This window comes from Lutra lutra, chromosome X (assembly GCF_902655055.1).
Source record: "Lutra lutra chromosome X, mLutLut1.2, whole genome shotgun sequence".
Lineage (NCBI taxonomy): Eukaryota > Metazoa > Chordata > Mammalia > Carnivora > Mustelidae > Lutra > Lutra lutra.
Window position 1 is genome coordinate 33,606,943 of NC_062296.1, and position 72,089 is coordinate 33,679,031.

At 40.6% G+C, this 72,089-nt stretch overlaps 1 protein-coding gene across 1 annotated transcript; it reads left to right on the plus strand.

Annotated features, from left to right (window-relative positions):
- Nucleotides 1-4,447: 4,447 nt before the first annotated feature.
- On the plus strand, nt 4,448-50,658 carry LHFPL1 (LHFPL tetraspan subfamily member 1). Its single transcript, XM_047716074.1, has 4 exons — nt 4,448-4,552; nt 12,398-12,793; nt 21,308-21,406; nt 49,695-50,658. The coding sequence occupies exons 2-4, from the start codon at nt 12,412-12,414 to the stop codon at nt 49,874-49,876; spliced, it is 663 nt and encodes a 220-aa protein (XP_047572030.1). The 5' UTR covers nt 4,448-4,552; nt 12,398-12,411; the 3' UTR covers nt 49,877-50,658.
- Nucleotides 50,659-72,089: the final 21,431 nt, after the last annotated feature.

Sequence of the window (72,089 nt, forward strand, 5' to 3'; positions counted from 1 at the left end):
TACTCATAGTTGTTAATATAATGCAATTTAGCTTAACTCACACTGAAAGTATACTGAAAATTGGTAAATAACAAGGTAAAAAAGGGTTTATTTTTCATCTTTTATATATAAACCTGGTTTATTTTTCATCTTTTATAAATATAATAAAAAACCTGTCTCAAAAGTTGTTAACGCAGGCAGCAATGAATCTTTTAGGACACTGCCCTAGGAATGAATTCTAGTCATTCTATATTCACAAGTAATTTATCTTTGGTTTACTTCTGTATAATACACAAATTATACTCTAAAAGCTTAAAAGTTGGTACAGCAAAAAAAAAAAAAAAGGGAATATTTTAGTGCCAGCTAACAGTGTAGAGTGGGTAGACATCTATGTGTAACATACGAAACAACTATGAAAACTACCCTATTTTGGTTCATATTGTATGTAATTTATAAATATATACAAACTAAAACTGAAATAATTCTTTAAATCTGAGCTACAGTGATGTGATGGAACTGGCTTGTACCAGCTCATGACAGAACACTGCATGTATATCTTCCCAACTCCACTTTTATTGACTTCAAGTTGATAGCTTGCAGTTGGCCATGGTGGGAATATTTACACCATGGAAATAAGCAAATGCTACAAATTAGGCCTCTCTTGCTCTCCTGCCAACCAAATCCAGTTACTAAATATTTATGAGCACATACATCGTTAGCTAACACTATCAGCTGATTCTCTGAGGACAATTAAAAAAAAACTCAACAAAATAGTTGTCAGTTTCGATTTTTATAGAAACGTAAATATAAGTTTCATCTCTAGGTTTTCAGTCTAGAACTGACACTACAGCATAGGCAAGGTATACCTTCCATATTCAACCTGACAGGCCATGGAGTATGCAGGTTTTTATTTTTATTGTGTTATGTTAGTCAGCATACAATACATCATTAGTTTTTGATGTATTGTTGCAGATTCATTGTTTATTACAAGCCCTTATATGCAAACTCTCCAAAGTTCAAGGGTAATGGTGTTCTACAAATGCCTCTATAAATAAATGGCCCTTTCTTATAGACTAGGAAAGAATACGCACCCCATAGTAAAAAGAAACTTTTTTGTTTAAAAATAAAATCAAGTAGAGGTGCCGGGGTGGCTCAGTGATTAAGCCTCTGTCTTCAGCTCAGGTCATGATCTCAAGGTCCTGGGATGGACCCCCGCATTGGGGGCTCTGCTCAGTGGGGAGCCTGCTTCCCCCCCCCCTGCCTCCCTCTCTGCCTACTTGTGATCTCTTTCTCTGTCAAATAAATAAATGGAATCTTAAAAACAAAACAAAACAAAACAAAACCCAAGTAACCCCCCCAAAAGAAGCAACTCTGACAAAAGAGCAAAAATAAAGTATATGCTAATGAGTTGGGGTTAAGGAAAAAATTCTAGAATTAGATTGTAGTGATGGGTTGCACAATTTGGGGAACATACTTAAAAAACTGAATTCCACACTTTAAAAGGGTAAATCTTTTGATATGTGACTTAGAACTCAATGAAGTTGTCAGTAAAAAAATGGTTAAGGTATATTGGCTAACGACATAAACACAGGTTCAAAGGATAGTTAACATAGAAATACATTTTCATAAGCTTAAAGAATATTTAGCTTATACTGATCTCTAGTGTGTGGTTAACTTCAGGGATTCTAAAAACCTGGTGAGGGTTGATTGGCACCTTAACAAAGATGAAAGCAAGCAGCATTTTAAAAAATTTCCCTCCATTCCCCTTCTTTTTCAACCCCTTTTGCTTAACAATTAACATAATGTCTCTATCAGTGTGGATTTAACCAGGGGTCAGCATCATTTTTTTTTTCTGTTAAGAGTCCTATAGTAAACATTCTAGGCTTCGTGGACCATAAGATCCTTGTAACAACTATTTAAATCTGCAGTTGTAGCATGAATACAGCCATAGATAATACACAAATGAGTAAGTTGTGGCTGTGTGACAATAAAACTATAAAACAGGCAGTCTATTGGATTTGGTGCATAACACAGCCTCTGGTTTGCTGATCCTTTGTCTAGACTGCAAAATGTTGTAGGGTGTTGATTTTGCTTGAGAAATTCTATTGCATAGAGCAATGGTTTGCAAACTTGGGATGGGGGCAGGATATATATCAGAATTATCTATCACTATACCTTGTCTTAGCAGGAACTCTTATTCCACACTGACCAAAGGCAAAATTTAGGTGTTCCCTGGGTCCCTGACCAATACCCATTTTCACATTATTAAAAATATTATGTACCATCCTATCCTCTAATAAATTACAAGATGTATTCCCTTCTCAATCTTTCCCCCATGATCTTACAAAAGTAGGGCTAAATAGCATATTTCACTTATTTTTAAAATTTTTATCCACCCCATTCCTCTACCTCCCTCCCCTCCAGCAACCCTTGGTTTGTTTCCTGTGATTAAGAGTTTCTTATGGTTTGTCTCCCTCTCTTATTTCGTGAAAAGCACATTTTAAATGAAAAATTATCTAGAGTCACAGGATACAAACATTTTTTTCCCTGAGAGAATTATCAACTATTAAACTAAGAACAGGAAACAGACCTCTACCCAATAAATTAGATCATTATTTAGTATACATTTAAGTTTTCATATTATTCCACTTAAGAGAACTAGGAACATAAGGAAAAAAGGATAAAAAGAGCTAAGTAAAAATGATCTCTACTTAGAGTTACAAATGATGATCAGTTCTCCAAATGATAGGTGTACCATTAAGCAAGGGGCAATATTTATTGATGTATAGAGTGGAATAAACTATTTTTCTTATGTCAAAATTTTCAGCTCTATCTCATACAGTTATTATGTGTATGCTAATATTGACTTATTTTTAATGACAGAGGGTCTAACATTTCCCTTAATACAGCCCTGCATCTGAAACAGTGATTCTTAAAGGGACACCACCTGGGAGATTTTAAAACTTATCTCAGGACTCACACTGCCAAAAATCTGACAGTTCACCTACTAGGTCATCTGTCACTCCCCCAGAGACTGCCTTCGTAAGCCATTATTACAGACAGTAATGTGGTTTATCAATGTGTTAGGGCAGGAAAAAAAATGATTAAAAACTGCTGATGGAAAGTATCAAGATAGACAAATGCGTACATGAATATAAGGTTGTATCACTGATAAAAGACAGGATGCCCGGGGCGCCTGGGTGGCTCAGTGGGTTAAGCCGCTGCCTTCGGCTCAGGTCATGATCTCGGGGTCCTGGGATCGAGTCCCACATCGGGCTCTCTGCTCAGCAAGAAGCCTGCTTCCCTCTCTCTCTCTCTCTGCCTGCCTCTCCGTCTACTTGTGATCTCTCTCTGTCAAATAAATAAATAAAATCTTTAAAAAAAAAAAAAAGACAGAATGCCCACTTGTAGCCACAGCAGGCAGGAAAAACTTTCAACTTCGTTAAATAATTGGGATACAATAAATCTGTCAAACTGCTAGTTCATTTATTCTCCTCCTTTAAATTGTTGCCACAAAATGCCAGAAAATAGGTCTGATAACCTTTATAGCATTCTAGGTGGGCAAATAGGACATAGAAGTAAAGATACTTTGGACCAGTCTAGTAGGCTCTATTAAGTTAGACTGGTTACCATTCCTCCTTCCATCTCATTTTGTTTAGCAAAGTTCCCTATTCACAAGGCATCCTGGAGGGGAAATGAGACATATGTGAAAAACTAACACAAGGTAGAAGGTGATAAGTTGCTCAAAATAAATATGGAGTGCCAGGGACATTCACAGGTGGGAGAGATGACATCAGGTTGGAGCAAAGCATCTGGCCAAACTCCATTAATCTCCAGACTTCTCAGTTATCTCTCTAAGCACAAAAGCAGTTTTTGGTGCTTTGGGGTAAGTTAGACACTGACTTTTGGTAGTGCTGTTATTTTCAAAGAGGCATTATTAAGCTTTTTCAATGTGTGATTTCAAGTTTCTTAAATGTAAAGTCATTACATCTTGGAGCCATTGATAGCACGGTTGGAGCATCAGACAATGGAAATCAGTTGGAGAAAAAAGGCTATTCTGTCTTAGTTCATTCAGGCATGTTTTCTGTCATTTCCAGTCACTTAGGTGTGCTGCCTAATGTATATGGTGGAGATTATTTAGGGCTTTTAAGGAAAGTTAGGGAGAACCTCTATTCCTCCGCAGACACGTGAGCAGCAGATGAGGAAGTGAGACAGATATGCAGTTGTAACATGGGAGCGTGCGTGTGCGTACACACACACACACACACACACACACACACACACACAGCTGATTTGGCAGCTGTGAGGATGGAGGTGGGGAACTCTGTGCCAGCCAAGCTACTCAAGTGTCTGCATGTCTGAGGCTGGATTTCAAGCCTCCAGCGTGTTTGGAGTTAATTCCCATTAGGTTGGACTCCGCCCCTCTCTCCCAAAGGTAAAGCAAGGTTTTCAGGCATCACTGCAAAGAGCAGCTGGGATTCCCATCCCCTTCTGACAAGCTGTAAGGAGAAGTTGTTTCTCAGATCTGAGTCTGAAGAGAGGGAACAAGTCAATCAGCTTTCGTGGTCAGAAGGTAAATTTGCAACTTGGGCCAAATGCAATGGAAACAGCTGGCTAAGAAACTGCTTTTGCTCTCCCCGCGCTCAGCCCCTCTTCTCCCTTTCCTTTCTCAGGCTTCCTGTACTTTCATCTCATAGCTCAGAGAAGCTGTTTTCTTCCCAAAGAGGGCCTTGTGCATTTTTACTCCCTCAAGGCCTGTTGTTTGCATAGAGGGTATGAGGAATCTGGGCTGGATTCCTATTTCCTATTGACAGGGTTTGAGGACCTAAGGGTTAACTGTCAGCTGATTTTCCCAGGAGAGTTGGTAACTTGAGGAGAGGAAGTGCATGTCTCTGGGAACAGAGGGAAGGATTTTGCTTGGGACATCTATAGAAAAAAGAGAGGATCCGGTTTGCTGGTGTGCTGGGTTGGTCTCTTAGAATTGCCTAAATTGGGATTACGGGACCAAAATGGGGTGATGGGGTTAAACTGAAATGCAGATGTTGAAGTCATTCAGTCGGGCTGGAAACAAAAGATTGTATTCACTCTGTAAATATTTATGAGTTCCTACTATGTGCCAAGCATGATGATTTACAGAAAAACCTGAAATAGTTTGACTATAAATCCATTCTCGAAAAGAACATTGGGCCCAATGGCTCCATTTTGTGGTGATGTTCGGCTTCTTGGGAGACTTCAAGTCTTCTCTATTACTTATGGTGGAATGGAATCTTTTCCAGTAGAGGGAAGAATAATGAGCACCCAGCCTAGTGTTAGGTGTACCACAGATGTCATTTCACTTGAACTATGTTTAATCATCTCCATTTTATAGATAAAACTGAAACCGTGAGGTTTTAAGTGATCCTCTCAAGTTCATGTAACCTGTAAGGGGAAGACCTCAGGACCCGATCTCAGATCTGAATCCAAAACCTGGACCCTTTTCCACTAAAATGATATTTCTCAATCATCAGTTTCCAGTCAATTGAGAAATTTTTTAAAAATGCAAATCTCATGAATTGTGATTCAGTGACTCTGAGAAGGAGAGTCATAGTGTGCATTTTAAACAAGCACGGAGGGTGCTTCTATTGCAGAGGGGTTGGGGCCATCATTTTGAGAAATGCTCTTAATATACCACACTGCTTCTCATGTCTGCCAAAGTGGTTGGTGAAGCATCTAGCCCTCCTTCCTCCTATACCGTCCAGGTTCACTGAATGGAAGTGGTCAGCTGTGGTGGCATTCTATTCCCTATTAAGGCAATAGGTAGAGGGTCTACTGGGCAACAGCAGCAAGGATGGGACCATGAAACTAAGGGTGTAGAGAGATACAGTATGAGTTAGCCCACTGTTGATAAGGCTTAACAGTGTCTTGCCAGAGCAGGCTGGTAGGAATGGTTTCTAACTGGTGAATGGGACTCCGAGCTGACCAACTGATCGCTGATGGTAGTGGCATCTGTCTAGTCAGAATAAGAACTGGGACGAAGAGTTCTTTTTTTTTTTTAAAGATTTTATTTGTTTATTTGACAGAGAGAGATCACAAGTAGACAGAGAGGCAGGCAGAGAGAGAGAGAGAGAGAGAGAGGGAAGCAGGCTCCCTGCTGAGCAGAGAGCCCGATGCGGAACTCGATCCCAGGACCCTGAGATCATGACCTGAGCTGAAGGCAGCGGCTTAACCCACTGAGCCACCCAGGTGCCCCAAGAACTGGGACGGAGAGTTCTAATTGGCACCTCATCAAAGCAGAAGACAAATGGGGAGCTCAGTAAGCACAACTTTTTTGCAGGAAAGGGAGGTGTTCATATGAAATTTAGGGAAATCATTCCATTTCCCACCCTTTCAACCTCCAACTCTAGAGAAAGGGAATAGCCCAGGACCTGACATGGAGGATCTTTGTAGGATTCTCTCTCTGCATGGCCAAATTGATTATTCAGTAATAACCTTCTAGGTTTTCAGTGATTAAGTTGGTTTTCTGTCTCCATGTACTCTCTAATTTCCTGCCTTCAACTGCCTTACCTGTTTGTGAACATCTCAGATGCAAATAAATAAATAAACCAAATAGCTAGTTTTGCTAATCTTTTTATTTCCAGAATAAAAGAGGAGAGAAGAAGAGAGAAGGTTTAGAAAGAGATCAGCAAGCATGACAGCTGAGGAATTTGAAAGACAAGGCTTAGGTCAAAAGGGAGACATTAAAAGCAGAGTAGAACAGTGGTGCCAGGGACTGGTGGGAGGGGCGAATAGGGACTTGTTGCTCCATGTGTGTAAAGTTTCAGATGCTAGATGAGTAAATTCTAGAGATCTTCCATATATCTTTGTGCCTAAAGTTAACAGTACAGTGTTGTGCACTTTGAGATAAATGAAGAGGATAGATCTCACCTTGTATTCTTTACAAAGACACACACACAAACCAATACAAGGAATTTTTGAAGGTTATGAATATGTTTTATTAACTTGATTGTGGTGATGGTGTTACAAATATTAACATATATCCAAATTCATGGAGATGTATGTGCTAAATGTGTGCATTTTTTTGATATATCAATTACACAAATGGGAAATAAAGCCCTTGTAGTAACTGCATCATGTGATGCTTTCAGGCATAGGAGGACTTGGAGTCACTCCCATTGCAGAGATATACAGAGGAGGAATAATTCCTGAAGGACTCAGGTGGCAGGAAATAAGGAGATAAATGCTTGGAGCTGTGTCTGAAGTAGAAAGATCTAGAATGTTCAGGTTCAGGGTGCTTATATATCCAACTCGATACAAAGAATTATGTTGGGCAAAGACATGTCTCTAGAGTGTAGCCCTATTTACCACTAGAAGAATATGCCTGTGTATCTTGCTCATTTCATACAAAAGTCTCAACACTGCATATGATGTGTTTGTAACAGGGTTGGCAGGTAGGCAATGCACACCATCTGGGGGGCATGAGGAGAAAGGCCTGTTCATATTCCTTTGCCAACACCAGTGCCAACAAAGCCACTCCTCACAGACCAGTCTGAAACCAATAGTCTTGCAACCATGTTTTCCTTAGCAGCTGCAAATCAGAAACGCCCTTTCTGACCACTTCATATTCTGGTCATTAACTCACTGGGTGCTTTGCCTGGACCCTGTTACCTTTGGTAAGGTAGTGCTTTCCTTAACTCAAAAGTTGTATGACAAGCTCAAATAGGGACAAAAGTGTTTGAGTCTTTGTCTGTGAGGACTGGGGAGAAAATGAGATAAAGGAAGGACTTTTCCACCATCCAGAAAATAATAACAACAGTTTTTTCAGTTTCATTTGATAGTAAGTGCCTATGTATGAGTACATACACATGAGAGTGAAAAGGTGAAAACAAATAATTAAAGACATGACAATGAGACACCACAGAGAGAGGTAGAATGCTCATTTTAGGGGGAAGAGGGCTAAAGGTAAGCTCCCAGATATCTGAGTTGATTAAGGGCTCTCATCTGGAAGACCAGCCAAGCTCTTCTCCATTCTCTCTGAGGATGCAACCAAAGAAATTAACCTTATGTTACAGCACAGAAGGTTTCAAATGAGACAAAATGAATTATTTATTGACAGTGAGAGTTGTTAACATACTGAGAAAAATCAGAGTTCCCTTCTCTGGAGTTCTTTAAAAGCAATATAGATAACCATTTGACATGTATGGCTTAGGTGGTTTTCCTGCCTCAAAAGGTTGAAGTGATTCCTACCCATGAGTCTGCATTAGAATGACGATCATCTCTCTAAAGATTAGTGAGCATTAGCCTTCAGTATGGACAGTAAATACAGAACACACTTCATGCTTCCACCCTGGTTGTTACAAATTTCTGGCCACACTCACTGCATTTTATACAACTACTATCAGAAACAGGCACATGACCCATTTAGGAGATGAAGAAACGAAGGGATGAGGGACCAAGTGACACCTAAAGAGAGAGGGTCAATAAGAATCCTATCAATGTCTTGTTACTGGACAAATTAGCAGGAGCACCAGGGTTGAGTTCTTGTTTTCTGAACTCCAGTGTAGCTGTGTGGTTAGAATTCCAGGACAGGGAAACACAGCCATTGCATACATGACATATACAGGAAGAATAAAGATAGAATGAAGTATAACACTGTGCATGATTTTTATTTATGTGAGTGCAAAGAGACTTGGCTAGTTCCTGGGATTGAACTTGGATTGCTTTGGAAGAGTGTCATGGGTGGACATCCACTGCAAGCCACACAGGAACTAAAAGTGTTTTCCTGAATGTACCTCCTTGTCTGGCACATGTGAACATGTAGCAGTGTGCTTGCATAGACTCCACATGGCCCAATGCCTCCCTGAACAGCCACAGGTGAAGCTGGGTTGGGGTTTATTCTATGCTCAGAAAACATTGAGCAATTGGATCTCTGAGTTCTCTTCCTTGACTGCATGAGGTAACATCTATGATTCAGAGAGGTTTACATTCAGAATACATAGGCTTCATCTCTCCATTGTTTAATGCCATGGTCACTTTTAACTTCATATTGTTTGAGTCCTGGGAAGAGAACATTAGAGAATTATCTGTGGCAGTGATTCTCAGCTTGTTGTCCACGGACAGTGCTGACTCACCACACCTTTAGTCCTAAAGAGGGTGACTAACTTTCCTAGTTTTGTCACTGTAAGTCCCACATCCCAGGAAATCCCTCAGTTCCAGGAGAACTGGCATGATTGGTTGTCCTAGTCCTCAGTGAAATAAGGACAATAGGTCTTTCCTGAAATTAAAAGTATTTAAATTCTGAAAGCTGATGAGTTTCTCTAAAGCTTAGCATATGTAATTTAAACTGGATTTTGTGATTCTGCCTTCCTACAACTTGGCTTCAAAATTCCATTTTAAAAATAAAATTATAGTGACAGTGGTTGGTAGTATTGTAGTTTTTTTAAAACATCCTTATTTGTTACAGATTATGATAATCTTTTTTTAAACAATTTAAAAAAATAATAAAAGATTTTATTTATTGGAGCATCTGGATGACTCAGTTGGTTAAGCATCTAACTTCTGGTTTCAGCTCAGGTCGTGATCTCCATGTCGTGGGATCAAGCTCTGCATCCAGCTCCACACTCAGTGTGTAGTCTGCTTGAGATTCTCTCTCTCCCTTTTCTTCTGTGTTAGAATGACGACCATTATCTCTGAAGAGATATGGTCACCCCCTCCTCGCCATGCCTGCACACTGTCCTCTCTCTCAAAATAAAGATTTTATTTATTTATTTGTGAGAGAAAGAACCTGCGTGTGCGCATGTGCACACATGAGTGGGGGAAGGGCGGGGGTGGGGAGAGAGAGAGAACCTCCAGCAGACTCTGCACTGAGCATGGAGCTGGGTACAGGGTTTGATCTCACAATCCTGAGATCATGACCTGAGCCAAAATCAAGAGTCAGACACTTAGGCGGCTGAGCCACCCAGGTGCCCCCAGATGATGATAATCTAATGTCAGACCCCCACCTTTTATTTCTAGTATAGCCTAGGTACCACTCGATGATACAGTTTCTTTCTCCACCTTAAATTATCTGCCCTTCTACTGGTTGTCATACCGAGAATTTTGATCTCAAAGTGAGGACGTTTATGGGCAACATATGGGGTTGGTTCTGACTAGAGTTGCTGAGCTTGAAAGAGCTAATGCTCTTATTCTACTGGTTTACACACTGCTTAGAGAAAGCGGTCTTCCTCCTACCTTCCCAGTTTGCATTTCTAATTCTTTCCCCATTCTTAAACATTTTTTTTCAAGTTCTGGCTGGGAAACCACAGAGGCTTTTAACTGTAATACTATTGGGGTGATAAAGGAGAACATGGGGGAAAGGTGGTGGGTGAATGAGAAGTGGGAAGTAATGGCTGTTCCAGTAAATTACTGTGCAACCTCGGGCAAGTCACTTAGCTTTCTGATCCTCACTGTTGCTCATTTGTAAATTGGAGGTGACTTTTTATTTTATTTTATTTTTTACCAAACAGAGAGGGTCTTTTGTACCTGCCTTGGGTACAAAACCTCATTCCCAGGGGCCCAGCTCAGGGCACTTTCTTCCCAGGCCCTGGCATTCCAAAGTAAGCACCTGCAATTTATGATCCCTTCTCTCTTCCTGCACAAAACACATAGCACACAATACATATGTTTCAGGAGGGGAATTGTGGTAGACTGAAAACAGAACATTATGCTAAGAATCAAATAACTGGGCTCCAATCTGGCCAGTGTACCTCACTAGCCCTTTACCCTTGGGTAAATCACTTCCTCTTTGGATTCCAGTCTGCAAAGTGTTGGGGGAGGGGTGTTAGTACTATGTAGTAGGTAAGTACTCGCCCAGGAATCTGCAGATCGGATTTCTTATTCCGGTTTTGCTGCTTGCTGACTTATTCTATGACTTGGGGGAAATGATTTCCCCCTTTACTGGGCCATGTGCCCCATATGTAAAACAAGAAGGTTGAATTAGGTGATTCATTACAGTCCTTGCCAGCCTGGAAACTGGCTGCTTCTATGAAATGGGTTTCATTAGACAAACACGAGTTGGAATGTCTACTCTGTGCCAGGTGTTGTTTAATGGTGTTTGTGAAAATGTCCACAGCTGGGCATAGTCCCCAAGACCCTGAGTATAACTGCTGCTTGTTCCTGACAACGTCCTAAACTGGCAGTATGGTAGCCCCATACACCTAGTGCCTGTATTCCCCTTATCTTGTGTCCCCACTGCTGAACCTTTCTCCCACCACCTGTAGCTTTAAGCAACGGTGATGAATCATGGAAAAGTTTCTGAAATATACTCCACCATCTGCCTGCTGGAGACATTCATGGTGCTGTCATCAAGCTACAGTGTGGTCTCTGCCCTAATTGAGGCCAGAAGCAATGGCAGATTAATGGAGTTGGGAGGGAAGTGGTTGATTTTCAACAGAGGGGTCTGTGAAAGCCATTTGTGAGCTGGGCTGAGATTAGATCTGAAAAAACTCAGCATCTTGAATCTGAGATTACTTGTTCCAGAAGGCACCTTGAAAGGTCCTTACAGTTACATATGTATGTTCCTACTGCCAGGCAGGGGGTACTTGATCCATTTCAGAGAGAGGAGAAGCTTTCCTGACTATACTGAGTAAAGGATGAGGCAGGTTTTCTTAGTAGCCCATCTAGAGTTAAACAACCCTCACTGCTTGGAAAGTTGCATCCCATATTGTTTTTGGGGAAAAAGTGACTGAACAGTGCTCACTCAGTGACAACCATGGGGTGTGAGACAGACACCCCTTGTTTTATTCTAAACATTACAACCCTGTGTACAGTTCATATGATGCACTACTGGATACCCTACATAGGTCCCATGGACACATCCTGTAACTCCATAGTGAGCTTTCCTTCTCTCTTCTGTCTTGTAGGAGGGGCAGCCCCGTAAGTTGTCTTCCTTCTTCTTCCTTCCTTCTTCCTTTATTCTCTGAAAACAACTTGGTTTCTGACCCCTTTGAGATATCATCTTCTTCCAGGTTCCCAGGACAGCAAGTCCATTCCACTGGAAGCTGACGATTCTCTGGGCTGCCTTGGTTTCATTCCAGTTTCAGCTCCTACCACTCATTTCATGCTAGATAGAAGTCAAGAGTTAGTTGAAAGCTGACTAATTAGGCTGCATTTGAGTTGGCCGAAGAGTCACTAATTCACTTCTATGGTTCTTCTATTGCAGCCTAGAGACCCTAGAACTCTGAATCAGGTGGGAGGAAGGGAAGATGGGAAAAGTGCTGGAAAGCAGAATCCCAGAAGGACCTATATGGGCCTCGAAAGAATGATCTTATCCAAAGGCAAAGACCAAGTTGTCCATAAACAAGCCCTAGGACTGGCTAGCCAGATGAAAAATAGGCCAATGGAGCCTACATGCTAACTTTCTGCATTTGGTGCTATGACCCAACTCATCTCCCCATCCCTGCAGAGAAACCTGGGACCATGAGGAGCAGCCTGACACTGGTGGGGACCCTCTGGGCCTTCCTGTCCCTTGTTACTGCTGTGGCCAGTTCTACCAGTTACTTCCTGCCTTACTGGCTCTTTGGATCCCAGCTGGGGAAGCCAGTGTCATTCAGCACATTCCGGAGGTGCAACTACCCTGTGCGGGGAGAGGGGCACAGTCTGATCATGGTGGAAGAGTGTGGGCGTTATGCCAGCTTCAGTGCCATCCCAAGCCTGGCCTGGCAGATGTGCACGGTGGTGACAGGTGCCGGCTGTGCTCTGCTGCTCCTCGTGGCACTGGCTGCTGTCCTGGGCTGCTGCATGGAGGAGCTCATCTCCAGAATGATGGGACGTTGCATGGGAGCAGCACAGTTTGTGGGAGGTAAGACTGTTGTGGGGGTTGGGTAGGTTGTGGAGCTTGGCAGTGGGGGTAGGGGTGGGAAGTGTTTCTTTATGGAGAAATCCACTCTCAGCCCCTCCCCTTTACCCAACCCAAAGGCTATGAATGGGAACTCCTTTGAAACACCCAGCCTAGGACTCCCTAAACTGCCATCTACACCAAGACTTTATTCGTAGCAAAATTGACTGGCAGCAAAGTTGATATCTGGTTTGTTAGCCCTCCATTTCATCACCTTCTTCTGCCTGAATAGTGCCCATTTAATGATATTATCCAGGTCCACTTTCTAGGGATAACAATGTGTACTCTAAATATACTTGGTATCTAAAAGCCTTGACCTCTGGTAGTTATCTCAGAGGACAGTGATCTGATAAACATGTAGACAGAAGTGCTAATTACTAACAAGTTTGATGTATGATCCTCACCAAAGAAATACAGCTCTAAAAGTGAAATGCTAGGTACCAGACAGACTGTAGTGACTGCTTATTTGGCCTATATCTATCTATGGCTAGCCCTGTCTGGTAGCCATTAGCAGTCTATCACCCTGAGCCCTTTTCTGATTTGAGAGTGGCAACTTAGCTTCATTTGAATTTCTAAGAGTTGCCAGCAGAGAGTGAGGAGGGACTAACTGGTAGAAATCAGAAGGCCAGTAGCAACAGCTTCCATCAGACTCCAACTGTTAACAGTGGCTTCTGTTCCCAGCTTGCTTGGGCTTGACTGAGACATTTATGAAACCCTTGCCATTCTCCATATGATACATTTTAGTTTGTCCCACTTCCTAGGTCGGGAAAATCAAAGGAAATTCTTGAGGAGATATGTGGGTAGGTCATGGAGCTTTAGACACTCATAGACTGAGTGAGGAGGTACTTTGGCTGAGTGATAGGTGTCATACAGAGGAAATAAAAACATCAGCACCCTTTTCATCTCATATGTTTCCCCTTGTAGAATGATTCCCCATTGACTCATGCTCCTAGGAACATGGCCACAGTATTTACACTTAGAGGAGGGATTTTAAAGTTCAAGAATAAAACGCCATTTGACAGTAGTCATGGAAGGAGTCAAAACCCAACGCATGGTAGTGCAAGGTTTATCCCTGGATATGTGAATGATATTGGGCAGGTTGCTAAATTCTAACAGTTTCCCCATCTGTAACACCAGCCAAATAAGTGTCATTCCTACCACCTTTATAGAAACTGGTGCCTGTCACGTTTATATCAGATGTGAGGAAATGGTGAAGACTGCTTGGATGTATCATATTTTCTAGGAGCCCCTTGGCACATGATCATAACCCAAGGGTCTTCAAAGACCTTGGATCTGACCTCTTAGAGATACACTCTGCCAGTGTCAGGAAGCTAAACCTGAACAGCATGTTTAGCACCATGGGTAAAAGACACAAGAGAAGGAACTGTGGGGGTTAAGTTTAAGCTTGTTGTTCAGCTGAGGGGGATTGATTTTTGTTGCTCCAGGCCTGGCAGCTTCTCGGCAGCTAGTGCATTAACTGAAATACATTAGTGGGTGGAGCCAATTTGTTTTAGGTCTGGTTTATCTCTGCCAGACCCCAAACCACTGAAGAGATGGAGTATCCATTAAGAACAACCTCCTCCCCCTCCTGACTCTTGTTCCCCAGTTTGGCAGCTGCCTATAGAGATGAACGGTGGGAAGTGAGAGAGACAGGAAGAAATAAAGAGCTGCTGGCCTGAGTCAGACTTAGCAAGGTGACCTGATGGGGCCCTTGGGTCCCATTTGCTCCACCTGCAGCTGATCCAGCTGGCCAAGCCTAGGGTCCAGAGAGCCTTCCACTGGGACCTTCATGCCCTGCTCCAACCGGTGAAGGAAACATCTGGCCAGGAGATTATTTCAACCCTGGGGATGCTGAGGTTTCCAACCAGCTGGCCCCTAGTCCCTGAGAACAAGGTCATTATTCACATTCCCCTGTGTATACATATGCAAGATGCTTGTGAATTGTTCTCTATCTTCGGTAAGAGCTAAACAAAGAAGAAATAGTTGAGAAGTAAATATAAGGAACTTCTTGGCAGGAAAAAGTGTAAGATCTTGGATTGAGTTACTTGAGGGAGGCCAGGAAACTTTCTAGAGCATGGAATGTATCAGGATCACCTGAAGTGCTTAAAAAATGTGGACCCCCCATCTCTCCCATCCTCTTTCCCATTCTGATATACATAGGAACAGGTGGAAGTCCGGTGTTTTGAAAAATCTCCCCAGTGACTCTGATGTGTACGCTGTGTTCCCTTTCTTCAACTTAAGTGAGAACCATCACCCTGGACATTTTTTTTTCTTTAAGGAGATAGAATTCAACATATCCAGATAGGCACCAGTGTTTTTTTTTTCCATGCACAGTCCTAATGCTATATGCTTCAAGCTCAATGAAAATTGCCACTGGAGACAGATCACTGAGGACCTGAATCAAGGAAAGGGAACTATTTTTCTACCTAAAGGGAACTATCTTCTTTGGAAACCGTGCATTTCCAGGACAATCCTTCAAAGTTTCACTGGCATCATTTCATTTATCCTTACCATGCTAAACAAGGATAAAAGTGGCTTTCTGTTTGGGGAAAATAGTATTTAAAGAATTAAGTAGCAAATATTTGTGTAGCAAATTGGAACAGAGCAGAGAATATGGGTCAGGGCTTGAATCTGACCTGAATCTTGGCCCTGAGCTTTATGCACTGGTAGTATTGATTTTTCCTTTCCCCCTTGAAGATGAAATGCTATCACAATGTTTTTCAGAGTGGTCCATGAAACACCTGTGTAAGAATTACCTGGGTGCTTGTTAGTGACATTCTAAGCCTACTGAATCAGAACTGATGCCTTCCACTTTGTATTTTACACAGCCTTTCAGACTGATTTATTTTTTAAAATATAGTATAAAATAGTTCAGAGGTATGTACCACTCAGCTTAAGAAATGGAATATTACCAATACAGTTATAGTCGCCTTCATATCCTGATCACAGTCCGTTGTTCCTACAGCAAAGGTAACTACTGTCTTTGATTTGTTATTTATCATTCTCCAGCATGATTCCAGTACACGCTAAAATTTGAGAGCCTCTGCTCAGTTTCATTCATAGTGTTGCTTTTTTCTAGAATTCCCTTTTCTTCCATCTCTGTCTGTAAACATCTGCCTATTTCTCAAAGTTCATGTCAAATGCAGCCTCTGTGTGAAGACTTCCCTGATCTACTTCAAATATCTCTCACAGAAGTAAATTGTCTTGTAACTCCGAGAGAATATGGGGTCCAATGAATGGGAGACTGAGTGGGGAGCTCCCTGGGCAGGAAAAGCTGAGATTATAGCTGGAGGGCAGAGTTAAAAATTTTCTACTGTGTTTGAGTTGAAGTGCTCTAAGAGCAACAAATTGAGCAAATTAATAACAAATTAACCCATACTAGACTTCTGCTCAAGTAGTAAATTCAGACTACCTAATAAGCATATTTAGACAGATATTTGGTGGAGAGTATAACAAAATGATTGCACACTCAATATTTGTACTTATGAATGGCTGGGGGGGGGGAGTGAAGGGGGTCGATAGCACCCAGGGAGAGGGCTTTCTCTGCCCAGAGACAAAGATTTGCCATCTACCTAATGGAGAATGTGCAGTTAGGAGGAGTTTATCAGGAGAAGGTTGACTGTAGCTGAGAAGTAGCTTCAAGGAGGGTTGCAAGTTCATCCAAGAAGGTGAGTCTGAAGGTTTAAGGCGAAACAGAGTAAAGTGTTTAACTCCAGTCCTCTGCTTGATCAGAGAAGTGAATTCTAGCCATAGCAACCATGTTTGGGGAGGACATTTGGTACATTTTGCAATAGGGGATTCTTGTAGAAAGAAAACTTGAGGAAGGGAAGCAAGATGGCAGCCCAACTGGTCACTGTATAGTAGGGAAATAAGGATAATAACATACCCTTTCTAGAGGCAGATAAGAATAAGAAAGTACCTAGCTGAACCAAGGGACATACGTGGTTGGAGAGGTAATAAGTCCAGGAGTTAGCAACAGCACCCGAGAAGTTGGAGTCAGGGCTACAGGTCATATGTGGCAGGGCTGGTATTTAAACTAGTTTTCTCTGCCATCAGAGCTGCTGTTCTTCATATTTTTAGTGGTGTTTATCTTAAGTGTTGGTACCAGAACCAGATGCATCAGCATCACTAGGGTGCTTTTGAAATGCATATTCCTAGGCTACAGTTACTGAATCAAATATCTATGGCTGAGGCCCAAGAATCAACAATTTTTAATAAGCCCCACTCTTCCAGAAGATGGCAAGGCCTGGCACTGGCAAATGACTTCTGCCTTTCTATTTGAAGCTCATCTTCAGAATCCCAAATTGATGAGAACTTTTGGAAACAAACATAACTGAGGATAAGTTACCTTGTGAGTTCATTTTTAAAATATGTCTCCCAGGACACATCTTTCTCCAGCTATGAGCAAATGTGATGGAATCAGCTATCAGTTACATGTCAAACGTCTCCATGAAGCGTGTGTACAACCTACTGCACTCATCTATCTAAAAGGCAGGAAGGAGGATAAGGAATGGGAAGAGTAGGAGGACTCGTTGGGTAGAGCTTGGGGCCACACACACTGGGGCAGAACACATGCCTGGCCAAGATTTCTAGTCTCTGGCTTGATGCCTGCAAAAAATTGCAAGATAACAACTCCAGCCAGGAAGCTTTTGAATCGAGCCTTGTTGAGCATTTGACTTTTCAGCTGTATTTTTTATGAGGACAAAGAGGTGAGGAAGAAATTAGCATGGAGAAAATAGGTGGAAAGTGAGAGAGGAGTCTTAGGGAGAGGCTGCTGTTTAATGAAAATAATTTTTTTGTCGAACACTTTCTATATGCTAAGCACTTTCTATATGCTAAGCACTTTCTAAGTATTATTTCTTGAAACAGCCCTATAAGAGGGAGTACTATATTCTCATTTTAAAGTCAAGATAAATGAGGCATAGAGAGATTAAGTGACTTGCCAAAAGTCACATACAGACTCTAGGTGGCAGAGTTGGAATTTGAACTTAAATCTAGACTGACTACAGAACCCGTTCTCTCTTTTTTTCCATCTTATTAAAATATAATTGACATACAACACCCTGTAAGTTTAAGGTGTACAATGGGATGATTGGATACACATATATATTGTGAAATGATGACCATAATAAGGTTAGATGACACATCCATCACCTCACATCATTATGTTTTTTTGTGTGTGTGTGGTGAGAACATTAAAGATCTATTCTTTTAATGACTTTCAAGTATAGAATACGATATTGTTCTCTGAAGTCATTGTGTTGTGTTGTGTTGTCTCTCTGGATGGAACACCTATAAGATTCCTAGGGCTTGCTAGAGATATTGTTGTCAAAAAGTGGTCATTTCTGGATACCCATCTCCAGAAGAGCAGAGCTTGTAAGGGTTGATGATCACTCTGATTAGTGGGAAAAACTGTTGTCAGTAACTGGCAATGTGACCATAGGTAAATCTCTTTCCCTCTCTGGTCTCAATATCCACATCTGTAATGGGGACAAATTAGAGTAGGTAAACTCCAGAGGCCTTTCTCTCTCTAAGATTCTATGCCTGTATCTGGTGTCTAGGATGATCTCCCATCCCTGCTATGAAGATACCTTCAGAAGGCTTCCCCCTTGGGTAGCATGGGCAAAGGAAGCTCTCTGTCAGGTACACATAACATACTCTGAAAGAGATGCATTTATTGGACACCTACTACATACCAGGTGCCAAGTGTTCCTCCCTTCCAAGAACACACACATTAGTAAGGGAAGCAGACCTCAGTCAGTTGTGAAGCATATATATCTCAGGATATTTTAATCACAGGATTAAGCACAGGGTGCTGTGGGAACAAAAAGAAGGAATATGTAACTTAAACTGGAGGTGGGACCTTGGGGCTGGTGAGAAAGGCTTCCTGGAGGAGGTAATTCCTGACCTGAGCTCCTCAACATGTTAAGGTCTGAGGAACAAGAGAGGGCTGAGGAAAGTAGAAGGTTCCCCTTGCCATGTTGAGACAGACACTTGGCCAGCAGGAATACCTGCTTGAGCAATCAGAGTTCATGCCAGTCCCAGGGTTCTGAATGTGGAGGTTGGAAAGCAGAACTGCTGTTCTTTTATGAACTTATGTTCTTTTCTTCCTAGTTTGTGTGGAAAAGCTCACTTTTTAGTAACTCTTCCCTCAAAGGATATATATACTAGAAGCAGGAAAAGGCTTAGATTTCATTTCCAATTTTGTCCTTAACCCACTGTGCATACTCTGGGTTCCATATTCTGGCTCATACCTCCTCATCTCTCAGGATTTCAGTTTATCTGTGGTACAAACAAGCAAACAAAGGAAGCCCTAAACAAATAGGAGTGTTGTTCCATTGTCAATGGATAAATTCCAGAGCCTAGAAAAGTCTTTGAGTGACCAGTTTCATTTCCTTTAAGACTATGAGACAGATAAGAATGCCTTCTAATTTTAAGCATTCCACTGAAGGGAATTTCTAGCCTTAATTGGTCATTCTTTTAGTTTTTAAACCCTCTCTCACTGTCAGAAAGTTATCACTGTTATCCTATTTAAACCTTTCTTTTTTTAAAAAAACATTTTTATTTATTTATTTGAGAGAGCAAGGAAGAGAGCACAAGCAGGGGGAGGGGCAGAGGGAGAGAGAGAAGCAGGCTTCCTGTTCAGATGCAGGGCTCAATCCCAGGACCCTGGGAACATGACCTGAGCTAACAGCAGACACTTAACTGACTGAGCCACACAGGCACCCCTTGATAAACCTTTCTTGCTATTTCTTAAGGCCCTCATCTTTTTCTCTGGACTCATGGAATAGTGAGAAAAGCTGGTTGCCATGTTGCAGACAAGCTTAGAGTACTTTGTGATCTTCTTCCAAAAGGATTCATCTTAAGACAAAGTGGGCTTATTACCTTCTCAGAGTGTATATGGAATCTTCCTCAGTGGGGAGAGGTGGAGGGGAGGCCAGCAGTCTCTGGAATATTCTGCCTTTCACTGTCCAGCTGAGCCCTGGAGCTCTGGAACCTCTAAATATGCCGTTCATTCATCATTGATCAAACACTTGCTCTGTGGAGGTTCTGTGTTATGTGCTAGTTTCTGCATTTATATTTGTGGCATATCACTTTCCCATAAACTTTGGTATAGCACCCGAGTATAGTGTTCTTGTTATTAGGCTCTCTTTGTTGCTAGTAGGAGAGACTCACTTGAGTTCTTTCACTAAAAAGGAGTTTATTATAACACAAGGAAAGTGGAACTGGAAAGCCATTGGGAAGGACTGGATTTTCTGTAGCTCTTTCAGGGGGAGTATGGAGTTTTTCATCACGGTGTATCTGCTTCATGCCACTGTATCCTCTTTCTCTAGCAATCAGTTCACTCAGCTTCCCCAGAATTGACATCTGTCCATAACTTTGAATTGAACTTGGCTTCAGCTTGACACAGACTTGATTGTACCTCTTGGTGTTTTTCCTCTAACTTCTATTCTATCTGCTAACTAGCTCAGCATCTCTGTTTCTTGATTAAAATTTCCAGAAAGAAGAATCTGGCCCAACTCTTCTCTTCATGCCAGGTTATGATGTCAGCTTTCACTGGCCAGCCAATGAATTTTGTCACTTTTGTGTCCAGTGTCAATGCTTAGCCCAACCCACTGTCACCAAAGGCATGCGGCAGGGTTGGGGGGGGGGGGCGGGTTGTAGGTTATAAAAGGTAAACCTAGGCAGTAAGCAAGAGCTGGGGATGAGGCACTTGCCCTTGGAAGGCAGTGTCAGTAAGCAGAACCAGACGTACCTTTTGTTGGAAGAGTAAGGTTATCACCAAGATCCCACAGTTTCTCTCTAGTGACCAAATAACCTAAACAAAATGGACATGAAGACAAGGGGTGCAGTGAAAAGCATTAGAATCCAAATAAAGGAGAAATGCTTAGCATAAAGCTGGAATGATTTCTCAGAATAAGAAAGTATTTCTGGAAGAGGGAGTGTAGGGCCTTCCTCACCAGGAGAAGCCTACCCAATGTGTATGCTTTCTCTAGATCTCAGTCTGGCAGCTGAGATAGAAGTGATTCCAAGTGATAGAAATCATGACCTACCTTCAACTAACAGGGACCTATTGACTCTTAGAAAAAGCTGAATTTTAGGAAAGAGTAGCAGTCTCTACATTGTTATTCTTTGAAAATCAGACCAAGATAGAAGAGGAGTCGGACTGGGAAGGCCAACTTAGTGTTATAAGTTATTGTCAAAAACATTTGGGCTGTAAAAAGTATACTGGCCTGTCTTAATTCCCAACACTGCCCTTCATAAGTTGTTCCCTCTATTATCTACTTCAACTCACTGCTTATGGCGTGGCAAAGAAATTCTGTTGGGTTGGTAGTGTCATAGACATTTAGGGTTAAAGGGGAAAGGTAAACTCTGAACAGAAGAGGCAGAAGTTGAGCCAAGTTAATCCAGAGAGAAATTTTGGGTGACAGAAAATATGTTATATTTTTCTACCTATTTGTATGCTTTTCTTTCCAGGGCTGCTGATAAGCTCAGGCTGTGCATTATACCCCTTAGGATGGAATAGCCCGGAGATAATGCAAACATGTGGGAATGTCTCCAATCAATTTCGGTTAGGTAAGGTGGCCTGGGCAGGATGGTAGTGATGGTTCTTTTGGGAATCTAGTTTTCAAAGTGCTTTACCTCTTGGAGGGGACTCTGCTGGCTAGTGCTGCTTATCTGAGTCTCTGTCATTATGTTGGCTTGTGGGAAGTGGTGGCTTGGCCAGATTCATTTGGCCTCACTAACTCACAAAGGACTTAAACTCCTCTTTTTAAATTATGTCTCTCCACATTCTTTACGCACTTTCACCCAGAGTCCTGTGACCAGTTTGGGGAAAATCTATCTACAGGGGGATTTCAAATGCTTAGAGACTGATGATTTGTCATTCTCTGAAAAACTCCTAGTTCCTATTATTGTTTCTTTCCCAGGCACTGTTTTCCAACTATAAATCAATAGTATCTCTTCTCACTCTCTACCAAGGATATAACAAGAGGTCATTTGGTTTACACCAAGCATTATGAAGTAAATTAAATCTAGAGAATTGTTACTGGCATTGTTACATTGTTACTGGTATGTTAATGGCAAGAGCTGTCAAGTATTAGAATGGGCTACAGAAGTACCTCTGGACTCTTATGGTTGCCAGTCCTCACTGAGAATGGCTTAACTTCACTAATGTGAACTGGGAATAGATTAGTCTCTAACTGAAAGTCTTCAAAATATTTTCCCAACCTACTGTGATGGAAGGGAGTAGAAGGGAGTAGAAGTAGAAATACAATTGATTATTCTCAATTGTAGGAGAGGATTTTGGAACAATGAGACCAACTATTCCTTATAGCTTATGCTCCAATACTTCTCTTTCTCTCTGTTGCTTCAGACTTTTTTGAGTCTCACATGACCCATTTTTGGAGAAAGGGGTTGTTCACTATACAAATATAACAAGAGGGAAGGGCTATATAGAAGATGTGACAAATGTGGACCCTGGAATGTCCAGTGTTACTGGATCAAGCCATAGCTCTCTGGCACCTTCTGACATAGGTGAAGGAATCAGTAAATATTTGTGGGCAGGTTCTGAAGAAGAAGGAAGCAGACCACTGATCCAGCCAATCAGGATAGATAAAATTGAAGACTTAGCACATTTCTCCTACATTGTTTTTAGACACATAATTCTCCTTTTTAAAATAATAGCTTTATTGATACACAATTCATATACCATAAAATCTGCCCCTTTAAAGGCTACAATGAGTGGTTTTCAGTACATTCACAAAATTGTGCAATCATCACTACTATGTAATCCCAGAATATTCCAAAGGAAACCCAATACCCATAAGCAGTCACTCCCCATTCCCCCCACATCCCAGCAGCCACTGCCAATATAGATTTGCCTATTCTAGAAATTTCACATAAATGGAATCAAATAATATGTGGTTTTTAGGTCTGCTTCTTTTACTTAGTATATTGTTTTCAATGTTCATCCATTTGTATCATGTATCAATACTTCTGCTTTTTATGGCTGAATAATATTCCATTGTATGGCTATAACACATTTTGTTTATCTGCTCACTAGTTGATGGATACTTGGGTTTTTCTACTTTCAGGCTATTATGAATAATACTGCTATGAATATTTGTGTACACATTCTTGGATGGACATATATTTTCATTTTTCTTGGGTGGATTTCTAGAAGCAGGATTGCTAGGTCAAGTGTGAATCTATGTTTAAGTCTTTTGAGGAACTGCCAGGCTGTCTTCCAAGTGACTGCATCATATTAAATTTCAACCAGCAATGTGCAAGGGTTCCAATTTCCCAACATCTTCACCAATACTTATTTTTCATTTTAAAAAATTATAGCCATCCCCATGGGTATGAAGTGGCCTCTCAATGTGATTTTAACTTGCATTTCTCTGATAACTGATGATGTTGGACTTCTTTTCATTTACTTATTGGACATATCCTTCCTATATCTTCCTTGGAGAAATACATGTTCAAATTCTTTATCTATTTTTTTTAAAGATTTTATTTATTTATTTGACAGACAGATCACAAGTAGGCAGAGAGGCAGGCAGAGAGAAAGGAAGGGAAGCAGGCTCCCCACTGAGCAGAGAACCCGATGTGGGGCTCGATCCCAGGACCCTGGGATCATGACCTGAGCCGAAGGCAGCGGCTTTAACCCACTGAGCCACCCAGGCGCCCCTCTTTATCTATTTTTAACTGGGTTATTTGCCTTTTTTGTTATTGTTGTTGAGTTGAAAGAGTTCTTAATGTATTCTGGATACTAGACTCTTTTCAGATACATGATTTGCAAGTAGTTTTTTTTTTCCCATTCTGTGGGTCATATTTTACTTTCTTAATGATATCCCTTGAAGTACTAAGTTATTTCATCTTGATGAAATCCAATTTTGCTTATTTTGCTTTTGTTTCTTGTGCTTTTGGTGTCATATCTAAGACTATATTGCCAAACACAAGGTCATGAAGACTGTTTTGGCTATCTCTTGCTTTTCCATGTAAATTTTAGGTTCAACTTGTCAATTTCTGCACAAAAGCAAGCTGGGATTTTGATAGATTGTGTTGAATCTGTATATAAGTTTGGAAAGTATTGCTACTTTCACAATATTAAGTTTTCTAATCCAAGAACACAAGATGACATTCCACTGAGTTGGATCGACTTTAATTTCTTTCAATGATATTTTGTAGTTTTCGGTATATGAGTGTTACACTTCTTTTGTGAAATATCTTCCAAAGTATTTTTTTTTAAGATTTATATATTTATAAGAGGGAGTGGAGGAGGGGCAGAGGGAGAGAATCTTCAAGTAGACTCTCCACTGATCATGGAGCCCAGTGTGGGTCTCAATCCCACAACCCATGAGATCATGACCTGAACCAAAATCAAGAGTCAGATGCTTAAATGACTGAGCCACCCAGGTCTCTGTATTGTTTTTTTGTAGTATTATAAATGGAATTGTTTTCTTAATTTTATATTTTGATTGTTCATTGTTAGTGTATAGAAATACAAGTGATTTTTCTATATTGACCTTGTATCCTACAAGCTTGCTGAACTCCTTTATTAATTCTAATGATACTTTGGAATAGATTAAGATTTTCCATATACAAGGTCATGTTATCTGAGAATAGAGAGTTTTACTTCTTCATTTTCAATCCAGGTATCTTTTATTTCTTTTCATTATCTCATCGCTCTGGCTAGAGCCTTCACAACAATGTTGACTAGAACTGGTGAGAGCAAACATCTTTATCTTATCCCTGATCTAAGGAGTAAAGATTCCAGTTTTTCACCATTAAGTATTGATGTTAATCATTTTTTAAAAAATGTGTGGCTTTCATTAGGGTTGAGAATTTTCCTTTTTCTCTATTTCTAGTGTGTTAAGTGCATTCATCATGAAAGTGTGATGGGTTTTGTCAAATCCTTTTTCTTTACCTACTGAGATGATCACATGCATTTTATTGATTGCTCTTCATATGTTAAACCAATCTTGTATTTCAGAGATAAATCATAGTTAGCCATGGTGTATAATCCACTTTATATGTTGCTTGGTTTGGTTTGTTAGCATTTTATTAAGGATTTTTGTATCTATATTAATTAGGAATATTGGCCTATAAATTTCTTTCTTATGATATGTTTGTTGGATTTTGGTATGCAGGCAACATTGGTCTCATAGAATGAGTTGCTATTTTGATTAATATAAAATGCCAAAGTAAAAAATTGCAGGCATGATTTGTGCATAGTCATTTGGCAGTTTTCTGCACTAGTCACCACCCCGCCAAGGGACTAGTTCACAAATGGGCAATTTTGTGTGCAACTATCCTTGTTTCAAGTTGATGGTCATCAATCACATTTGCCATAGGATCATTATTTTTCTCTTTTCACTCAATATTTTTTATTGTTTCTTTCTCCATTACATTCTCCTCCTTATTTACCTTTCTCCCTGCACCATGTCTTCCCAAGGGCTCTGGCTCCCCTCTCCTCAGTGCCCTGAGTACTGTTGTTCTGTGAATCCTTAGGGATAAAGGGATTGTTGAATCCTGCTTGAGTCAAACTCTCCCAGTTCCTTTTTTGAACTATTCTTTCAAATTCTTCCAACTGCCTAAGTGTCTCTCATCCATGAGCCACATTTCCTGCCCATATTCTTCAATTACAGGCCTCTATATTAGCACTTTTCTGGTTAATGCTGAAAAGAAGAGACATCCTGTGCCATCCTTGATCCTTTTCAGGTCAGCTGCCCAAACATACATGATAGTGCCAACCATATTAGCAGCTATTCCTTGTAATATAGAGGTGCCAGGAGCAGCAACAAAACATGTAGTAGAATTTTAAAAAATATATTTTATGAAATGTTGTGAACAGCAATATGAAATATTTGATTACTCTGCTGGAGGGACCAAATGGTAAGTCCCAGAGATGTTTGGAAATAAAGAAAGGGCCAACTGAGTCCAAACTTTCAGCCATCCCTTCCAAGGCACCAGACCTGTGAGTAAAGCAGTCCTAGGCCCTCCATTCAAGCCATCTGAATATCACTGAATGACTCTAGTTAAAGCCAATTGCGGTGGAGCTAGCGCTCAGCTGAGTCCTGACTAAATTGTGACAAGTAGATTCATGAGATACAATAAAATGGATATTGTTTTAAGCTACTATGTCCTGGAGTTAGTTCGTTGTACAATAATGGTTGTATAATAGACTAACCAAAAAAATGCCAAATCATATACATATAAATTTATTATTTTTAATCAAAAGTAATTTTTGTATGTGATAAAATAGCACATAAATGTATAAAATGCAAAGTCAAAGTCTTTTTCCTAACCCTGACTCCCTTCTCCAAAGGGACCATTAAGTTTTTTTGTATCTCTCCAGAATTTTTAATAAATATAAAAATATGAGCATATCTTTATTTTGTTCAATCAAGACCATATTATATATCTATCTAGCTATATAACTAACTATACCATTCTGAACCTTGCATTTTTCACTCACCAGTATCTCTTGGAGAGCTATTAATGTTTATAGATCTCCGTTCTACATTTTAGGCATGCCATATTTTCCTATTGTAGGGATAGCACAAACTCTATGAAGGCAGGGATTTCTTTTTTTTTTTCTGTAAGATTAAGTAACTTGCCTAAGGACTCTCAGCTGATAAACTGGCACAGCTGGGATTCAAATTCTAGAAGTCTGGTTCTAGCTAGCACCATCCAATAGCAGTTCCTGCAATGATGGAAATTTTTTGTGTCTTGCTATCCAATGTGTTAGCCTTTAGCCACATGTTGTTATTGAACAATTGAAATGTTAGGTTGATGGGACTAAATGTATAATTTAATTTAATAAATATTTAATCATGTTAATTTAATTTAATTTATTAATTTAAATATAATAGCCACAGTGTGACTAGTGGCTATCATATTGGAAAGCACAGCCTGAAAATCTGGGTCCTTATCTGCTATGCTCCTCCACAGAGAAGAAAGAGCCTACTAAGGAGACTCAGAAAGAAAAGCCAGAAAAGAAAAATAAGAATGCAGGGTCACAACATCCAAGAGAAAGAGGGTACATTGAAAAAGAGGGTGTAACCAATTGTGTTTAATATTGATTTAAGTTGCTAGATGAGGATGGAAAAGTGACCATTGGAGTCAGCCAGACTCTAATGGTGTCCTAGAGGAGCAGTTTTGCAGTTATAGATACTGGAGTCATTGTGAGGTGAGGAAAATGAAAACAGCATGTATAAACAATTCTTTCAAAAAGTTTTGCTACAGGGGAAAGCTGTGAAACTGAGCAGTAGCTGGAGGAGAATATAGGACTAAGAGAGGCTTTTTCTGGGGTGTTTGGGTGGCTCAGTGGGTTAAAGCCTCTGCCTTCAGCTCAGGTCATGATCCCAGGGTCCTGGGATCGAGCCCCGCATGGGGCTTTCTGCTCAGTGGGGAGCCTGCTTCCCCCCTCTCTGCCTGCCTCTCTGCCTACTTGTGATCTCTCTCTTTCTGTCAAATAAATAAATAAAATCTTTCAAAAAAATGAGAGGCTTTTTCTAACTTGGCCAAATACTTGACTCATGATGATAATGATTCTGTAATGGAGAGAGATTGATGCAGAAAAGCAATGTCCTTGAGAATGTGAAGGTACAATGAAAAGGAACCTTGAATGGAGACTTCATTTCAGCTGGCTTCCAAATACATATATTTTAGCTTCACTGTGATTTTCAAAATCCTCTTAGATCCACCAGACTACTAGGGAATTCCTTCATACCCAATGGCCTATCACCCAGATAAGCCCCACTGAAGATTTCAAGAAGCTAAATACTTCTAATGCGACATAGTTGTTTTCAAGCTAGCTTACAAAACTACTGTTATCAGTAGCACTTAATTCTAAGGTAAGGGCTATACCTTCTATCAATGGATCACATTTACAACATGTTCTCATGAGTATTATCTAATCTGATTTTCAAAAGTGCATGGATAGCAGATGGTAATATGCCCATTTTATAATGAGGAAACCTGGAGGTAGGAATAGGTAAGTGATTTGTGTAAGGTCGTAGATCAAGTGAAAGGCAGAACTGTGATAGGTGCTTATCTCCTAATTCACCATTCTGTGTGTGACTACAATGACTCCCCCCCCCCGCATTGGTGAGGGTATGTCTCCAGTTATTTGCAAATTCTCCTCAAGATACACTTTAGCGATGTGGTATATATACAGAATGGAATACTATGCAGCCATCAAAAGAAATGAAATCTTGCCATTTGCGACGACGTGGATGGAACTAGAGGGTATCATGCTTAGCGAAATAAGTCAATCGGAGAAAGACAACCATCATAGGATCTCCCTGATATGAGGGAGAGGAGATGCAACATGGGGGGTTAAGGGGGTAGGAGAAGAGTAAATGAAACAAGATGGGATTGGGAGGGAGACAAACCATAAGTGACTCTTAATCTCACAAAACAAACTGAGGGTTGATGGGGGGAGGGGGGTTGGGAGAGGGGGGTGGGATTATGGACATTGGAGAGGGTATGTGCTATGGTGAGTGCTGTGAAGTGTGTAAACCTGGCGATTCGCAGACCCTGTACCCCTGGGGATAAAAATATATGTTTATAAAAAATAAAATAAAAAAAAAAGATACACTTTACATCTTGCTTCCTGCACTTCCACCCGCAGTCTAAGTCCCCTGTTGATCTTTTAGTATAACCAGGGTACAAATACAGAAGGTGGCAGCTAAACCTGATAGGATTCTGGAAGAGATTGTAAGTGGAATGGACATGTGTAGGAAATTTTAAAGTGCCTCTAGATTTGACTTGCATTAATAAAGACACCTACACTGTCTTGCTAAACTTGATCATAGGAGAAAGATATACAAAATTCTTGTTTCATATGCTCTAAGATCATATACAATCTTCCAGGGACACTCTCTGGTTTTCTAGCATATCTACTCCTTACAGTAGTACTTATCTTAGTCGCTCTTCTTGAAAGAAAGAGATTGGGTGGGGCAAGAAAGGAGAAAAAAAGAACAGAGGGTGCTCTCCAGAAAAAAGCACAATTGTATAAGGAATCCCCATACTCTGGCGCCCCAAAAGTTTGACTATCACCAGCAAGACCCCAAGACCTTGCCTTTACTGCCTACCTGCTTGTACTCACAGACCTTTGTCCCACGTTTTCCTTAGGCTCTTCTTTCCAGCTTCTCTCTTAACTCAGGCAAATGGAAAGTGAAACTGTGCCTCGAGCAATAGTGACTGCCCTGAAAAGATCTCCAGCCACCCCAACCATCCAGACCAGTTTTAAAATGGTCCATCTGCACAGATGGACCATGGCATGAACTCTAGAATGACAGATGACTACCTTTATTATAATGCTAAAATCTCCACCCAAGGTGGAGACTCAGCCTCATTTACATAACATGCAATAGATGTATAAGGCATGGTTCCTTAAGGCACATTTGTGACCTTATGCCTGTCTCTACATACAATAACAAGGCTTCCCTATCTGAATATTCATCCTCACCCTAAATAAAAGGAACCCACCCACCCTTGTTTGGGGACTCATGGCTTTGAAAGCTACTCCCTGTAACCTCCTTATTTGCTGCAAATAAAGTTTACTTTGTGCAACAACTCAACCTAGTGCAGTTTCTGAACTCACCAAGGAGCCAACGCAGGTTGGTTTGTTTACGTGACCACCTTCCTTCCACTGCCTCTCCTGTTTCTAGGTTGTTCTTTTCCTGTCTTGCAGACTGCTGTCCCTATCCTCCCTCAGTGCCTGCTCTAACACCCTGGAAACACACCTGGCTCTGACCCAGGAGTCATTAGTTGAGCCGTTTAAGGAACTGACTGCTTTTTATCTTTTTTACCATTTAAAGAAGAAATCAACTTGTAAGAAACCGTAAGAGACCCCTGAATAGTCAAAATAGTCCTGAGAAAGAACAAACCTGAAAGCATCTTGTGTCCTGATTTCAAATTATAATATAAGTCTATAGTAGTCAAAACAGTATGGTATTGACATAAAAGCAGGCATGTGGAATAATGGAACAGACTAGAGAGCTCAGAAATAAACCCACACAAATATGTCAATTAATTTATGACAAAGGAACCGAGGATATACAATGGGAAAAGGAAAGTCTTTTCAATAAATGGTGTTGGGAAAACTGAACAATCATATGCAAAAGAATGAGGTTGGACCACTATCTTACACCATACACAAAAATTTACTCAAAATGGATTAAAGACTTAAACATAAAGCCTGAAACCAAAAAACTCCTAGAAGAAAACATAGGAAGTATGGAAGTAGCTCTTTTACATAGGTCTTGCCAATCACTTTTGAATTTGACACAAAAAGCAAAGGCAACACAAGCAAAAATAAACAAGTGGGTCTGTGTAAAACTAAAAGCTTCTGCACAGCAAAGAAAACGATCAACAAAATGCAAAGGCAAACTACCAAATTGGAAAAAAATATATGCAAATCATATATTTGATAAGGGATCAATCTCCAAAGTATATAAAGAACATATACAACTTAATAGCAAGTCCCCCCAAACAATCCAATTTTAAAAATGGGCAGAGGATCTAAAGAGGCATTTTTTTTTCAAAGAAGACATACAGATGACCAACAAGTACATGAAAAGGTTCTCAATACCACCACTCACCAGGGAAATGCAAATCAAAATCACAATGAGACATCACCTCACACTTGTTAGAATGGATACTATCACAAAGACAACAAGTAACAAGTGTTGGTGAGGATGTGGCAAAAAGGGAACTCCTGTACTTTTGTTGATGGGAATGCACTATGTAAAACACTGTGGAGGTTCCTCAAAAAATTAAAAACTATATGATTCAGGAATTTCATTTCTTGGTATTTATCTGAAGACAATGAAAACACTATCTCAAAAAGATATATTCACTTCCCTATTAATTGCAGCATGATTTATGGTAACCAAGATGCAGAAGCAAACTATGTATCCATTAATGGATGAATGGATAAAAAAATGTGGAATATGTATACAATGGAATATTACTTAAGCATAAAAAGGAGATCTTGATATTTTCAACAACATGGATGGACCTTGAGGGTATTCTGCTCTGTGAAATAAGCCAGATAAAGACAAATATTGTATGACCTATAAAGCTAACCAAACCAACCAACCAACCCACCAACCCACCAAAGTCATGGATGTAGAGAACTGATTGGTTATTACCAGAGACAGGGGTGGATGAAATAGATGAAGAGGGTCAAAAGGCTCAAATTTCCAATTATCAAATTAGTAAGTCTTGGGGATATAATGTACAGCATGGTGACTATAATTAATAATAGTGTATTATATATTTGAAAGCTGCTGAGTAGATTTTAAAAGTTTTCATAAAAAATGTTATAAATATGTATAGTTATGGATGTTAACTAGGCTTATTTTGATGATTATTTCACAATATATGCAAATATTGAATCATTATGTAGTATGCTTGAAATGAATATAATACTATATGTCAATTATATCTCAATAAAAAATAAATAAGAAATTACAATCAAGTATATAAAACAGGGGGGAAAAATCCCAAACACTAATCAGGAGCTTGCACTGAAACCTACAATAGGAGGGACCTTGCAGATTAATCATTGGGGCTACTTATAGTTAGTGAGACCAATAGGGGTAGGTGACTTTTTCAAGGCCCACAAGAAGGGACTTGGAACTAGCTTCCTGACTCTCAGGCATATTGTAGGTGCTGCTCAATGGCAATCCCATACCTGTTTGTTGAATAAATAATTCATCAGTAAGAAGGGGAAAGTCAGACAAAGGCTCTTAGCAACAGTCTTGTTAAGTGCAAACTTTCCCACACTTTAATTTGATTACGTAAATGAAAGATTTAAGCTGAGAAAGGTGTTTTTATGGTTGTTAATTAAACTCTGGCCATCAAATAGAGATTTCAACAACTTGATCCCACACAAATGAATCCTCAGTCCAACAGTAAATTAATGCATTTCACTCCACCTCCTAGTTGTCCTTCATCAAGCCTCTAATTGGCATCAAAACAGTGGGAACCAGGGTAGAAACCTAAGGGAAGATCGCCTAGTGTTAAGAGTGGGCTTTAGCACAGCTGCATCCTTAGCTCTGTGACCTTGGGCCAGTTTTTCAGCATGTGGGAGCTTATTGCTACCTTCTGGGGTTGTTGTAAGGATTAAATGAGATCACACATGCAAAACACCTAGTACAGTGTTTGGTATACAGTTACCTGTCAACAGTTGTTGTCCAGTTCCAGTATCATCATTGTCATTATAATAATACCAATTGTTGAAATGGAAATGTTCCCAGCACTTTTCAGTAGTTTTCAGAAAAAGGACCTATTACAGCAAGGAGCCATTATTTATTGCATGATGGCTTAAAAACATAGGTTAACAGTAGAAATCTGAGCCTTGCCACTTACTGGTTGTGCATCTTGGGGCATGCTACTTAACCTCACTGTGTCTCCCTTAATGGGGATTGAAAAAATAGTTTTCCCTGTAAGGTTATTGAGAAAATTAAAGGAAGTAATACATGCATACAAAGCATTTAGCACAATAGGCTGCACTAAATGTAACCTGTGTTAGTAGGTAGTCAGCCCAGTTCTCAAGAGCCTCCTTAGTTAGGGAGGATGCCCCAGGTTTGGCTTCTGGGAAGGACAGAGAAACTCATTCCATTTGACAAAGGCCTGCAACAGAGGCTACCCAAAGGCCTTGTGTGTGCTCCCTGTGTTTCCTCTCTCAGAGGCCCATTTCCTTTGCTCTCTCATTATTTCCTCTCATTCTTGCCAGTTCAAAGCCTTTTACGGTGACTCGGGGTTTGGACTTTATGGGTTCAGTTTCCAGGCATTTCCTGTTACCTTTCCTCTCTATCAGTTTCCTTCTTTGTGGACAGTGTGTTTTCTTGTGCTCACTAGAGCACAAGGAAGCAGCTTAATATATTCTCATGTCCACAGAGGGGCAGCAGAGTGTGGTAGAAACAGTTTTGGCTTGGGTATCAGGACAGCTGTGTTTTAATTTTCTGAAATTTGCTTGGGCATGTCACTTCCCCACCCTGAGATTTGGTTTCCCTGTTATAATAGAGAGAGCATTGAACTAGACTGATGAGCGACAGAGGCCCCAGATACCTACCTAGATCCCTGCTGTTACTTACCTTTGTGGTGAGGTCTTTGACTAAATTTCATATTTATCTACTGTATTCTTAAAAAACCAGAAGGGCACGGGTGACTGGGTGGCTCAGTTGGTTAAATGTCTGCCTTTAGCGCAGGTCATGATCGCAGGGTCCTGGGATTGAACCCGAAGTCATCAGACTCCCTGTTCAGCTGGAAGTCTGCTTTTCCCACTTCCTCTGCCCCTCCCTGTCCCACTCATACGCAGTCTATCTCTATTTCTCTCTCCTTCTCAAGTAAACAAATAAAAATTAAAAAAAAATAAAAAAAACCCAGAAAGATGAACCTTAAGTATAAGGCAGCCATCCTAGAGGAGAGGAGGCTTTTAGTATCATTCACCCATGGGAGTGAGGGCCAGGGATTGATTGACCTAGGGGATTGGGAAAAGCAACTCATTTGTTGGGCACCAAGAGCTAGAATGTCCTGGGGAGACTGTCTTTCTGGAAAACTCATGGCTCAGGTGTTGCTTAAGATTTTTTAGTTGTCCTCCTGGCTCACACAAAGAGGAGTTCCCATCCAGAGAAGCTGGGCTAGCTAAGCTGGAACAGGCAGGAGGGAAACAGTGAGTCAGGGAGCAACGTAGTTCAACAGCATATCCCTGGTGCCTGGCACATGCTTGGCGCTCTCTAAATGTTGCACTGAGTGGAATGAACAAATTGCAAGGTGGCTCTGTTGCCATCTTACTTTGTGACCATAGCCAAGTCATTTCAGATCCTTATATTTTTGTGGTTTTTATTGAAATATATTTGACCTATAACATTGTGTAATTTAAGGTATACAACATGTTAAAATGATACAGTTCTATATTGTAATGTGATTGCCATTATAATAATTATTAGCACCTTTATCATATTACATCATTATTTCTTTGTAGTGTTTGGAATAATTAAGTTCTAGTCTCTTAGCAAGTTTGACGATTATAACACAATATTACTGTCTATATTCACTGTACTTTGCATTAGGACCCTAGGGCTTATTGACTACCTGTTGCACGTTTGTACCTTTAAACAACATCTGTCCTATCTCCCCACCCGCCTCCATCTCCTGGTAACCATCATTTGCTCTCTGTTTTGGACCACTTTGGCTCTTTCAGATTTCTCATATACATTTCACTTCTTTAAGCCTAGCTCCCAGCGACTACATTGAGGATGATTTTATCTACCTTAGGGATCGTTTTGGCCATGAAATGACAAAGTGCATGTGAATGTGATTTATGAAAACAATGCCCTACAGGTGTAAGGAGTAGAAGTTGAGAAAGCGTATCTACTGATTCCTCCTATCATTTTAATGACTAAACTTCAGTGCCAGTTTTCTTACTGACCATCTTCTATTAAAAATAGTCAAGAACTTCAAGTTATGAGACTCTATACATCCCATGGGATGCTAAGCTAGTTTCATTTTGATAGAAAAAAAAAAATGATGGTGCTTATAAACATTTCTGCCTTTCCTGAAAATAGCCTGCATGAGAAAGAGGGTGTTTACTCCTGGAATAGTCAATACTTTAGGTGACTTCCAGCCTGGTGACTCCAGAGGATCTAGAAAAGATCGCAAAGAGCAGGTTCTCTGTTTTATTTGACCTTATTTCCCCCACTTAGCGACTTGCAGAGGATCTAGCAGGCTCTCTGTCTCTGTCACTCTGACTGAAACAGTGAGCTGGTTGTCTGTCCACCAGACCACCACCAGATGGCGGTAAAGTCAGGTGAATTCATTCTGTTCCTCTGCTACTTTCTGTCCCGCCTCTGATCCTCAGGTCAAAGAATCTGATTCTTGCTTCATCTCCTTACTTCTGTATCCTCCACTCAAATTTCCTTCTATAAACCTCAATAAAAGTCTTCTTTATCCCCCTCACTTTTAGTGAGGGTTTTTCCTTGGCTACTCTGGATGAAACACTATCCTAAACCTTTGTTTAAAAACAGAAACCCGTTTTATTTTATTTATTTATTTATTTTTAGATTTTTATTTATTTATTTGACAGACAGAGATCACAAGCAGGCAGCGAGACAGGCAGAGAGAGAGAGGAGGAAGCAGGTTCCCCGCCGAGCAGAGAGCCCGATGCGGGGCTCGATCCCAGGACCCCGGGATCATGACCCGAGCCGAAGGCAGAGGCTTTAACCCACTGAGCCACCCAGGCGCCCCGCAAACAGAAACCCGTTTTAAATAGGGGTGTTAGTACCATGGTGCCCATTTCACTGTAGTCTTGTGAGGATGGAATGAAGTGACATACTTAAAACTTCGTACAGGGCCTGAACTGAATAAATGCCATAAGAACTGTCATTATTATTATTGCTGTTCTTTTTTTTTTTTTTTTAAGATTTTATTTATTTATTTGACAGACAGAAATCACAAGTAGGCCGAGAGGCAGGCAGAGAGAGAGAGGGAGAAGCAGGCTTCCCGCTGAGGAGAGAGCCCGATGCGGGGCTCGATCCCAGGACCCTGGGATCATGACCTGAGCCGAAGGCAGCGGCTTAACCCACTGAGCCACCCAGGCGCCCCTATTATTGCTGTTCTTATAGGTTAGACTGACCCATGTTATTTAATAAGTGAAATAGATTTCAAAGGCAAGAACCAGGAGGAAAACTAAGGACAGTTCTTGCACACCCTCAGGGCAGTTCTCTGGCAAAGTTAGAATCACATATTAGGGGTTAACCTATATGTACATCTGCTGTGTTGCATGACTTTTTTAAACCATCTTTACCGAGTCTCACCCAGGTGAGTTGGGAGAAATTGCCTACAAATGTAACTTTCAAGAGAAAGCCCATAGCATTGCATCAAGCTGACTGTAGGTTCTTTTTTTTTTAAATTAACATTGTTAAAATGTCTATGCTGCCCAGAGCAATCTATACTTTCAATGCTATCTCAATCAAAATACCAATGGCATTTTCAAAGTGCTGGAACAAACAATCCTAAAATTTGTATGGAACCAGAAAAGACCCTGAATCACCAAGGAAATGTTGAAAAGAAAAACAAAGCTGGGGCATCAGGTTGCCTGATTTCAAGGTATATTACAAAGCTATGATCACCAAGACAGCATGTTACTGGCACAGAAACAGACACATAGACCAAGGGAACAGAATAGAGAGCCCAAATATGGACCCCTCAACTCTATGGTCAAATAATCTTTGACAAAGTAGGAAAAAATATCCAGTGGAAGAAAGACAGTCTCTTTAATAAATGGTGCTGGAAAAATTGGGCAGTTATATACAAAAGAATGAAAGTCGACCATTCTCTTACACCATACACAAAGATAAACTCTAAATGGATGAAAGACCTCAGTGTGAGACAGGAATCCATCAAAATCCCAGAGGAGAACATAGGCAGTAACCTTTTTGACATCAGCCACAGCAGTGTTGAATACAGTATCTTCTTTCAAAACATGTCTCCAAAGGCAAAGGAGAAGATATATGCAAATGACACTACAGACAAAGGGCTGATATCCAAGATCTATAAAGAACTCCTCAAACTCAACAAATGCAAAACAGTTAATGATGTCAAAAAATGGGCAGAAGACATGAACAGACACTTCTCCAAAGAAGACATACAAATGGCTAACAGACACACGAAAAAATGTTCAACATCATTAGCCATCAGGGAAATTCAAATCAAAACCTCCTTGAGATACCACCTTACACCAGTTAGAATGGCAAAAATTGACAAGGCAAGAAACAACAAATGTTGGAGAGGCTGTGGAGAAAGGGGAACCCTCTTACACTGTTGGTGGGAACACAAGTTGGTACAGCCACCTTGGAAAACAGTGTGGAGTTTCCTCAAAAAGTTAAAAATAGAGCTACCCTATGACCCAGCAATTGCATTACTGTGTATTTACCCCAAAGACACATATGTAGTGAAAAGAAGGGCCATATGCACCCCGAGGTTCATAACAGCAATGTCCACAATAGCCAAACTATGGAAAGAGCCGAGATGCCCTTCAACAGACAGATGAATAAGAAGATGTTGTCCACATATACGATGGAATATTACTCAGTGATCAGAAAACATGAATACCCAACATTGGCATCAACATGGGTGAAGCTGGAGGAGATTATGTTAAGTGAAACAAGCCAAACAGAGAGAGTCAATTATCATATTGTTTCACTTACTTGTGGAGCATAAATAATAACATGGAGGTCATTAGGAAAAGGAAAGGAAAAGTGAATTGGGGAAAATTGGAAGGGGAGATGAACTACGAAAGATTGTGGACTCTGAGAAAAAAACTGAGCGTTTTGGAAGGGGGGGATGGGTGAGCCTGGTGGTGGGTATTAAGGAGGGCATGTATTGCATGGAGCACTGGGTGTGGTGCATAAACAATGAATCTTGGAACACTGAAAAAGTAAAATTAAATTAAAAAATAGATTTCAAAAAAATTATCCTTACTGATACAATTGAAATATTTAAAATCTACATTGATAATGCTAAGTGAAATAAGTCAAGCAGAGAAAAACAATTATCATATGGTTTCACTTATTTGTGGAACATAAGGAATAGCATGGAGGACATTAGGAGAAGGAAGGGAAAAGTGAAGGGAGGTGGGGAATCAAAGGGGGAGACAAACCATGAGAGACTATGGACTCTGGGAATCAAACTGAGGGTTTTAGAGGAGGGGTGTGGGGGGATGGGTGAGCCTGGTGATGGGTATTAAGGAGGGCACATATTGCATGGATCACTGGGTGTTATATGCAAACAATGAATCATGGAACACTACATCAAAAACTAATGATGTACTGTAGGGTGACTAACATAACATAATAAAAATTATTTAAAAAAACTATAAAAAATAAAGATTTATTTATTTATTTATTTGAGAGAGAGAGCATAGAAGGCAGGGGCAGAGGGAAGAGAATCCTAAGCAGATTCCACACTGAGTGCAGAGTCCTATGTGGGCTGGATCTCAGGACCACAACCTGAGCTGAAACCAACAGCTGGTCACTTAACCAACTGAGCCACCCAGGGCCCCTCTCCTTGTAGGTTCTTAATTCAAGTTTGACTTTTCGTCTAAAGGCTGGATGAGTTTGAGCTAATGATATGGTCTCATTCAGGTGATACCCCACTGGACTGTGCATTGCAATCATCTGGGCCCTCTCCCCAGAGATCACAGTTCTGTAGATCTCTAGCAGGGACTAGAAATCTGTATGCTAAAGCTTTCTCCAGACATTTTTTTAAAAATTTCTTTTCAGTGTAACAGAATTCATTGTTTATGCACCACACCCAGTGCTCCATGCAATACGTGCCCTCTATAATATCCACCACCTGGCTCCCCTGACCTCCCACCCCCCGCCCCTTCAAAACCCTCAGATTGTTCTTCATAGCCGATAGTCTCTCATGGTTCATTTGTGGAAACTAGTGGATTAGCTGAAAAGTGTTTAGCTGAGAGGAGAATGGGCCCAGAGTACTGATCATTTTAGGTGCTGTGCTGAGTGCTTTATATGTGTCATATCATTTGACCTTCACCACTGCTCTGTGGTGTCACTTCCATTGTACCCATGGGAGAGTTGAAACTCAAAAATGTTAAATGACTTGCCCACAGGTTCAGTTTGTAAATGACAGGTCATGGTTGCAAATAGCATTCTCTGTCATTCTCACCTAGGACCTTGTTTGTGCACCACATGATTTCTTGAGCACATATGGGCCTGAGCTGGATTCTACTCTCTGGCTAAGTGGCAAACTTGATCAAATACTTATCTGTCTGCTCCATGGCTTTCTCTCTAATGACATTCCTGCCTCTATCTGGGACTTGATGAATGAATAAAACAAATACAAGAGGATTGAATGAAATAATGAATAGGAAAAGTGCCTTGTGAATTGTAAAGTGTTATGCACATGTTGGGTGGTATTATTTGTGGCATTGGTTGTTACCCAGAGATACTGGGTCCAAGGAGAGCCATTAGGGTCTATATCTATTGGCCAATGGAGCATGGATAGAAATAGCTGATGTTCAAACCTAACCTTGCAGGTATGGGGCTAAGTCAATGGCTGGAATGAGGGAGCACTTGCTTCTGAGTCCTGAGCTTTGTCAGCTTTCCTGTTCTGGCATTCTAGCATTCATAAGTGTTTGAAGATTCTGTCAAAAGTACATAACAGTAGAGCAGTGATGTGGCTTGCTGCAGGTGGTGAGGATGTGTGCACCATTGCTCCTTCCTCTTTCTGGACTCCGTCTTTGGGGTAGAGGCTGCAGTGGCTACTGTTCAGTTTTGCTGGAGGGCATCACTCTAGAAGATCAAGTCTTGATCCTGGCAGGCACACCCCTAGAGGATGAGGCTATCCTGGGTCAGTGTAGAGTGGAGGCTCTGATCATCCCAGAAGTAGCCAGCCTCATGCTTGGAGGTAAAGTCCATGGTTCCTGCCCACTTTTGGCAAGAAGAAGGGCCTCAATGCCAACTCTTAAATCCATTGTAATCCTGGCTTTCCCCAATAAAGCCACTTAGTCCCATCAGAAAAAAAAAGTATATAACAGTCAATCAGTAAGCATATGATGGGCACTTACTGTATATGAGATACCGAATGAGACCCCACATAATTTTAAAAGAATTCAAGAACATAGTCTTCAAGAAGCTTTGAGGAGACATTTTATATATGTCTATTTATCAAATACAACCATAATAATATCAATCCCAAATCATAATGATATCAGTCATCAGGAGGAATAAATGCTGCGATACTGCTAAGGCACATGGGAACTCTAGAACCTACCTTCTTTCTCTTAGCCTCAATTTTCATCTATATTATAGGAAACAACCCGTGACTCTCTCTATATTCTTAAAGATACTGCATGCCATTCTCTTGGTATGTCTTTCATTCTGTGGCTAAAGTGATATTCCAAAAATGCAAATCTGATGTCATTCCCATTCTTTAACAATAGTTCCCCATTGCCTGCAGGAAAAAAATTCCTTAAGCATAGCCTGCAGGGACCTTGGCCATCACTTCCATCAGCACTCAAGTTCCTCCTCCTGCCCAGCCACACTGAAATACCATGTTCTTTCAAACCTTTACAACCTTGCATGTGTTCTTCCCATAGTTAGGAATACCCTTCTCCCCTTCCTCAGCTAGTTAACTCCCTACTTCTTCTTGAAAACTCCCTGCCCTCTTTCAATTGCACTTGATGCCCCACATCTATATCATCATATTGCTCTCTGTCATAGCACCTGTCACACTAATAGTCTGTTTACTTGTTCCATTTCAGTCTCTGGCTCCCTTTCACCCAGTCTAGCTTATTGATCTTACCTATGCAAGAACAACATATTTAAAGAGCTTACCACAGTGCCTTTATTAGCTGAAAAAGTTCAAGTGGATGCAATCAGAAATCTATCAAGCAGATGCTAGAGGAGAGGGGCCAATTTCTTAGAGGCCAAGTATCTTACAGAGCTCATGCTGAGTCAAGCAGGTCCAGTACTTGGTTTTTGACTAGTCCTTTGGGGAGAGTACCTGTCTTAGTCTATTTGGACAGCTGTGAAAGATGCTCAAGACAGGATGGCTTACAAACAACAGAACTATATTTCTCACAGTTCTGGAGGCTAAGAAGTCCAAGATCAGGGTGGCAGCAGATTTATTGTCTGGTGAATTTTTTCTTCCTGATTCATATTTGTCAGTCTTCTCACTGTGTCCTCACATGGCACAAGGGGGTAAGGGAGTTCATTGGGGTCCCTTTTATAAGGGCACTACTCCCACTTATTAAGGTTTCACCCTCGTGACCCAATCGCCTCCTAAAGTCTCCACCTCCAAATACCAATATATTGCATGTTAGAAGTTAACATGAGTTTTGGGGGACATGAACATTCAGTCTACAGCAATTCCCAAAGCTCTTCTGAAATGTTTATTCAAGTCTAGTCTGATGGGCTATATAAAGAACAACACAGAGTGACATGAAGGTTTATTCAGGGGTAGGTGGGGGCCAATCTTGAGAAAGACACAGAAGCACAATCTAAGTTGACCTGATACTTAATTACTCTCCTTTATTCCCCAATGAAGAAAAAGATGATCAGAGTAGTTAAACTCAGTATCCTGCAGGAAATAACATAAATAGGAAAGACTGGTTGGCAACGTACAAGTATGGGTCAGAAGCAAATGCTTACTTGTATCAGGAAAGATTTCAATGGAAGGGCTCAATTTTTTTGGCAGAAGTGTATGAGAAAAAAAAATTCAACCCTATCAGGGCATCTCTGTCACCATGAGGGTTTGATTCTTTACTGAGTGCTACCTTGACTTTCTAGGAAGTGGCTAGAAATAGTGGCTACTAACAAAAAACACATTTACCTGAATTACTGACATTTCCAAAGGATTTTTTGTTTTGCCTTTTTCTCTGGCAAGGGAGCCTAACAGGCTTATGGAATCTTTAATAGGTTCTGGGCCTCCAATCTGGGCTGCTGTTGAAATACACGCCCAGCCTGGAGAGTGAGAAGAAAGCTGTCCTCATGGCTTTGGCTATCTTTTTGCTGGGGGCTATAGTGGGGTAGGGGATGGATAGGCTATTTTGCAATTGCCCTTGAATTCATTGGCTTTGCTTTATTTTTTACAATTATTCATCTGTGCTGGACCTAGCAGAGAAAGTTCTCTCCTCATTTAGCTTGGCTGCATTGAAAATATTTTTATGCTGCTACCTATGGAGACCCTATAGTTAGCAGTATCTCTCTGAACAGATGGGACCACCAGCTTCTTCCAAACCCTTGCTGCCTGCTTAACACAAAATGCAGGTCCCCATTGCAAAAATATGTTGAATAAGCAAATAGAAACCCTATCCTTCCCCCCACCATACACACCAAATAGCAGTTTGGGAGGTGGGTTGCAGTCCTGGTTTCATAAGCTCAGATGGTGCTACAGTGGTGGGAAGAGCAGCTGATTTTCCTGAGCTGGGTCTACTCTGGAAAAACCCCACCTTTATTAGGAAGAGGTCTGTTGAAGACCTCAGCCTCTCCACTCAGTCCTTATGTAACAGGTTCTCTGGTGTTCTAATCTTATACTAATGTTTTCTAAACTAACTCCACCTGCCTTTCTTTTCTTCTTCTTCTACCTACCCCCATTGACTCTCTTTTAGACTCTTTCTTTTCTTTGATCTCTCTCTAGATCTTCCCCTTTCCTACCCTAGAATTCTAAAGGAACTTAGGTATCTCTCTGTAGCTGAGGTGATTGCTCTGCAGGGCCAGTGCAGGCAGCCTGGTCTGATATGATGAATGCTGGGAAGGTCCCCCTGGTGGCTCCTAGACAGACATCTCTGCATATCTATTCTGTCTACTCTAGAAGGTGAGTTTGAGGGCAATATGCTGGTTCCCATTGCAGGTCCTCCTCCATCCTTGGGGTCACTTTCCCCTTTATTATGCCTATACGGCTAGAGCAGTATCTCTCAAGTTCCCCGGATATTGGAGTATATTAGATGATAAATATATCATTTTATTAGATGATAAAACTGATGACAATATTGTTGCCTTGTGTTGTAACTTCTATACATTTACACAAATATATATTGACATGTATCCACCATTATACTATCATGCAGAGTATTTTCACTGCTCTACCAACCTCCATGCCCTGCCTATTCATCCCTCCCCAAACCTACCAACTCATGGCAACCATTGATTCTTTTATCCTCTCCATAGTTTTTTCCTTTTTCAGATGTCATAGTCAGAATCCTATAATACGCAGCCTTTTCAGATTGGCTTTTCACTTAGTAATATATATTTAAGTTTTCTCCATGTTTTTCATGGCTTGATAGCTCACTTCTTTTTAGTGTTTAATAATATTCCATTGTCTGGTTGTACCATGGTTAATTTATCCATACACCTATTGAAGAATATCTTGGTTGATTCCAAGTTTTGGCAATTATGAATAAAGTTGTTATAAACATCACTGTGTAGGTTTTTGTGTGGACCTAAGTTTTCAACTCCTTTGAGTAAATACTAAAGAGCATGATTGCTGGATCATATGGTATATGTATCTTTAGTCTTATAAGAAATTGTCAAACTGTCTTCCAAAGTGGGTTTACTCTCTTTATGCCTTTTCCCTCTTTCTCTAAGCAGGAATCCTTTCTTTGGATTAGTTCTCTAGCATTGTTGGCTTCTAAGCTGGCATTCTGCAAAGAAGTGTCTCTGTTAGACTCTTCCCTACTATGATTCCCAATCCTGATGCCCACACCAGTACTAGACCCCACCAAAAACATCAGCCTGTGGCTTACGCCTTCCAGTAGTTCGTCATGACCCATTTAAGGTTGGCCAGACACCATATCCCTAAGGACATAGGACTGGTGCTCTATGGAGAGGGGTCAGTTTAAGTATCAGCCAGTGACAATTTGTTCTCTAAACAGCAGAGATGTAATAATATAACTTAATGCTGAATCAAAGAAAATAGAGTCAAGCTCCAAACCATTTTGATTTGCAACTTGGAATAAAAGCAACATGTCTTGATTTAAATGTCAGGCCCACTGCTGAGTGAGGATTTAATAACTTTTATGAGGGATCTTGTCACAGCAAATTCAGCACTGGAATAGAATGACTCAGATAGAGTGTTAGAAATTATACAGAAGAGCACAAAAAGGAACAGGCTTCTCCTAGGGCTCCTCTAGAAATTTTTGCATAAAACTAATTTGTAGTTAGGACCTCTTTTCTCCCCTTATCCTACTGCCCAGTCATTCTCTTCACAGATACCTATGCATGTATGTAGAGACAATCCCCAGCTGTGATGTTAGCTCACTGAATTATTTTCTGAGGACATGAGAACAATTCTAGCGTGGAGGCTCAGAATTGGTTCAGTCTGAAAGGTGAGGCAGAATTGAGCCTGGTTATTTCTGAAAGGGACCTCAAGAACACATCTGGTCTTTATTGCTTTGTCTTTAGACAGATACTGAACTACTTTCTCCCATTTTAAAGGTGAGATAGCTGAAGTCCTGTGGGGTTAAGAGATTTCTTCAAAGACTCCTATCTTCTGATTCTCAGGGAATCAGTACTTTCTCCTGAATACCTTGTGAGATCTCTCTCCTTGACTTTCCCCAGCTTCCCTGGGCTAACATACTAGAATGCTCAAAGCTGACACTGTCTCGGTTCCAGTCAGCTTCCCAAGTCAATAGGAAACCATGCACAGCTGTTCTTTAAGAAAAAGATTCTTTTCTGTTGGCCTAATTGTTCAGTTATCAAGATTCATTTTGGAGGTAATTTAAAGTGTAAATATCTGGTGTTTGCCTAGATGAAGTTTTCCTAACCTCAAAAATACTGACATTTTTGGCCAGATATTTTTTTTTTTGTTCTCTAGCGTTATGTATTGTTGGATTATGTATTGTTGGATGTGTACCAGCATCCTTGTCTTCTGGTTAACTGGTCTCTTCCTACAGTATACAACTGTTTCCAATCCCTTTCATACAAAGATTTTAAGTTATCTTCCCAAACTATACCTCTAGCTCAGTCTTCCCTAATAGGAAGCAAGACACTCCACTCCTACCCCCATGGATACTTGACAATATCTGTCGATATTTTCAGTTTCCATAACTCAGGAGGGAGGGATAAAGTGTAGACATCTAGTAGGTAGAGGCCAGTGTGTTACAATGCACAAGACAAACCTCCCCCTCCACCTCACCTCACTCCCATACAACAAAGATTTTTTTGGCCCAAAATATCTTTAGTGCCAAGGCTGAGGAACCTTGTTATATCATTTCATCCTCTGGTCAGAAAATTTCCATTGTTCCCCATTGTTTGTGGGAAAGATGCCAGATTTCACGAGTCCTCCTGGTCTATATTCAGCTTATTATTTGCCAACTACAGCTCCTTTTCTGAAGCAACTCTGAATGGGGTACTGTTTCTGAAACGTGTTGTCAACTTTCTCACTTACATAACTTTGGTCACACCAACCACTCCGACTGCCTAGAATGCCCACTTCCCACTGCTAAAGTCAAGTTGAAATGATATCTTCTCTATAAAACACTATCTAAGCCTAAATTCTCTCAGATACAAATAATTCTTTTCCTAGATGTTCCTGTAGTATTTCCATGCTCTTAAGGCATTTATCATGTTCATAGTAGAATGGAAATTTTGAGGTGGAAGGGGCTTTTAAAAATCTGTCCAGCAATGGGGCACCTGGGTGGCTCAGTCAGTTAGACATCTGCCTTTGGCTCAGGTCACAATCTCAGGGCCCTGGGATCGAGCCCCACATTGGGCTCCCTGCTCAGTGTGGAGTTTGCTTCTCCCTCTCCCTCTGCATTCTCTCTCTCTCTTCTCATTCTCTCTCAAGTAAATAAATAAATCTTTAAAAAAAATCTGTCCAGAAAAATTCCCTTCACTTAAAGAAAAGGAAACTGAGAATCAGAGAGCTGAAGTGACCAGTTGAAGGCATACTTTCCCATAAGTCTTGGACCATAGTAACTTGTATCCTTGGCTCCACTCTACTGGCATGGTTGAAATAGATGACCATGGACTTTCAGTCTTGGCACTCACATCTGAATTCTGACACTCGTAAGTCGACAGTGACTTTTCTTTCTGAGATTCTGTTTTCTCAGCTGTTAATGAAAATTAACTGTTGTGAGAATCGAATGAGATGGTGTATTCAAAATGTCTGGCACATGGTAGGTACTTAATAAAATATTTGTTAGATGAATAATCAACAGTGCTTTAGGGAGTAGGACTTAAGGATTGGTGATGGTCCATGGGACTTCACTAAAAGGTGACTGGAGGTAAAGTGTGGTATCTCATTATCACTGCTCCCTATTTTGTATCCTTCCATGGGAAACACAAATTCCTTTGTAGGCCATCAGACTAGTGTCCACGCTTTCTGTGGAGTATGTGAATACTGACAGTTCCTCTCAACTTGAAGACATAGTTCTGGAAAATTTTGCTTTGTTCTACCCTTTTGCAATGCTACTGATATAACCTCTCTATTCCCTCAAGCAAATAACAGGTAGGGTTGTGGGGAAGGGCTGGATAGAAGATATATTTCCTCCAATTCTCCTTGGCTGCCTCTGTGGCAGCAGCCTGGAGCTTAGGTGCTGTTCAGTGGCCTAATAGGAGTCTCTGTGAGAAGAAACCGATTGCATTTGGTGTGGCCATGGGAACATTTTTTGGTGCTGGCTCCTAACTCTGTGATACCTAGTTCTGACATGACTTCAATAAGGTTTATTGAAGCTCTTCTAGCCAGCTCTTCACTCTGGAGCTACCCACTCTGTCAGCTTTCTTCCTGCCTGGGGCTTTGGGATAATGGCATGCTATACATTTATTCCTTTCATTTACAGAAACAAGTCTTTCCCTGGTCCTAGGTTGCATGTATCTAATAAAAATATCCCTCCTACTCTAATAGGGGGATGACTTGACAAGTAACTGAAGAAACAGAGTGAGTCTTCTGATGCCTTGTCTAGATTAGACTGGGAGCATGCCAGAGAGGAGGAAATTGCCTGACGGTGGGTCCACTCCAGGGCTAGCTCCTTCTACTCTACCATGTGAGCACAGGAGATTTTGGTTAGGAGGGCTACGGGAAAAGCTCAGGTGAATCTATTACTAATTAACTTAGGAACCCCCTCTTTAGGGCTTATAGGTCAAGGGTCCTCTAAGAGGAAAAAATGGCTTTCGGGAGGGTGAGGAAACCAGTAGAGAGGACAGAGTACCACTTTGAGAGTAAAGAGATTTGGTCTGGATCCCTGCCTCTACCTCTCTGCTTCTGAGAGAGTTCCTAGGGCTATGAAATAAGCCTCACATTCATGTCTGTGAACTGGGTACAATATAACCTTCAAGCTTCTTCCTGAGGATGGTGGAAGTTGAAGGTTTGCCCATATGTAGAGTTTTCACCTTGTGAAACCAAAAGCATTATATAAAATCCCCTTTTTTTAGCGAATAAGTATGTGTGTATGTCTAAAAGGAGGTGTGACAAGGTAGACAGAGGATACAAATCTATTGGCTGATTACCTCAGTATGGTATTCTTCAGTTTACCTTTTCCAGAGGCCCACCATTATTGTTCATGTTGAGGCCACTTTGTGGATAGTTGAATTATTTTCTCTAAGAAGGGTTCAGTTTCAAATTCACTCTATCTAAGGATTGCATTGTTTCCATATCTACTATAGTTTGGCTCTCAGTATAATTTTGGGTGGGACCATGGGATTTCAAGAGTTATATGACTGCCTCCACCTATTGGTAAAATACTGTCTCTTCTGAAGAACTAAACTTTGACATTGTCATGGCAGGGGATAAGGGATTCAAGTACAGAAGGAAGTATACACAGTACTAACAAGAACCTTTGATGAAGGAATCTGACTTAGGAGTCAGGAATTAATGATTGGGCTGAGCTTTGAAGAATGACTGAACATTGACTAGGCAAAGAGAGTGGTGGGAAGTATTTGTGTACATGTACATATGCAGTAAGCAATTTAGGCAAGAGAGTAGGCATAGGTCTTATGATGGGAAGAACTGTAGCACATTCCAGAAACAAATAGAATAATACTACAGCTGGTTTCATAACTTTAATAAAAAATTTAAGCCATAGATTTGTATGTTGAGGATTAAAAATGCAAGTGTACCCATATTTGGAGTATTGTTAGGCTAAAACATGCACAGTAAGCACCCACTGCTGATAGAGCTTAGGAGATATGATCAAGAAAAAAACAAATACATCTGCACTGTTGAGCCAACAGTCTGGAAGTGGGTAAAGGGCAGATGAAAAATATGTCACATGCAAAGTTTCCTCCCAACATTTTATCCAACAGGTACACCAATGTAAGGGATATAGATAAACTCCTAGAGGGCTACTTGGTTGAGGTGACTTGAGCCCACTGGGATTAATCTGGAAAAGTTTCCTGGAAGTCCTGGATAGTGTTCTGAAGAAGATATGAATTGGTGAATAAGAGGGAAGAAGCTGTTTCTGGCAGGAGAGACAGTATGGATAATACTTTGGTGGTGGTAGGAACACTATTGCTGAGGTGAGAAATTTGGGATAAATTAGGCTGGCCTGAATGGAAGAGCAAAGAGCCTACCTTGAGGCCATGCTATAGTCTTTATATGACATGCCAAATAGTCAATTAAAAGAAGGAAAATTAAAGTTCACTGAACACCATGTGAACAAAAGCAATTGATTATTAAAAAGTATAACCAAGATGCCCTTCAACAGATGAATGGATAAGGAAGATGTGGTCCATATACACTATGGAGTATTATGCCTCCATCAGAAAGGATGAATACCCAACTTTTGTAGCAACATGGACGAGACTGGAAGAGATTATGCTGAATGAAATAAGTCAAGCAGAGAGAGTCAATTATCATATGGTTTCACTTATTTGTGGAACATAACAAATAGCATGGAGGACATGGGGAGTTAGGAGAAGGGAGTTGGGGGAAATTGGAAGGGGAGGTGAACAATGAGAGACTATGGACTCTGAAAAACAATCTGAAGGGTTTGAAGAGGTGGGGGTGGGAGGTTGGGGGAACCAGGTGGTGGGTATAAGAGAGGGCATGGATTGCATGGAGCACTGGGTGTGGTACAAAAACAATGAATACTGTTATGCTGAAAATAAATTAAAAAAAATGACTAAAAAAAAAAAGTAAGTTATCAGGGCACCTGGGTGGCTCAGTGGGTTAAGCCTCTGCCTTCGGCTCAGGTCATGATCTCAGGCTCCTGGGATTGAGCCCCACATTGGGCTCTCTGCTCAGCAGGGAGCCTGCTTCCCCGCTCTCTCTCTGCCTGTCTCTCTGCATACTTGTGATCCCTCTCTCTCTGTCAAATAAATAAATAAAATCTTAAAAAAAAGGAAGCTATCAAGATCAGTCTTGACATCTCCAACTAACTGACAATGGTCAGGACTAGCCTTCTATAGGACTGTGAGGTAGGTGAAGGTCACTGTCTACCTCTTTTCTCAGGGCCCTTCTATAATTTTCTATCACTGCATCTTCTACAGTTTCTGACGTCTTGTTTGCTTAGGCATTTTATTTTAACAATTAGTTGTTACTCTATTCCCTTATAAATTAATAGCTCTCCTTTCTTTGGGCATTGGCATTTTCTGAGGGAAAATTCTCTGAGAAAACATAAATACTTCAAAGGACAGAATCTACCTCTGATAGAAAGGCAGGTGGTGGAGTGGATGTTTTTAAGCAGGTGACCTTCCCTATTACCCTTTAAATTGAAACTACTGCTTTACAAGCTTGACCTTGATTCTAATATATTTCTTCCTTGGATACTGAAAGGGTAGGTTAAGATAGAGGCATGTAACAAGGGGCAATGGATTTTTATTTATTTTTGTGCCTGTCAAATCTCCTGATGGTGCAGAATACAATTCTTTGGAAATAGTCTGTGCATGGCAGTACATCGATGTTGTGAAAAAGGTAAAGCTTTAGAGTCAAGATTAGCCAGAGTTTATATTCTGACTCTATTGCTGTCTAGCTCTCTGATTTTTCACAATTAACTTAAACTGTGCCTCAGTTACCTCATCTTATATAAAACAGGGATAATAAGAGTGCATATCTCATATAGTTACTGTAATGGTCAATGAGATGTATGTCTAAGGAGTTTAGCATAATTCTTGACACTTGATCAAATTGTTCTTGTCATCAGTTTCATTATGGCACCATCATTGCTACCACCCACACCACCCCCAGATTCCTACTGTAACAGAATAAAATTCTATAACTTCTTGGTAAAGCAAATACCAACCATCAGCAAAAGAGGAAAGGGGGAAACAGGAGGCCCAGTTGCATTCACTGTTTCATATTCTCACATTAACTCTAATACCCCAAGGAGAATGTATGAGAAGACAACCCAACCCTCATGTCTCTGTCCCTATTTCTACAGGTACCTGTCGGCTTGGCTGGGCCTATTACTGTGCTGGAGGTGGAGCAGCTGCAGCCATGTTGATCTGCACCTGGCTCTCTTGCTTTGCTGGAAGAAACCCCAAGCCTGTCATGTTGGCAGAAAGCATCATGAGGAACACCAATTCTTATGCCATGGAGCTTGACCATTGCCTCAAATCTTGAGATTTGGCAGAAGATTGGAGAGGGTGGGAAAGAGAAAGGAAGATGGCCTTGAGAAGAGGCACTAACACTGGGCCACTTGCTAACCACCTGCTAGTAGTATAGCCACATGTTTGCATGCTTTTTAAATCACCAGTCACTCATTTTCATTTTCCCTTAAGCCAGTGGGTCAGTGCTTATTTACAAAATTCATCAAGAACAATGATTCTCTCAAATGTTTACCTAACTGGTGAGTACCCACTAGCCCTCAAGTCCCAGTGTTCCTTTGTGCAAAATAAGGAGAAGACCTCACCTGGAAGGTAACTTCATGATCAAGCAGATCTTCAGAGTTCTACAGATCCTGTCTATCACTTAAAGGTTGTGTAAGAACACATGTGCAGGGAAGGACCAGGAGATGAACAGGGCTGGTTCCTACCACTCCATGCATATGGCCCTCCCCCTGGTCTTTACTGCCGTATCCAAACATCTATGGAGTGCCACTGCTCAAATTTTTGTGACTTTCTCTGGACTGTACCTTGACTCTTCCTACTCTCTCCTGCTTCTCTTCCTTTCCAGTTGTGGGGAAGCTTGTGGGGAGAAGTACTCCCATTGGGGAAAATACTAATCAAGGATGATTGCATATAGTCTAAGACCCCTTCCTTATTATGCTTTAGAATATTCATAAGAGTTCATTTTGTGTTCTGGCTGGGTGACTGGCATCAACCTAGTGGCAAGTATTGCCTAGTCCCTTATAGATACAGACATGATATTCATCCAATGTTCTGAGCAGAGACTAGCATTTGTTGCATTCAATAAACATGAATTCACAATGATGATGACAAGGATGTTTCTGCTGGCTCCTTATTAAAATTTCTATTAGAGTTCATTTTTATTGACTAAGAAATTCACAGTGGCCTTTTGTTCCAACAGTCATTCCTAGCATAATATAAGTTTCTCTGCCTGTTTCAAAGACTGGTCATCAAATTCTTTCCCCTCCATCTGGGGTGAATTAGACATGAAAGAACACAGCTTTGGTGTTACCTAGGGTGGATGTATTTTTAGGGCTGGCCTTCATCCCATCTGTGCTCAAGTCTGATGGATGGTGTAGATGAACCTGGTGTCTCCCAGGAACAAAATTTGTCTCCCTCACTCCAATTAATTCAGGCCAGCTCTATTGTTCTATAACTACAGCTCTAGGGATTAGGGAGAGCTGGGGCTCAAAAGGCCAACTCATCTCTTTCTATCCTTAATCACTCCAGAGTGGTTTGGGTACAGCCCCACCTGGAAGGGAAGAAATGGCAAAAACTGTCTTCATTAGTTACATGCCATTTCAAGAAGGGTCAGGGTCCTGATATTGACCTTACATAGGTAAGTGACTTCAAGCATATATTTCATTCATGAGCTCATTCATTAATCTAGTCACTCATTCAGGACACATCTCTTGAGTATCCTCCTAGATGCTGCATTCTGTGCTAATTGCTGTGAATGAAGGAAGAAGAAACACTTTCTCACCCTAAAAGAGAGAGTGGTAGGCATTGACAGACATATAGATAAATAATGGCCAGTGTCTTAAGTGCTAGTAAGCGAAGAAGAGGGGGCTAAAGAATCATGCAGCGAGGTGATTAAACCAACTTGGAGTGAAGGGGTTCATGAGAAAAATTTATAGAAAAGATGATGCCTAAGATAAGTCTGAGAGCTGTAGTAGAAAAAGGAGCAGGGGCATGAAGACATGAAAGAATATGGCATCATCATGAAAGCAATGAACAGGGTGTAAAAAGGGTGGTGACAAAAAATGAAGCTGAAAAGGGAGATACTACCCAGATTCCGTGAGGCTTTCTAGACCGGGATAAAGAATTTGGATTTTATCCTAAAGGAGCACCACAGAAAGGGAAGCAACATGAACGTATTTGTGTTTTTTCAAAGATCAGTTTGATGACAGTAAGGAGAAAGAGAACAGGGAGAAACTGGAGATACTTCAGTAACCCAAGCATAAAATATCCAGTCCTGACTAAGGTAGTAACTGTGGGGCTTGAGCAGATGGATGAATTTGAAAGAAGCTATATTAGGTTAGGTCCCATAGCACTTAGTCTAATGGATATGTGTAGGTGAGGGTGCAAGTGAAAGTTTGGGATGACCACTTTGGGATACTGGTGGTTCTTATTACCAAGTTGGGGAATACTAGAGGAATAACGTAGTAAGGAACTGATGATTGAATTCACGTCAAAAATTATCTTCCTCGGGGCACCTGGGTGGCTCAGTGGGTTGAGCCTCTGCCTTCGGCTCAGGTCATGATCTCAGGGTCCTGGGATAGAGCCCCGCATCAGGCTCTCTGCTTGGTGGGGAGCCTGCTTCCTCCTCTCTCTCTGCCTGTCTCTTGGCCTACTTGTGATCTCTGTCTGTCAAATACATAAATAAAATCTTTAAAAAAATTATCTTCCTCATGGAACTAGATTAAGTGTTTAAGGTAAGGCAAGTTGAACACACCTCATTGGAAGGGAAGCATTGTTGTAGTTGGTTTTGCAAGTATAAGAAAGATGACCAAGAAGACGACTAAGAACAGATAAAACAAAAATAGAACCACCTCAAGCCTCATTTTTATTATGTAGACAAAATAATGCAACTTTAATTTAGGAAACCCCAAGATATGGATAAGAGCTCAAGTATCTGAGAAAAGGCAGACCACTCTCCTTAGAAAAGACAGATCAGGTGATATCTCTTCTTAGGATAGGGAACCTCCTGGAATTCAGTGGGATAGAATTTGTGGAAGTGTTATAAGTCTTTAAGCTACGGTTTTGGCAAGAAACAGATGGCATACTCAGTAAGGTATACTTAACTGGGATGAACTTGATGCAAGGGCCATTTGTGGTGGTATGTGTAGGATTAAAGGAAACTGCCAGTGCTTGTGGGACATAAACATACTATGAACAGAGGGGAGCTGTTATCACCTGTAAGCCTGAAAGGGTAAGGGGAAGAAACTGTGTTATTGGAACCCAGAAAGAGCTATACAGGTGCAAGAGGGGGAGTGACTGATAAGAGCTATGGTTTAGGTAGCACAATGTGGACTCAGCTTAAATGCAACACATCTGGGAGGGAGACAGGGGCATAAACTCTATATATCTCACTCTCTTACCACTCTGATCTCCTGTCAGTGTCCACCATTATCCAGACCCAGCCAGATGCCAGCTGGTAAGGAAGCCTGTTGCTACAGTCCACTGAGGTCAGCTTTGGCACAGAACATGGCAGAGAGGGGCAGAGAATAAACCTTGGGGGGTGTGAGGGGCAAATGGAAAATAACAGCGCAGGGAGTGTACTTGGCCCTTGACAATGTCATTCCCTTACACAGTGCTCCCTAGGAAGCCTTTGCTTTGCTGCCCTCCAAGGCATAGACAACCAAACACACTGCAAAGTAGTTATACCCTAAAGAGGAGACTGATCAGGAAGAAGTTAATTCCAAAGAACCATTTTAAATAACTTTCACCTCTTATAAGGTACTAGTTAGTTGGAATGTTTCCTCTCCTTTTCCAGAGAAAGGAGATAGGATTTAAAAGGGATTTTTTTTTTCCTGTAAGGAAGCTAGGCCTTCAGGGGCTTATACTTAAAAGGGATCCAGCCCCTTGTTCAATTTGAATTTCAATTCCTTTCTGTCTGTGTATGGTTTCTTTGCTGTCAAGCCTTGTTATTGTGTAGATGTCTGACTAGCCTGTTCCCCACCCCCACCATGGCCTGGAGTAAGCTCTTGAAAGCTAAGCCTGCCTCCTCTGGCTGTTGTTGAACAGAGAGGAAGGAGAAATGACTCAAGTGAGAGACTGTGGCAGTCATGCTCCTTACCTGTGTACACAGGTGACTCCTGGAAACACACAGATTTTCTTGAGGGGGGTGACAGGAGGGAGGCTATTCACCTGGACAAGCTCACAATCCACTGAGTATTTCATAAGAGCCCATTAGCAGGACTTTCTTTCAGGAAAGAATGCCAGATTGACAGTAACTGCCCCCATTCACATGCCTTCATGTCTGTAGGGTTATAGTTTCTCCACCTGGGATGGCCCTTGGTATACTGCAAATGTTAAGTCATTCAGGTGTGTCTTAGGTGATCTTGTCCCTCATTATTCCTGGTCCCAGTGGAGTAGCTGCCTCCATTCACTTGCAGCTACTTGTGATCGGGCACTGATATCCTGCCTTGCCGAGGTGGAAAGGAAATGAAAATGAAAAGACTCTGACCTCTGAGTAAGGGGTTTCTGGTTTCTGCAAGAATTGGTGACCATATGGGGTTCTTGCTGGATGAGGGGAAACCCTGGGAAGATGAGGGCATGAGGAAGCTCCTGAGAAGCACAGGCTTCATAAATTGTCAAACATGGTGTGCAAAGAGGGAGGGCCTGGCCCCTTCATATGTGATAAAGACACTTTCTTTGGTCTGGCTTTCACTTTTGGTAGAAATACTAATGTGGAGAAACTTCAGGATGGTATTTGGTCCAAGGCAACCTGTTGGTGGGAAGGGGGGAGGAAGTTTCAAGAAAATAGTGAATGCATTTTGTAAAAGATGGAAGGCATCCCACTTGGTGGTTTGAAGGGAAAGGTGCGCTATTTCTAGAATGCATTATCAACCTCTTACCAGGCCTAGTAAATTTTCTTAGCAGACAGGAAGCAGGACCCTTTCAAGGAGTCATCTCCACTCCATGCCCTTGGTTTAAAAGCATGAGCTTAAGATATTTATTACTGGCCTCTCTTTCAGATGTAGAGATATGTATTTTCAGCTTCAATTTTCATTTTGTCTACTTATGAGATTAGGCTCTCGCAGGGTTGATCTCTTCTCTGAATGCATTGAACCCCCACTGAGTCCTCAAAGCTAAAAGCAAAATAAACAGTTGCTATGTGTGCACACAAATGATTTAGATTTTCATTATACAGAGCTGCTGATATGTCAGGAGGCAGAAGTAGGGGAAGACAAAATGCTTGGTTTTGACTGTAGCACTGTATCCTATTCCTTCCTTCCTCTCTAGAAAGGAGGCCCTAGAGAACAGTACTTGGGAAAGGGAGACCTTGAGGTCAGCTGGTATCCATGAGGGCAGCCCACAATGTTGTCTTCTTTTCATGTACTGCCCCCACTTCCTGGAGAGATGGTGGCAACTACAGAAAGGAAACAAAGTTGGTAGAAAGGTCAAAGGGAATAAAAGGAGAATAGATAAATAGGTAAATATTGGCATTATTCCAGAGACATGCTGCCTCTTCCCAATGTGGCCTATTAGAATCTCATTTGGTGGTGGTGCCTGGGTGACTTAGTCAGTTAAATGTCCGCCCTCTGCTCAGGTCATGATCCCAGAGTCCTGGGACCAAGCCCTGCATTGGAGTCCCTGCTCAGTGGGGAGTCTGCTTCTTTCTGCCTGCCACTCCCCCTGCTTGTGCTAGATCTCTCTCTCTCTCTTTCTGTCAAATAAATAAATTTTTTTTAAAAGAATACCATTTGGGGAATTTTGCAATTTTGCACTTCTTTCCAAGACATCTCTTTGTACCTTCTGAGCTAAAATACTGACCCCCTAGACAACATGGTAGAGTGAAGACTATCTAGGTTTTGGAGTCAAGCAGCTCAAGGTTTCAATCCCAGCCTAAACATTTCCAAGCTTTGTCTCTTTGGGCAAGTTACTTAACTTCTCTTTGTTTACTAAACTTTCTGAGACAGCATCTCCTATTTGTTGTTGGCCTTCACATTCCCAGGAGTTATGCTAGACATTTACCATTCAGCAGCTCCATACCTTCCACTTCACATTGATGATTCTAACACAGTGATTTGAAATTCTGGTTCACATTAGAGTCCTCTAAGAAGCTTTGAAAAAAGTTTGATGCCTAGGTCCCACCCCAGTTTAACTGAGTCACAACCTATGGGGGCCACTAGACCATCCCATCCCATTTTCATTGTTAATATCAACTGCTGGCTTCCCACTCATCTCTCATTTATTGAGTACTTCAGCACGTCGCTTACTTCTTGTCTACCATCCTTTCAGAAACTTCAACATTCATGTGAACTTCTGTGCCAACTTCTTGGCCTCCAAGTTCTTTGGCTTCCTTACCTCCAATTATATTTTCTTGTACCTAATCTCTGCTGTTCCCACTTAGAAATCAGCAAGAAATGCAACCAGCACCAAAATCTTGGTTTTAAGCCTCCTATTCCTGATCAACACCTCTTATCCTTTCAGTTCACCCTCTTAATATCTCCACTCTGTCAACTCTTTGATCTCATCTTACCAATGTAGAGTCCATAGTTCATTAATGTAATCACCTCTTGGATAAATGTTCCACTCTTTTGCTCCTGTCATATATTTTTCCCACAAAGCCTTAATCCTGTTTAAATTTAGTAATCTTACTGGTCTGTGCTTGTACCAATTTCCTAACCATTGAGAGAAAAACAAAAAACAGTAACTGTTCTTGCACTTTTATTCTGTCTATACCCACTCCCTTGATGAGTTCATCTAACCTCATGGCTTTAAATATCCCTACACTTGCTACTCAAAATTTGAGCTGTACTTCAAAAACATAGGAGTGCAAAGTGCCTTAGAAATTTAGAATCTCGGGCACCACCCCAGACCTAATGAGTCATAATCTGCATTTTAGCTAGATTCCAGGTGCATGAAAGGCAATGATCTATACCAGTGGTTCTCAGCTCTGATTGCAAACTGGAATCACATGGAGAGTTAAACCTCTATTGCCAGGCCCACTTTCAAAGGTTCTAATTTAAGTGGTCTAGGGTAGAGCCTGTACAAGCATAAATTTTATAAATCATTGTTATTTTTAATGTGCAGCCATGATTGAAAACCACTGACTTAAATATAGATATCTCTCAAATTAGTATCTTCCAGACCAAACTTCTCCCATGATTTCCAGGCTCATAAGTCCAACTACACACTCCACATGTCTACTTGGATGTCTAATAGGCTTTACAAATCATACACACCCACAACCAAGATCCATACCTTCCTCCCTAAACCTGCTTTTTTATAATTACCCCCATCTTAGTAAGTAAGTGACACCTTATTTGGTTACCCCCCTACCTCCTTTGGTGGCCCTTTTCATCCTTTACTGGCTCTCCTGTTTCTGTTCTACATCTTAATGTTGAAATACTATAGGGCACTTTGTTTCTCTCAAGATGCAGAATCTCCCTAGATGATCTTTTCTATATGATGATGATTTAAACATGATTAGGTTCTTCAAATCTAACATATGCAAAAGAAAATTACTGGTTTTCTTTATCCCTTCTCTAACCATTGTTTCTGCCAAAAATTTAGAAGTAATCTCTGATTCCTTTGGCCCCTACATCCAATCCATGTGCAAGTTCTATCAATTATACCTACAAACAACATTCCTTATCTGTTTACTTCTCATATCTTCACTGTACCATCCTAAGACATTAATGATAAAAAAAAGTATTAGCAAACTGGTACTAAAAGCAGGGTATCCTAATCTGATAACAGATATCAAGCCTTCAACAAAAATCATACCAAGTAGTGAATTTTAGAAACATTCTAATTTAAGTCAGGAAAAAGTCAACGAAAAATATTTCAGTCGACAACAGCAACCAAAAATAAAATGTACTTAAGACTAAACCTAACAAGAAATGCAGAGGAAGTTATAAAACATTACTGAAGGGCACAGGAAAAGACTAAATGGAGAGAGAAATACGTTTCATGAATTAAAAAAACTTGATATTTCAGTGTGTCAGTTCTTTCTAAATGAATCTGTAAATTCTATGCATTCCAATAAATATTCCATCTGGGTTTTTTTTTAGTGTAACTTTACTTGCTGAGTTTCACATTTGGATTCAAATATCAAGACTTCATGCAAAGCTATAATGATAAGTGTAATGTTGACACAGGGATCAACAAATAGACTGATGGAACAGAATAGAGAAATTGCTGTAGAGGAATAGAGGTTTGCTATAGACTGAACCGTGTTCCCCCCAAATTCATATGTCCAAGCTCTAACTGACAATATGGCGGTGTTTGGAGATGGACCTTTGGGAGGTAATTAGGTTTTGATGAAGTAATGAAGGTAGGACCCTCATGATAGGATTAGTGCCCTTATAAGAAAAGATACCAGAGAGTTTGCTCTTTCTGTCTTGTGAGAACACATCATGTTCCCTGAGATTACCCTGTCAGTGTCAGCCTCAGAATGAAAATGCATGGAGAAAAGCTGCCCCAGCTGGTACACAGACCAGGGGAGCAAGAGAAGCAAGCTTGTTGTATGATAGTAGATTTGATATACAGCAAAAACTTAAAGGTACAATGTTGTTTATGTACATATATAACATATATATACACATATACATTATATAAATACATATGCATATACATATATACACATATACATATCACCAAGTCTATGTATATATGTAATAAGTGTGTATGTATAATAAAAACAGGAATAATAAACACTATGTTTAAGAGAGTGGTTATTTTCCAGGATAAGAACAAGGGATCCTTATTTTCCTATATTCTGATTCATTTTCCCTCATAGCATATGTTTGTTAATCATTTCCCTCTCCCTTCCATTAAAATGTAAATTCCACAAAGCAACTAACTTTTCTTCCTTGTTGACTGTTGTGATCCAAGCATCCAGTGTATTGCCTAGCACATGGTAGGAACTCAATAAACACTTGTTGAAAAAATAGAGTTGTTTACACATCCGTAAGTAAGGACAATACTACTGACCTTGCAGAGTTATTAACTCTGATTAAAGGGTGTGGGTTTCTGAGCATATGTAGTGTTGAACCTATCATCAAGGTACTTGGTTACATCAATCTCCTTTCTTGTTCTATTCTGAATCTGCAGTTTCTCTGTTGAACTATCTCAATAATGTACATAGCATTCAAGGTGTGGGTTCCACTTCTTCTTAGCTCTTCAGTCTTAAATTGTTAACCACTCCATGTCATGGTTTTCTGATCTATAGAGTGGGGACAGTAATACCTACCTTATAGGTTGCTTGGGAGTATTAAATGATATAAAGACATTAAACACTTAGCACAAGACATGACACACAGTAAATGTTCAGTAAATATTAGCTGTTTTACCACAACCACCACCACCACCACAGCCACCACCACCTCTACTACAATATAGGCAATTGCTTGTGTGGTATAAGTTCGAGTATTTGGAATGTTTCCTTACTAAAATAATATCTTCTACAGCAGCTTGCCATTTAGATATTAAATTTCACTATATAGAATTATTTTTTTGGTTTACATTTTGTCCATTCCAGCTACCTCTTATAAACTTCATTGGAAATATGCTGCCAACAGTTTTGCATCATTAGCTTTATGTGATAGCTGGTTTTCCTCCATTCCTGGGAAGATAAGGAACGTGAGGGACTTGAGTACAAGCTTGAAGTAAAAGGACAAATTCCAAAAGGAAACCTTGGGTTACTTGCACCTCCTTTTTAGGAATGGTCTTATTCAAAATTGCTCTAGTCATCATATTCTTTCTTAGCAAGAACCAACTCTCTAGTGTCTGTTACTTATAATGTGGGTGAGAGGTTGGAAATCTGTGAGTCATGTTTATTCTGTTAAGGTTTCCAAGTGTTCCACGTTCTGAAGACTATTGCTAGCTGTTTTATGCCCTATCATCTCTTTAACTATTGTAGACCTGCCAAGAGAAACCACCCCTAAACTCACTACACACGTGCTATTGGCCTGACTTCTTCCTGGGCCTGTGAATATTATCCTTAGCTCTTCTGATTATAAGGATACATTATTTTGCTCATATCTTATTTCATCTACATGTGATTATGACTCTTTGAAGTGAATTCTGGAATTATTATAATTGGTGTGCAAATATTTGTGAATTTTTGTGCAAATACCTATACTTAGTTGACCTCTTTTTTAAAACAACCTTATTAATTTAAGCATCAGAAAATTCACCTGCTTTAAGTATATGATTCAGCTATCCTTATTACATTTATAAAGTTCTGCAACCATCACTATAATCCAATTTTAGAATATTTATGGTTGCCTTCTGGATGTATTCCTTGTACCATTACTTAGTATTCTTGATGGGAATCTTAAAAATATTTAAGCTTTATCTACATTATTTTGTGGAATAGATGCCTTCCAACGAAGTGGTACAAAACAGATTTCTATAAATTAATATAGTTTTAAGTGACCAAAATCTTTTATACTTATCATACAAGTAAAAATGTATTTAGTGACATGTATGGGAAAAATATGGAAATCATGCAGAAGACTGATTTGGATATTTGTATGAGGGTAGGATTGCATTAGGACCAGTAACCAGTAATTGCCTCAAAAGACAGATGAAAATTACAGTATCTCAATACAGCAAAAGTTTATTTCACCAGGTCTAATGCAAGTTGGTAGGGATTTTCCTCCAAGCAATGACTCAGGATTTAGGTCCCACCTGTTTTATGACATCACCATCTCAACACATAGCTTGTGAGATCATAAGAGCAGAAGAAAAACATGGAGAGAAACACTAGATCTTAATCCCATGGACCTAAAATTGGTACATAGGACTTCTGTTTAGAGCCCATTTGTCAGAATTAGCTGCATGGCCCCAACCTGACTGCAAAGGAGTTTAGGAAAGTAGGTTAACATTTATACAATTATGTGATCAAGCTATAGTGCCCAACACTTTGGTGTTTTTTTTCCTTCTCCTTCTGCCCCTTCCTCAAGCCCTCAGAATGGCTGATATTTCAGTCTTCTGATACCACATTTTTTGCTTTGAGAAATTAGATTCACTCTTGGTCATTTAAACTGTACAGTTCCATCTGGATTGCAATACGATGTTCACCAAGAAGTAGCACAAGTGAACATACCTGTCTTCAGCCTGCAAAAGCCTCCTCTAAGATTGTCAGTTCTGTACGACAAACTGTTTTACTTCATCAATTCAGCAAGATTAATCTTTGTAAAATTCATACATCTGTACCAATAAATATCCATGTTTTTATGAATCCTTATTTCCAGTTTGATTGAGATTTGATTGAAAAATAAATATTGCATATATCTAGGTAATACATTTTAAGTTGTACAATGTGATGATTTAATATAAATATACATTATGAAATTATTATCACTATAAAGTTAATTAACACATCCATCACTTCACATTATTACCACTGTGTGTGTGTGTGTGTGTTTAAGAATCTTTAGATTGCAGGCACCTGGGTGGGTCAGTCAGTTAAGTGACTGCCTTTGCCTCAGGTCATGATCCTGGAGTCCCAGAATGAAGTCTGGCATTGGGCTCCCTGTTCAGCAGGGAGTTTGCTTCTTCCTCTGACCTTCCCCCCTCTCATGCTCTCTCTCTCTCCCATTGTCTTTCTCTCAAATAAATAAATAAAATCTTTTTTTAAAAGATTTTATTTATTTATTTGACAGAGAGAAATCACAAGTAGGCAGAGAGGCAGGCAGAGAGAGAGGAGGAAGCAGGCTCCCTGCTGAGCAGAAAGCCCAATGTGGGGCTTGAACCCAGTACCTGGGATCATGACCTGAGCCGAAGGCAGCGGCTTAACCCACTGAGCCACCCAGGCGCCCCAATAAAATCTTTTTTAAAAAAGTCTTTAGAGTGCATCTATTACTTAACCAGCTCAAAAATCATCAATGATTTTGGTCACTGATTATCCTTATTTAGTGTTTATGGTAAATGTCATGAAGGGATTTCTTTCCGTATCTTTTAATTTCTGTTTCTTCAATCCTTGTCATACTAAGTAACATCATACAATGATGTACTCAAGGTCAGGAGCCTAAAAATGAAAGCTGCCAAAAAGGCCAGGGGACAGGGTATCTAGCTCTGGCTCCTGCTACTAATTAACTCTATGACTTTGGGTGAGTCTCTTAACTTCTCTGAGTTGTCTTCCTTATATGAAAAAAAAATTATAAGATCTGCCAATGATCAGTAAGTTGTCAGGGTGACCTCCAAAAAAGCAGCCTTGAAGTTGCTGTTGCTAGCTAATTCTCCCTGCTTGCATTCTAGAGGTTTCTTCGTCTCTGAGACCCTTGCTCCTGGAGTCCCAGTCCTTCCCTCACTTTTTGTGGTGCTTCTCTCCAGTTATTATAGATTGAAATATAAATTGTGTTGTATAGTTTTTGTTGGTTCATTAAATTTCCTTATACTTCTATACTCCCAGTATAATGTCACATTTCTGTCTCAGCTCCCTCACTCCCCCAAAATGCAAAATCCTTTTTGACTGAACTTTATACACTTCATCTCTCCTTTCTAGGTCAGACATGCTCTCATTATTTATACAAAATTCTGACTCAGTAGCATTCCAGGATCCAGAACCAAACTCCAAACTCTTTGGCATACAACCTAGGAAAAATGACCTTTCTCATTGTTATGCAAGCTTTCCCCTTCCCTAACACTACACATCCTACAGATCTCTAAGCTCTTTCATACTTCTGCTCTAGCAGCCAGGACCAGAACATCTCCAGACCATACTTTAAGGTCTGCGTCAAGGGTAATGTAGGACATTAACTCACTAAAAACAAAATTGTTGTTTTCAATTAGCAAATTGGGAGAGGGAGCGATTTTTCTGCCCCCCCCCCCTTTTTGCAGAGCCATTCTGTATACAGGGTAGTTGGGAAGTTCAAAGGAATCCATCTAAGTATAAATGGCATATATTTATATGATAGGTATGGAGCAAACTCAGATACAGGGTGGAGGTATATGTGGGGACCATTCTCCATAATTTATCTTTCCCTGGTTGCTTTTAGAATGAAAAAAATCTAGAATCTCCATACATCTTAAGTTTAAAGAACTTTTATTATTTGTTTGGCTGGCATACTACCATTCAGATATAATCATATCTATTTTTCATCCCTATTGGGTTCTGAAGAATAATACATATCTCTTTCCTTCTGTAAATCATAGCAATGCACGGACATTAACCTCTACCCAACCGGATTCCCAGTTGCACCACTAACTGAAATATATCCTGCTTTCGTGTCTTCACTTATGCACTATTCTGTCTTTCAATTAATATTTTAGACTATCAGATGTGACAGCAGTCAGAAACCTATTTAAATGATAAAATGATCATGAACATTCAGATAAATTTATGTATTTTAAAAACCAGCAGCTCAAAGACATTTAGGATTCCATTATGAAATGTAAATGGCTACCATTCATTGCTGTTTACTATCTGAGCACTTTTATAAATTCAACAAAAAATGGTTTCCATTCTTCTGGACAACCATGAGGGAGAATTCTTTCTCAAAGTGGTGTTCTATTACAACTCTAAGTTCAGTCACTCTTTGTGGTAGAAACCCAAAGCTTACACTGATATCTGAAATGATGAGAATAGTAGGTTCTGTTTTATTTCCAGAATCATGACAAGAAGAAGAGAGGTTGGGGGAAAAGTCTGAGTATTGCTAGCTCCTGGATGTGTATTGATTTATGGACTCACAGCTCTGCAAACTTGTGCATGGGGAAGAAGGAGGGATCAAGAGTGTATGTGGGTATGCCCTTCAACAAAAGTGTCCTTTTATTGCTGTAGTGGGAAGAATTCTAAAAAATGCATCCCCCCTTCCTAACCAGGTTGCATCCCCTAACATGATGATCACTGCTATATCATATTGTTATATGGCACAGTTGACCTTTAGAGAGGGAGATTATCTCAGTGGACCTAATCTAGCCATATGAGCTCTAAAAGACAGAAAAAATTTTCTGGCTGGTGGCAGAAGGGAAAGGCAGAAAGGGAAGTCAGATTCAAAGCATGAGAAGGATGTGAAGTGCTACTGCAGATTAAAATATGGGGACGCCTGGGTGGCTCAGTTGGTTAAGCAGCTGCCTTCGGCTCAGGTCATGATCCCAGCGTCCTGGGATCGAGTCCCGCATTGGGCTCCTTGCTCGGCAGGGAGCCTGCTTCTCCCTCTGCCTCTGCCTGCCACTCTGTCTGCCTGTGCTTGCTCTCTCTCTCTCTCTCTGACAAATAAATAAAAAAATTTTAAAATATGGAGAGGACCATGTCAGAAAGAATGCAAGTGGCCGCTGGGAGCAGCTGGCCTCTGACTGCTGAATGTGTGCCTGGTTATAGTCAGCAAAAAGAGGTCCCCAGACCTTAGTCCTATAACTGCAAGGAGCTGAATTCTGCCACAACCACATGATCTTGGAAGTGAGTCCTAGGCTTCCAGATGTGAACGCAGCTCAGCTGACAACTTGTTTTCAGGTTTGTAAGACCCTAGACAGAGATTCCAGTCACATTGTCCTGTACTTTTGGCCTACAGAAATATGAACTAATAAATGGGTGTTATTTTAAGCCACAAAGTTCATAGTAATTTGTTAGGTAGCAATCAAAAAATAATATATTACTGAATTAATCTTGTCCCAGGACCATGGAGCTCTGAAGGCATGGATCATATCATCTCTACAGAAAAGCACACTATCCCTAATGCAGTCTTCTGTCCAGTGCATACTCCAGAACTAGTAAGCTCACTGGGCCAAGTGCAATTGCTCAATGTGCTCATTGCACTTGGAGCGTCATTGAGCTACTTCTGTGGTTCACTGCTACTATTAAACTGCTGGCTGGAAAACAAGGGCAAGAGAGTCAAAGGTTTCAGCTTAGGTTCTCTCTTCTTGTACAACTGATTGGAAGGGTCCCTCAGGCACACACGAGTTTAACAGCAACATTGTGTGGTCTTAAATAAGCCAGACTGGGCTCCCTCTGGGACCAGGGAGATGATTTCAGGGATAAAAATAAACCACTAGGCACTTGCTGCCCTCGTTCTTGGGCTGGTGAGCCAGATGATGAAGTTGCACTTTTAACATGATCTTGAGAATGGAAAGGGACTCACTCCTCTTTGGTTCTCTTAGAGTCTTTGTCCAGAGAAAGGCTATATTTACATGTGCTTTGCAAATGTAATTCCCCTCCTTTTCTCAGCAGGGAGGGCAGAAGTGGCCATGGTAAAGTTGGCTTGCTTTCCCTTCTGTCTCCATCTCTTCTTTTTCTTCCTCCTTTCTTCCCTTCCCCTGACCCAAATTTCTAATTTCATTTTCTTCCTTTTGAGCTGTTTGGTTGGGAGAGTGAGAGCCCCAGAGCACTGGCAGAAAAAAAAAAAAACCTCAGCCTCTCAAAGTGAGATAAATGCCCTTTATTCTTATTTGAGTTTCTCACTGCCTAGAGTGTAAGGGTAGAAAATAGAACAGTCTAACAGAAGCAGAGAGCAAGACCTTTTCCATGTTGTTTGGAAAAGATTAAAATAGGGGGCAGAAAGGAGGATGAGATGACCCTCTTCCTGTCTCTTGGCAGTTACTCAGTCAACATTTCTGGAGTGCAATGACATTTACTGTCATTTCATGTCATGTCACAAAATAGGGTACAAAGTGGTTTCAGTACAAGTCCCCACTGTGTGCCGAAACAGTTGCTGTCTGTTCTAGGTCTTCAAAGGAAACAGAAGATTTGGTCCCTGCTCTTAAGAACTAATAAGGTTGCCACGGAGCAGAGAGCCCATATATGAAAAAGACAGGCAGTCACAGGATCATGCAGAAGAACAGAGGTGACAGGCTATTGCAGAGCTAGAGGAGAAGAGTGGAAGGAATGTAACTTAGTAAAAGCAACAGTCATGGTTTTCAAGACGCAGAGAAAGTTTCTTTGCAGTATGTGGTTAGGAAGGATAATTGAAATATAGTTTCATGGATGCAGGGTGAAGCAGGAATGAACATTCTTGTGCCCAGTTGTCACAGAGTTTTCATATTGTTATGAGCTGAAGTGTGTCCCCCTAAAATTTGGCTGTTGAAGCCTTGACCGTTAATGTGACTATATTTGGAGAAGGGTCTTTAGAGAGGTAATTAAGGATAAATGAGGTCATAAGTTTGGGAAGCTAACCCAAAAGAACTAGTGTCCTTATAGTAATAAGAAGAGATACCAGGGATGTGTGTGCACAGAGGAAAAGGCCATGTAGGACATGGAAAGCTGGTGGCCATCTGCCTGCTAAGAAGAGAAGTGTCAGGAGAAACTAATTCTGCTGACACCTTGATCTTGGACAGTCAGCCTCTAGAAAGTATGAGAAAATAAGTTTTTTTTTATTCTTTTAGCCACCTAATTTGTGGTATTTTGTGATGGCAACCCTAGCAGATTAACACACATGTGGAGGATTGTTCTTAAGCCTCAAGCCCTGGTTCTCAATGCTGGATGAGGATCACCCTAAAGTCACTTTCTGTCATGTTGAAAGGTTTATGTGGGCTAACAGTGGTGGGTGTATCAGCACTAGAGGATACAGGAAGGTTCTGGCATCACTTTCAGCTAGATGACCTTTTGTAGGTCATGTTACTTATCTGGGGCATTTTTTCCTCTTCAGTGAATTAGGAGATTAATAAGAATAACTTTCTAATGCATGAATATAAAGTTCAAGGTGAGTATCATAATAACCTTGGCATATTTTTCAAAACACTAATGTTTCACTACTTTGCTTCCTGTTCCTATTGAGAGTCCCCAGTGTTGATATTACAGGTCATTTCAGGTCAGAAAGGTCTGCAGTCTTATAAACCCACTTCTTGCTCTTGATAAGACTTCTGGTCCCTAAAGAATCAGCACCTTCTGCCAAGAGGTAGAGGCAAGAATATAATTCAACCTCTGGTACTATGATTAGGTGCTAGGTAAGAGGAAAATGCCTTCTCTGAGGTCAAAGTTGATGGGAACCATGAGACTGGTAGGTAGGGGCTCCTGGATCTCTTGGCTATCAGATTGCTCAATAGATGAGTCTCAATTTAGGAAACATTAATGTCTCCTCCTTTTGCTTTGTGTTCACTCTTAGAAAAGGTGCCCCCAGATCTGGAGGAGGTGTGTGGAGTAATATGATCTCTCATTGCCAGAGAGGACACCCCATCTTAACTTCCTTTGCTTTTCATTAACTAGGCATATCTTGGCTATAATTGTCCATTCAGACAGCCTGAATACAGGTCTGCTCATAGAAACTGGGGGCCTGTGTACAAGAATGGAATTTTGAGCTCATGGACACAGACTTCCTGATTACCACCTGATGTTAAGTCTAGTTACTTCTCCCAACCTGTTCCCAACTGCTGCTATGCAAAAGCACACACCACCCTCCTGAACTGGAGAGGCCAAGAACCCCCTGAAGCCCATACTAGAAATTCTGAGTACATCTGAGTAAGTGGCAGGATGATTGAGCATCTCTTCCTTTGGCTTTGATTTATTTCTGTTGACAATGTTATTTTAAGGTTCAGGGAGTAGTTGTCTACCTGGTTCTTCAGCCAATCATAGGCAATGGTAAAGAGGGTTGGTAGGCAACAAGGTCCACTGTGGATAGTGCAGGTTATTTTGAGCTTATCTTATTCTTAGCCAGCAGCCTGGGGCGTTGGTGTCTGCACATGATTCAGTTTTGCCTGGTGGTGGTAGCAGCAGGACACTTTTCTTCAGGTGCTTAGCATTCAGAATCATAGAAATGAATTATGGGAAAAGCAGTTTCCTGATGCCAGCTCAGTCTCCCAGTAGACCTGGAGGGTCAGGAAGAAGATTTCATGTAGGCAGCCTGCTATGTAAGCAGATGCAGATGCCAGTGCCCACAGGGGAGCCTGGGACTTAAAAAAAAAAACATCAACCCCAAACCATAACATGTCTGGTCTGATTTAGAGTTCTGAGAAACTAAGGCCTCCATCATTCTGATGTGACAAGACTGGCAAGGGACAGGGCAATGGGGGAGGGTCTGGTAAAATGCATTAGGGAACATATGTCTCATTTTTTGTGCCCCTCCCTTAGAGATCAGCAAAGGAGAGCCAACACCTGCACCTTTAATGGGTCACACACTAGGGGAATAGTTAACTCTGGTTTCCAGAAAACCCTTCCCCATTGTCTCTACACTTTCAAATCCTTGGTGTGTAGAATTCTTTAATAATTTTAACCTTTTTCTAACTTCCCATAGGAATGTTTAACACATTGCTGGCTACACTGTAAGTATTCATTAAGTGTTGAATTAATGGTCCACATTGGTGGCTTTCATACTTTAAAAAAATCATCAGAACACTTTCTTTCAAATGTAATCTTACTCTAAATAGATAGAGGAAGAACCACTCTGATTACATGGGTTTCCAGGAGGATGGGAGTAGCAGAGCTATGTCTCTCAGCTCTCCTTAATTATATCCTATGGGAAAGATTCAACAATGTAAAGATTCCTTCAGCAAGGATTCATTAAATGTCTATGGTTTGCCCATCCCCATAAGCATTCTGAAGGGTTTCAAAGGACTAGAAAACTTTATCATCAAGAGGACAGAGCTTACGATGGACAATAAAATGTATGTATTAAATATATATAAGAGAACCAGGGAACCATGAGGAAAGAAAATACCACAATGGGCTGGATTCCACAGGAGAGGTTGGCTTTAAGCTAGGTCTTAAAATAAATGCAAGATTTCAGTTTACGCAAAGAGTGGAAAGTGCTCCAATTTGAGGCTACAGCGTAAGCAAAAACACAGGAGTAGAAATGAGCATAGCAGTTGGCACCAGCTTGGAAGAAGGGGAGTGGTAGTGGAGCAGCCTGGCTATGTAAGTAGAAGAGGATGTGTGTGTGTGTGTGTGTGTGTGTGTGTGTGTGTGTGTGTGTGTGCATGTTGGGAGGGGTAGGATTTACAAAGCACCAAGTTGGAGTTAGACAATGGTACTCTGCCAGAAGAATTTAGGAGCTAATATGCTGTGACCTAGAGAACACGTACATGAAAATGATGAGAGTCTGAGTAAGAAGTTACTGCATTAATTCAGGTCAAGGAAGGGAAGAAACTGAGGATCCTGGAAAGGATTAACTCAGAGGATACCAGTTCCAGAATCATATATGTGAAATTACCTCTGTGCTGTTTCCCTTGCTGGAGGGTGCGGTATGGAAATTTGAGGGTTTTAGCTCACCTTCTTACTGAGTGATTTTACTTTCACTGAGAGAAAAAAATCCTTTTCCAGGTCCATAGCACTTTTCATTCAACTCAAATTCTCTGTCGTAGGGAAGCAATCATGAGTTTCAAAACAAACCGAGTACTACATGTTCCCTCTCTAGACAATTGGCTCACTTTTTTCCTCTACTTGAGGAAATCATTATATGAATTTTGAATAATAAAACTTCTCTGTAACTCTTTAGACTGTGATTTATTATATCTCAGATTTCCTATTAGATTATCAAGTAATTATTGATGTTTATCTCTAGTAATACTGTTCTTATGAAAAGAAAGGATGCTTTTCCCAGTGTATTAGGCTGCTGTGATGTGTCCTCTAAGGTTGTTATAGTAAAACAAATGGATTATGTCAGTAAAAAAAAAAGAAAAGAAAAGAAAAAACCACTTCTTAATGTGACTCAGGCCTTGTTGATTTGGACTAGGCCAAACCAATCTGGAAAATTACTATTTGCACTTTCTTGCAGGCTGTATGGCCTGTAACACTACAACCATTTTTAAAGCAAGTTCCATTGTTAGTCTACAGGAACACCAGCCATCTGACTACCACAGGCAGTCCAGTGCATTTCCAATAAAGACAAACAGCCCAGAGAAGGCAGGTTCTGAGTACTGGCTTGAGCCAATACCGACCTGTTTGGAAGGAATCAGCTTAGTGTGGCATCATGTTTGGTGGCACTCAGATTGGATATGCAATGAGGATTTGTTTTAAATATCTGAAGAAAATTATACAATACAGTTGGATTATAAGGATCCTGGGAACATTTGCTAGAGTTAAAAGCTTTAAACAAGAAATTTATTTTTATTTTTTTAAGCTTTTATTTATTTATTTGACAGACAGAGATCACAAGCAGGCAGAGAGGCAGGCAGAGAGAGAGGAGGAAGCAGGCTCCCCGCTGAGCAGACAGCCCGATTCGGGGGCTGGATCCCAGGACCTGGGATCATGACCTGAGCTGAAGGCAGAGGCTTTAACCCACTGAGCCACCCAGGTGTCCCTAAACAAGAAATTTAAGCAGCCTGGTCTGCATAAGCAGTGAGGCATTTGCCTCAAGAAATGTTGTCAAATCTGAAGTTAGTGCATGTATTCCTTCTATATCTGTAGTGCTACTGGCAGCCTTTGCCAATTCACAAGCTGACCATGATTCAAATACCTCCATGTGGGGTCCAATTTTAGGTTTCCTCTCTAGGTTAGGATATTAGACCGAAGAAGTGGGAGTGGTGGAAATCAAGGGGTCACAACGTTTAGGCAAAGGAAGTTCAGAGAGAAGAAAACATCAGTATAGGCAAATGTGACCACCTAAGAATGTTCTCTGTACCTTGGAGAGATGATGGCTGTCATTATCATGAACGAATATAACTCTTTATGAGAGAAATAAGAAAGAATAATGAAACCGGGGATGGGAGGCTAGGGTGGGGCCACATGTCACTGTGAAAGCCATCTATTAAGAGGTATTTAATAAGAGACTTAAAACAACTAACTTTACATATTCAATATATTTTTAAATAAATGAAGTTATAGGAACTAAAGAACTACAAGTAAATTGAAATATGTGCCCTTATGGAGTTTACATCCCAGTGTGGAGTAGGAGACAGGAAGAAACAAAAGAAACAGATTCTTTCCTTGAATGATCTCATCCAGCTCCATGGCTCTATTTACCATTTATATTCTAACTCATAAATTTAAATATCTAGTCCTGAGGTCTCCCTAGGACTCCAGACTCATTTATCCAATTACCAGTTTAATGTCTCCACTTAGGTCTTATGGGACCCTCAAATTGAACATGACCAAGAGAGAATCCTTGATATTTTTTCTCAAAATCTGTTCCTCCTACAACATATCCTATCTTGATAAATGGCCTCACCACTCCTCCAGTTGCTCAAGTGAAGACCTAAGAGTCATCCTTGGTTCCTCTCTTTTCTTTACCCTCCTACCTCCAATCTGTCAGCAAATCTTGTTAATTCTACCATCAAAATACCTGCTAGATCTGACCATCCTCACCACCTCCATGGCTATCATCCCAATCTGCCTGTTATCATCTCTCACATGAACAACTGCAAGAGACTCCTAACTGGTATCCCTGCCCCCACATTTTTACCATCTAATCCATTTTTCACAAAGCAGTCAAAATGATCTTACGTACTATGAATTAGATCACATCACTCTTCCACTTAAAAACATGACTTCCCATGACCCTAAGAATTAAACGGGAACACTTTTTCAAGGCTTTCCACAAAGTTGGGTCAAGATCTGGCCATAGCTTATTTCTACAATCTCATCTCCTATCAGTCTTTCTCTCTCTTCTGCTCACTAAGCCCAAGGCACACTGGTCTCCTCCCTATTGGTTACACCCCCAGCACAAGCCCTTTCTCTTGGCTTGCCCTCTACCTGCCCTTTGCCATTCATCTCCCCTCTGCCTGTTGCTATTTTTTTCTGGATCCTCACATGGCTTCCTTCCTAACTTACCAGATAACCACCTCAGAGCAACCTTCCCTGGCTATCTAAATTAGACGTAACTCTATTTTTCTGGCATGGCACCCTATTTGTTTTTTTTCATTATACTTTTGCAACTTGAAATTACTTCACCTGTATGTGTGTGTGTGTGTGTGTGTGTGTGTGTTTCTGTGTGTGTCTGTGTGTGCACGCATTTATGGCTCTCCTGTTAGGCTGCAAGATCCAGGAATGCAGGGTCAATGACCATCTAGTGTCCATATCCAATTTAGTAAAAAAATGCTTTAAATGAACAAATGAGTGAAGAAAGATTCTGGAATATAGGCATCATGAAGGTCTAGAGAGACTAAAAACTATGGGTTCTCTAGGCCCCAGGCCAAGGCCCCACCAAGGTCTGTTCAGGTTAGGTATAAACTTTCAGGGTAAGATCAGAACCAGAAATTACTATGGCCAGGGCACATAGTATGGAAGCCAGAGCAGTAATTTCATCAGTATTAGGTCAAAGAGAAAAGACTGAAACAATAAATTCAAGTCTAGCATGAAGTTGGCCCTGATAACAAATCACCAGGGAACACAGCACTTTTCTTTTATTACAAGCAGAATACTACTTAACAGAAAGAAATAAATGTTTTAGCATTAGGAAGATCTTGGTTTGAATACCAGCTTTGCCACTGACAAGCTGAGGGACTTTGCACAATTTATTTAGCCTATCTAAAAGCAACACTTTTCTCATCAGTAAAGTAGTTACAATGATACATCTACTGCATAGGGTTATTACAAGAACTGATGAGGGTAAAATGTAAAACAGAATCTAGCACATAATACAAACAGTTAATAAGAAGAATAAGAATGAGAACGAGAAAAAGGAGAAATGACTTCTTACAAGTTTATGCAGTCCTCGGATTCT

What these genes read in the sequence shown, in the direction of transcription:
- LHFPL1 (XM_047716074.1), top strand. Translation starts at nt 12,412, where the DNA reads ATGAGGAGCAGCCTGACACTGGTGGGGACCCTCTGGGCCTTCCTGTCC. An exon ending in AGCAGCACAGTTTGTGGGAG is followed by an intron (nt 12,794 to 21,307) that starts GTAAGACTGTTG and finishes TTTTCTTTCCAG; the next exon opens with GGCTGCTGATAAGCTCAGGC. An exon ending in CTCCAATCAATTTCGGTTAG is followed by an intron (nt 21,407 to 49,694) that starts GTAAGGTGGCCT and finishes CTATTTCTACAG; the next exon opens with GTACCTGTCGGCTTGGCTGG.